We start from the raw sequence: 72,089 nt of genomic DNA, 5'->3' as shown, positions 1-72,089 counted from the left end.
TTTTATTTTTTACAAAAGTTCACACAAATACTCAAATTATAAATTGAAGATGTTTAAAATGTAAGGCTCAAAGTGAGTCTTAACTATCAGGAAACCCCCCAAGCGAGACAAACAGAGTTTGATGCAAATGCAAGAGGTCAGGATCAACCTTCAATCAGCCCCTTGTGGTGAGTGACTAGAAGGTGACCCAGAATGGCTATAACAAGCAGTTTTTATACTTTTTAGAGGTACAGGTTATATCAGCAAGGTTACAGTTCAAACTTATTGGCTAAGCATATTGACCTTTAAATCTATTGGTTAGCAAGCATAGGCAAATTATGACATGCATTTGAACTCTATCTGGGACCAGAAGATCAGGTGACTATCAGTCAGTACATTCTGTGGTTTTTCAAGAATGTCCCTGCTCCTCCTGAGAACTGTGGATGGAGAATGGAACCTGGCCTAGCCTTGCCCCAGGGTGGGTGGGTGTGTAAGGCTGGCAAAAGCCCCTAGGGTCCTTCATCAACAGAAATGTTTACATATATTTTAATTAAGAGTAATTATCTAGCTAGACATCCACTATCTGTCCCTAGCTCCACAGGTTCATTGAAAGTTAAAACCTATAACTTTTGTGACTAAGTTAACATTGAAGTTTTGTTTAGATAAACCCAGTTGATATTTTATCTTCTGTTCTTGCACTTACAATAAATCATTAGTTCCCTTTTATGACCTTTGATTAATTGTTTTACAGCCTCTTGGAATATGTTCTAGGTTGTAAATGCCTACTCTCTATCTCAGAAGCAATTAACTCTTGACATTTAAAGACTGACAGAGTTCTAATTGCAGTTTTCATATCAGAGAGGACTTTAATGGCGGTCCTATTATAAAGGGCTTAATAATTATTAGTATAATTTGAGTAACTCTTATAGGATCAGCATTAAGAATTAAGAAATCATCTATTCTATATAGCAATACAAGACAGTATATCTTTGTTGACCTGCAGAAATCTGTCCCACTACTACCTAGTGGTTGTTATATATATTTAATAATAACATGAAAGGCAAATTAATAGCAGGAATCTTTCCTAAAATGCAGTCCCTTCAGCATTGTCTTGAAGGGCTCATTCATCATGACTCAGAGTCATGATGTGAAACCATCTCAGGAAGATCACCTAGATCTTAGCCTCTCCTAGATGTCTTCCATCACCCATTGTAAGACCCCCACCCTCTGTCAGTGGTATTTACTTCAAGATCCCTCTTTCCCCCCCAAGTAAGACAACAAGATGCAGATTGATGCAAAAGCAAGAGCTTTATTTTCCGATGCACCAGGGTCCACCCTCAATCAGTCCTCCAGACAAGTGACTAGAAGGCAACCCCAAACGGCTATTGCAAGCAGGTTTTTAGGGGCACAGGTAACCTCAGCAAGGTTACAGTTCAAATTTATTGGCTAAGCATATTAACCTTTAAATCTATTGGTTAGCAGGCATCAATTTTTTACTCAAGAATGTTCCTGTGGGTGGAGAATGGAACTTGGCCTATCCTTGACCTGAGGCAATAAGCTGGAACCCTGACTAGTTTTGCCCCAGGCAGGTAGGTATAAGACTGGCAAAAGCCTCTAGGGTCCTTCACCATCAAACTCTCAACATTGTTCCAAAGTCCAAAGTCTCTTCTGAGACTCAAGACACTCTCTTAACTGTAACCCCTATAAAATCAAAACTTAAGTTATATACTTCCAACATACACAGAATATATATTACCATTTCAGGAGGAAGAAAGGGAGTATAATGAAGAAATGCTGGCACAAAGCAAAACCAAAAACCATCAGAGCAAATTCCAAATAAATCCTACAACTCCACACCTGATATTAAAAGCTTACTAGATTGCTCTTCATAACCTGCTTTTCTGACTTCAACATAACTTCCCTCTCCCTCCTTCTCTCAAGGTTCTCAAGGGAGCGCCTTGCCAGAGCAGATGAGAGATTTTCATTTCATCTATATATGCATATACTTATCTATATAGGTATGTATATATGTATTATATGTAGCTTTAGATAATGCATATTAATATTTCTTTATGTCTGCTTCAGACATTCTTACTGTTTGTTACTTTACCCTTCTTCTCCCTTCTCTCTCCCTAGTTAAAGTTTCCCTTTTCCCCCACATTCTCTTCAAATGACTCCTACCCTGACAGCCCTCTGTACTGGAGCATCGTTTATAAAGTACCACTCTGCTTAGAAGTAACTGATGCAAGTTCTGTACTCTGCGAAACAAGTTTTGTCGATATAAAATATCTTGCTTCAAGAAGCCTTCCAATCTAACTTCATCACCTATGCTTTTTTAGTCCTTGAGCATGGTTAACTGAGGACTCCATTGACTGAACAGCAGCTGACTGGCCTAAGAGTCACCCTCAGATGTGGCTCTTGCATTATTCCCTGACTGAAGTGTGAATTATTCCTGCACTTTTGTCAGGTGTGGGGAGTTAAATGAATCACCAGGCCTCACTGCTGGGTAGTTGCTCATACTCCAAAATCAAACGTGTTGCAGTAGGTGGGTGCCCTTGACCTTCTGAGGAGGCCTTCCCATCGGAAGGTTTCCTCACTCCCTCCCCTTGTACCATCCATTTGACTACTCCAGATTTTAGGCTCCTCCTACCCCCTCATCTGCCTTTCCATGCTTTACCTCCATTGGGAATTATATGAACCATTTGGTTTCTCTGTGCTCTTGAAGGTACAGAAAGAGAAAGGATCTGTTTATCCCCTTGCTCTAGTAAACCACAAGAGCGATGTCTGCAGATAAAGGATCTGAATGACGACCAGCCCTTTTTAACCTGAGTAATTAAAACTAACTCCACACATTAGCAATTTGCTTTGCTAAGATTATCTACCTCCACCTAGTGTTGTGTTCTAATGGTTCACTTATCTCCGTAGACTTTGTACCAGAAGGGGCTGCTCTCCACAAGGGCACTTGTTCTCTGAATTTTAATGGGTTTGAGTGGCAGACTCACTTGGGCGTAAACATGAAGGGAGAAATCTCCATCTAAGGCTCAAGTCTACTGAGTCACTGACATTCTGAGCCTCATTCTTCCGCCAAGACACACGGCATCTGTTTTCAGGGAAGTGGGCAGAGTGAGAGGCTCCAGGGTATGGAGAAAACAGGGAAAGAATAGAACCAGCTCCCTTTCCAACTTCTACTTGGATGTTCTCTGCATCTCTTCTCTGCCATGGCCTTCATAAAGGAGAAAATTAAGAGAATATATATATTGTGAGATATATATATATATATATATATATATATATATATATAAACACTACCCAGAAGTGAGGCCAGGTACATATATATATGGAGTTCTAGGGCAGTCAAGCATACATAGTCCATGTCTCAAAATAAAATAAAATAAAATGACATTAAAAATTCTTAAAAATGTATCTGCTTCCTTAATGCAGTAGGCAATGCTTTCATTTCATACAGGGTGAGAAAATTGGAGTGTAGGCTATTCAGTAGTGAAATAGAATCAAAATTCACCTTCTGGTTAAAAATACAACGGACCTAGTGTTTTTTATTAGATCATTTTCTTGCCTTTTCTCATCTCCAGGAAAAAAAAGACACTAGAAACAAAAGGGAGATTAATTACTGTAGAAATTAAAATGCATGCTATTTGTATGTCTGAAAATGGTGATTAACTTTTAGAAGAAAACATGTTGTGAGGAAGAGACAGACTATACGAGACAGAGGCTAGCACAAGATGCCTTTGAAGTGATCCAAGCATAAATCGTCTGCCCAAGGCTCATACATAAACAACATGAATTATAAAGTCCTGCTGGAATTATATCCAAATTCACAGGTCATGAATTCAGTGAGGGAAGGAGCACTTCCCAGTCAAGAACTTTCAGTAAAGAAACTGTGTTTGAAAAACATCTTAATAAAAATTGCAAAACATTCAAAAAAGTCAATTAAGGAATTGACAAAAAAAAAAAAGAAACATAAAAGCAGGAATCGAAGTTCTTTGAAATTAGGAGATAGGTTGAGCAGAGGGCTTCTTCCAAGGAAGCAGAACCAGGAAATGATATTGTAGTGGTGTGAGTGATAAATGTCGCCCATCTTTGCAGGCACATAATACTTGGTCTCCAGTTAGTAGTGCTGTTTGGGCAGGATTAGGAGGTGTGGTCTTCCTGGAGTAGTAAGGTCTTTCACTCGGGAAATCTTGGAGAGCTTGAAGACTTGTCTTATTCCCATTTTGATCCTCCTGCCTCCTGCCTGTGCACTCTCAGTTTCCAGATGCAGCCACTGTGCCTTCGATCCACCTCAGGGGCTCCAACCAGCTGAAAATGTAAGCAGTGAATGGAAGTGTGAGCCGAACAAACCCTCTCCTCCTAAGTTGCCTTTGTCATGGTGTTTTACCACAACAACAGAAAAGTCACTAAAACAGACATATTAGGGCTTTGCTCACAAAATTGCCTTATGTCGTTGTGGGGGATGTTTAATCAAGTTCAACATCCACGGGATGGGAGCACGTGTGGCTGCTCCTCAGAGTGAAGTGTTAGCCTCTCCTCTGTTCTCCCTTATCTCCTCCCTTCTTCTTTACTTTCATTCTCTTCCTCTACCCTCTTGTGTCTGCCAGAAATCTAATCTCACATTACAAAGCCTATTCACTTTGTATTTCTTGTACTTTAATCATATACTCTTTTTAATGTCTCTTTAAAAGAAATATTTATTTATTGATTTTATTTAATGTATGTGAGTACACTGTCTCTGTCTTCAGACACACCAGATGAGGGCATCAGATCCCATTACAGATGGTTGTGAGCCACCATGTGGTTGCTGGGATTTGAACTCAGGACCTCTGGAAGAGCAGTCATTGCTCTTAACAGCTAAGCCATCTCTCCAGCCCAATCTTAATTTCTATTTTCACACATATTTTCAAAGATTTCCATTTACAAACTAATGTGAGTGTTGCACCTCCCCATAGGAGGATGGCGATAACAACTTCACATTTGTTAAACATGTACGGAAATGTTAGAGTGTGCAAACAAGGAACCCTGAACTTCAGACCCATTCCCAGCACTGAAGTTCTACTGCCTCTAATTTAAAAAAATAAATAAATAAATAACATTAATAAGTTGTTCTGCCTCTTCCGAGAGAAATGAGAGACTGAGATTACAAATTACAAAGACTTAACTTCCTCCTTTATATTGAGGAAAGTGATTAGGGAAAGCACTAATTCGTATGAAAAGCATACACATTTTCAGACCAGAAAAGTAAAGAGAATGAAAGATACAAGTGATTGAATCCTATGTAGCTAGAAAAAGATCATGTGATGCCTTATGCATCATTTGCTCACTATGTTTTATTGAGAACCAAATTTCAGGCATTATATACCTACACACATCTATCATGGGAGCTGAGGGGGTGACTGTCTTCTTAATCTAGAAATAATATTTCCTAGGCTCTTGTTTCTTGGTCCATTTTGGTAGCTTTTATCTTGTCAAATGAGAACTATTTCTAATCGTTGGCTCAGTGGGTAAAGACCCTGTGACCTTGATAGCCTGAGTTCAATTCTGGGACCCAATTGTGGGATGAGAGAGCCACTCCACAAAGTCATCCTCTGCCCTCCAGACATGTGCAATGTTACATGAACACCTCCCCCACAAGAGACATATCATATACAAACAATAATTTATTTTAAATTTATAATAGTTAATCTAGTCTATAAACCTAGGCTGTGTCCTGCCCAAAAACGCTTGCTTACTCCAATATTTGGACATGTACAATATAATGAAACAGAGGGACTAGCTACCACAAATGTAATTTTTCAACTCAGGCCTCCTTCAAAGATATCTCACAAGAATGACTGATTGGTTTGTCATTTTTTTTTCAGTAGAAATATTCAGAAACCAAGAAATGAGAAAATTTAGAGAACATTGACTTATTTTTCCCATATCCTAATCCAGTCTTTTAAGAAAGAAATATAGAACTTTGAACCTAAGTGAACACAGGAGATAAGAAAAGGGAGGCTGGGGATTGGAGATTTAGCTCAGTGGTAGAGCGTTTGCCTAGCAAGTGCAAGGCCCTGGGTTCGGTCCCCAGCTCCGAAAAAAAAAAAAAAGAGAAAAAAAAAAAGAAAAGAAAGGGGAGGTTAAATGATTCTTGGAAGATGACAGGGCCAGCCTCAGAAAGAGACTGGCCAGCATACCAACCCCTACTAGTCCACACAGGAAGCAAAGGTATCTCATTCACCAGTCCCCCAAGAGTCCACGGCGCCTGCGCATACTGCACACCCACTGTTTCTACTCTTTGTTCCGAACACTGAGCAACGGAATGGCCTGTTTCCTGCTCTGTCCGAGTCCGCAGCGCAAGATGAAAGACGTTTTCTGCAATGCTCGCACAAAGTAATATTGCTCACCTAAGCTCACTTCTGCTTTTATTATTTGCTTTAAGATCATAAATGAAGTGCCTCCCAGGGATAATTTTGTAAACACTTTCATTTTGGGGGGTTTCTTTCAAGGACTTCAGATGAAACCTGCTTTGTCCGAAGGGCTGGAGCCTACAGAGTTTGCCTGATCCCATGAGATCTTCAGAGATCACTGCCCCAACGCAAGGGACAGGTATGTTCTTCCATACATTCCCCTACTGCCTCCTAAAAATATACTGCTGGGGAACCAGGATAGCCTGACTAGGTCTTTCTTAATGTGCAAAATGCTGACCTCCCCATCCATCAACTTGTCCACTGGGGTGCTGAAGGAATGAAGACACAATAAATAGTAGAGTCAAGGTTAGATGGTTTCTGGTTTTACTTTGTCCACAAAAAGTCAATTGTGTAGCCTTGCTCCATCTTATGTCTTTTACCTGTAACTCGGGCTCTAGGACCAGATATGCTATTCAAAGATGCCCAAAGACCTGGCAGGTAACCAGCATGGGACAGCTTTGGTGTAAAACCGTAGTTTGTTTAGGATCTGACTAGTTCCGTCTGACTAGCTACTGCTTCCTCTCCCTCATGAATCTGGATGGCCCTTGCTTGCTTCAATGCCCACACACAGCAGAAGGAATGCCGTCTGTCTCCTTGACCTCAACATAGTAGACATTGTAGCATGTATACCTTGCCCCCTCTTCAAAGCCCTGAGCCAGTAGGCAGAGAAGTCAGCCATCATTGGGATGAGACAGAATGAAGTGTGCTGAGGTCTCATCCAGCAGACAGACTCTATGCCCTACTGGGTGAACAAAGCCTCCCTTGAAAATCCTAGCCCCCACCAACTCACAGCTAAGCACAGCCGTGTGCCCCAGGTGGACCAGGTCTACCAACTGAGCCCAGTCAACTCACAGTGTCGTTCAGATTATGAAATTCTCGTTGCTTTTTGTTTTGTTTTATTTTTCAGACAGGGTCTCACCACATAGACCTGGCTGACCCAGAACTCACTATGTAGACCAAGCTGACCTTGTCCTCCTACATAGATACCTTCCTGCCTTTCCTCCAAAGTACATGGTATGTAGCATGAGGTGAACTAAAGTAGAGGCTTCAACCAATCACATCGTGCTACATAATAGGCACAGCCATGGCAGATCAAGACCTTTAGGACAGCTATTTAACTGTGATTCGGCCAACCACTGTGGGACACTTGGAACTCACTTGGCTGCTTTTGGGGGTATCTGCTGGATTTTCTCTAACAGGAGAGAGGAAGCTCACCTATGAGACCTAGCCTGAGCCTTTTACTTAATAGTCAGTAAGGCTGAGAATACTTTCAGTGCCAGGCTGTCACGTAGCCAAATTGGGGTTTGAACTTGAGGCTCATGATCAGTACAAACTCCCAGGCAATATCATAGAACCCGATGGAAAGATTGACACATTCTTGGGCAAAGTGTAGTGTCTGGGAGGACAGGAAGTATAGAACTTGATAGCAGACCACCCAGGTAGAAGTCGTTAGCTTTCCGTGTATTCCCTTTATGACTACGTTGGGTTATTTCTTATGTAGAAAGTTCTTCCTGGGCTGAATTAGGAAAGTTCTTTATAATTGCCAAAAGTCCTCCAGAGATACTAACCGGAAAGGAGCCAATCTATTTATGACTTTCCACTGTTTTCTGAGAGCCCCAGGAGAATTTTCTGGAGTTGGCATTGGAGTTGAGATTTGTTTGCGAGAGCCAAGCTAGAGATTGCTCACAAGAAAGCTCCAGCCTGGCTGCTTGGTCTAGGAACCTCCCCCCTAGATCCCAACTGTAAGTGTTATAACCACAAGCTGGGACAGATGGGAAGTTGGTGACGTCTAAGTGAACCTCACACCCCACTCCAATCTGGTGTGCTTACAAGTCTTGTGTTGTTTTTTGATAAAATCTCCATCATTTGATTTTACCAATAAAGACTCAAGAGGCAGATGCTGAGGTGAAAACTTAGTAGCTCAGAGAGGCGGAGAAAGCACCCAGTCGACCTTCTGCCTCAACCAACATCCAAGAAGAAATGCCCTCTCTCACACACAGTCTCAAAAAACCTCCTTCACACTGAATGTCCCCTCCTTTCTATTTCCTGTGATTCTCTCTATCCATCCTCCTGACTCCCTTTTACTCTCTATGGTTTTTTCTTAGTAATTGTATGTTCATTTACTGTCAACTGGTTGCTTGCTCTGTCTTCATGGTTGACTGCGGTCGACCTATAGTTGACTTTATTGAATACTGTTTACACTACTCAAGCAGAAAACTCTTGGATTAAATGTACGTGCGAAGGCTGGGCCGCACCACAACTAAAATAGGTTGTTCTAGTAAATAGCGCAATCTTGGGGTTCACAGTGTGATCAAATAATCCTGCACCATTCTTATGGACACCTAACTACCCCCCAAACAATAGAAGTAAATAGAACTATAATCCGGACTGCAAGGGGACAATTTCCTATGTGCCTACATCAGATCTTATAAGTACACACAGTGTACCTATCACCTCCACAGGCCCAGGAAAGAAGAAGAGTAATTACAAGACCTGCATCAAACCATGCACATAAACTTTACCTTGTCCCAGACCCTAGAAAAAACAAATTGTTCCTATGGAGGAAGGACGGATGCTTGATGTTTCCTTTAACAATCCTTCTTTGTTCCCAAAATAGAATTAATATCAAAAACTCATTGGGTTGGGTACTGAAAGTGGCTGATCTCTCACAGGAAAAATCACGCAGTCTGCTTGTATTTGTGTGCAAATCTTGTGTGCTGCCCCCACCCTTTTGCTTGCAGCCATTCCTATTTACATTCCCCCAACTGAGTACATTCTCCATAACCCAGTAACCTGGCCTGCATGGCCCTTGTGAAAGCAAGATTCTGTTGCTTCACATCACTGGTCCTGCCTAGGAGTCACCCCGTGGAAATTGTAAATTTGCACATCACAGAAGCAGTTGATGTATTATCGATGCCACTTATCTGTATGGTGATAGGAGGAGATGTGTCAGGCTGCAAACCTAGGTGGATAGTAACCCCACGGGCAAAGAGGGGTGCCTCAGGGAGGTACCTGGGGCACCGAAAACTGGAAGGCACTTAAAGCTGATACAGATAGGGGTGCTCAAGGTTCAGGAACTTGAAGTGTTGCAGAACATGGAGGGAAAATTTTTTTGAGAGAAACAGGAGACTGTGCTGGGGAGCAGTGAAAAAACCAGGCCTGTCATGCCAGGTTGAGCAGGACAGTTTGAGTGGGACGCTGGATTGGATCTGGGCTCTCGGGCTTTGAGTGCCACACTTAGTGGCCCCTTCCCTGCATCATCTAACTCACTATAAATGAGTTCTTAGGTTATAGCATCCTCTTACTAGAGTATAAGCTCTTCTAGAAGCGTAGGTTGGGGGGGGTATTTGTTTTGTTTGTTTGTTTTTGTTTTGTTTTTCTTTCAAAGTACATATCCTCCACTTTGGACTAGTAGATATCTAAGATACACACTTGGATATATTGGATACAGAGCTGAAGCGTCTCGCAAGCTAAAAAGGAAAGGAACACAGTGTCTTATCTTATCCATGGGATTTTTCACTACCGTGGGACTAAACTGAAGAACAACGACATGCAATTTCTTCTAGTGGCTGCACTTTGAATGCAAGTATATGTTTAGATGATGGATCTGTCCTGATTAGCTTTATGTCAACTTGACACAGCTAGAGTCGTCTGACAGGAGTGAACCTCAATTAAGAAAACGCCTCCATAGCATCAGGCTATAGGCAAGCCTACAGAGCATTTTCTTAGTTAATGATTACTGGGAGAGGTCTCAACCCACTGTGGATGGTACTATCCCTGAGCTAGTGGTCCTGGGTTCTTTAAGAACAAACCATAGGGAGCAAGCCAGTAAGCAGCACTTGTCCATGGCCTCGGCGTCAGCTTCTGCCTCCAGGTTCCAGCCCTGTTTGAGTTCCTGTCCTGATTTCCTTAACTGATGAACAGTGATGTGGAAGTGTAAGCTGAACAACCTATTTTCTCCTCAAGTTGCTCTTGGTAATGTTGTTTTCACCACAGCAATGATAACCCTAACTAGGACAGTAACTTGCTATACGAGTATGAAGGTTTTCTGTCTTAGTTTGGTTTCCCTGGAAGCAACTTAAACACTTGGGTTAATGAAGAGTGAGGGATTAAGAAATATGAAATGAAGGGGGGAAATTAATGTGAGGGTGTGACACTGAGGCCATTGCCTCATTTGAGCTCAAGAGCATAGGGCCCTTCAGAGAAACATTCTGAACACTTCTCAGAACCGTCTGCCTAAAGAATGTGAAGATAGAGAGACCAGTCGCTGGTTTCTGATCTTCTTAGTTGCCCACTCCTAACAGTGTTAACATCCTCCCTTCACCCAAAACATACAAAAACAAAGCACCTATGAAATACACTTAATGTCACTACCCTGCAGGCTCTCCTGGAAGGAAAGAGACTCTGGGACAGAATAGTTAAATTCGTGTGGTGATGAAAATATACACCGAGGCAAGGTAGGTACACATTCATGGAGCACTATTTGATTTAGTTGCCATCAAAACAGATTCAGCCAGGGGCTGTGATGTAAGACATGAAAGGAAGCTGTTAATGGTATGACTTCTCTTCCTCCACCACTCAACTTTTCTTCCCTGAGTACAGCAGCCCCAAGTGATGTATTCTAGCACTGTCAAGTACATTTCCAAATTCTTTGTGTTCTTATATTTATATTAAGTTTACAGGTCACAGGTTCTCAGTGAGGGGGAGAGGGAAGCTTTATTCCCCAATAAACACTTGGCAATGCCTAGAGGTATATTTTGGGGGTTGCAACTAGAAAGAAGGCACTATTGACATGTAGAGGGTGGAAGGCGGAGAAACAGCTTAGCATCTGACGATATATCAGACAATCTTCCACAACAAAGAATTTTCTAGTCCAAAATATTAGCAACTCGAAAGTTGAAAATCCAATGTCAGAACAATCAAGACACGGAAGAAGGAAAAATAATGTCAGGAAGTCATGGAAATGGGGGCACTGGCTTAAATGCTCCAGTCTTGTAACACTGGGCAGCTTTGACGACAAAAATCTCAGAACTGTGTTACGTCTCCATGGTCAGTTGGTGACTTACCCTACATGGCTTCCATAATTACCAAAATGGGACTTTTCTTATGCTTAAGCCTAGATTGAAAAAGGTTTTTTTTTTAAATGGCTCCAGTAGAACAGAAGGTATGATGAAAATCTAGAATTGGTCCGTTGATGTGGCTGGATTTAAAAGTATCACAGGCTATGTTCCCAGTAGTAAAAATGTACATGGTTAACCCAAGGTTTAGCATGACAAAAGAAAACAGGGCTTCAGAACAAAATCAGGAACCATGTGAAATCCAAAGGCAGGAATGAAAGCCGTATCACTCTCTGTGAACCCTGTTAGTTTGTTCGTGTTTTGCCCAGATGATGCCCACTCCCTGACCCACAGAGATCTCAGAGTCACTGTCAAGGACTTGGCTGAAAGTCAGCAGAGGAGCTGGCTAAACAGAAGTCCCTGCGTTCCATTTATCTGTCCACAAACTCTCTGACATCCAAAAGTGCTTGTCAGGTCACATCGCATATTCACGTATCCCAAAAGTTCACGTGTGTCTCTCCCCACATCACTATGGAAGCCCTAATGCCTACAGTGAAATCTTGTCCTACCAATCTTATGGAGAGCCTTTTCTTCTGCATAAACCTAGATTGAAAAAGGTGTGTGTGTGTGTGTGTGTGTGTGTGTGTGTGTGTGTGTGTGTGTGTGTGTTCGAGAAGAACAGAAGAGGGGATGACAGGGATCTAGAATTGGTTTATTTGATGGGACTTAATTTAAAAGTGTCATCAACTGTGCTCCCACTAGTGAAATGTGTATCATTAACCCCCAAGGTGCACAGTGGCAAATTAATACCCACTGTATTGTCTGTAGACACCAAATTCAAGGCTCTATGGAAGATAAGACTTGAGTGCCACTCTAGAAAAGACTAATAAAAATATATTCTGAGGGCTATGGGTCTGGTTGCTTCCTTCTAATAGAGATAAACTCTTCGAAAGAAAAGGAACTTGGATCGGTGAGTAAACCTCTTGCCTTGCCTCCTCAGTGTGCAGAACTGAGCTTGGATCCCCAGCACAATATGGAGAGTTGGCTGCAGTAGACCTCAATAATCCCGGCACTCACGTTTGCCAAGATAGAGACTGTAGAAATGGTGGCACTTGCAATCAGTAAGAGACTCTGTCCCAAACAAGGATACCCAAGGTTATCTTCTAATCTCTACACTCACACTACTGCATGTATGTGCCTGCAGTCATACACAGAGATAGATAGATAGATAGATAGATAGATAGATAGATAGATAGATAGATAGATAGATAGATAGATACGTACGTACATATATACATACATACACACATTCTCTCCATTCTCTCTCTCTCTCTCTCTCTCTCTCTCTCTCACACACACACACACACACACACACACACACACACATACACACAATAAAAGCAAAAGAATAAAAGGACAAGCGATGAGCTTAGGGCTTTACAGGTCTATTCAGGTTTCCATGTGTGATGAATATTTACCTGCTACATTCATGACTGCTCAGAATGGGGCTTCTACATCCACAGGATCCCAGAGTTAAAATCCTGCAGGCCAAGGCCTTCCTACAATACCAGTGGAGTCTATGTCTTAAACCAGAACTGCATAGCGTACCGTTTCCTCATAGCTGTAATATTCTTGTTATGAAAAGCATGCTAATGAGAGTGACTACTCTGGCTAACAGACTTGGTGATCTACATAAGGATTTTTGTGTGTTTTACATCATGCTTCCTTCCCACTCATCCCCCTGTCTCTTTATATATGCCCTCTGCCCTTGTAACCTCCCCTACCAAAAATAAAAACAACAAATAAAACTCTTATCATGGATGCAGTAGGGTATCACAGTGTGTCTTACAGTATTCCCTTTTGTCTTTACTTCTTTGCTTGCAAATGTTTGCCGCAGTGAGTCATTGGTCTTGTTGGAGCTCAGCATTTAGCTACACTATCAATACTGGATCCTCACTGGGACCCCTCTCGGATATCCTGCTGTTGCCCTGTGTCTGGAGTTCTTGCAGCTTTGGATCTGCAGGACCGGCCCTTTCGAGTGCTTCAGCAATTTCGTAGATGAGCTAGATGTTGGCCAACTCGTAACCCTGGATCTAGGTCTGAGCAGTAGCTGAGTTAGTCAGTCCACAGCTCTCCCACACCCTCACCACCAGGACAAGTTCGCCAGCACTGCTCCAGCTAGTTCACCCAATGCCACACCTAGCAAGGGGAAGGGCCAGTTCTCCTCTGGCTGGCTCACCCATGTTCACACTACCAGGGTCCAGCTCTACTGTGCTGCACAGGTGAGGTGCTGGCCAGCTCTCCTACGTGCTGCAGCCAGTGAGGAGTAGGGACAGCTCTCCTGCTCACACCCTCAGGTCCAGATTGCCCAGATCCTGTCATCAGAGCCAACTGAATTGTGCTACCCAGTAGACAAGTGCTGCAGCTAGTAAGGGGGTAGCATTGGTTCAACTGTGAGACTGGACGACTCTATGTTGAATTACAGCTTACTGTGCTATATTTAACTTTAGCCAGAAATTTAATCTTCTTTGGAACCTTTGGATTGGACAAATATTTGAAGACATCTAGAGGCCTGGCCCACTGCACAGCCCACCCTCAGCACAAGTCACTGTGATGTGCAAGTGTGGAGTAATGGGAGAGAAAAGGGAACAGAATGGTTTGAGCAGTAGGAAGAGAGGTAGGTTTGGAAACATGAGAATGGAGAGGAAGAGCCTGTTATGAACCTGGACTGCCACTTGAGGCCATAGCCAAGCCCTGGTCCCTGCTGCCATTAAGGGCCATATCTGGTCTGTGACCATGCAGCAGCAGGGGTCTGTGTTGGTGTCCATGGCCCATATCACCACCAAAGGCCATGCAGATGTCCATGGTATAGGCTACCACTTGGGACCACGTTGATATTCAAGAGCTATGCAGAGATAGTCCCAGCCCTCATTGGCAGAAGCACATAAGAATATTTTTTAATTAAGTGTATGTATATATGCGCTGAATATGTGTGCCACATGGAGGCCAGATGAGGACATCATATCCTCTCGGGCTAAAATTGCATGCAGTTGTAAGCTCTGGGTACTGGAACCAAACCCCAGGTTCTCCACCAGAGAAGCAAGAGCTCTTAACTGCTGAGACATCCCGACCTCCCCCAAGTAAGGAGTTTTCACCTTAGGTTGATATAGCAACTTAGAATTTAATGTTTCTATAATGCGTCTTGCCCAAGGGAGAAGATTCACCAGCAAACAGGTCAATCTTTCCATTAAATTGGAAGCTAAAAACCCTTCCCTCAACCAGTTTGGGTTTTTTGAACTCAGTGAACCAATAGTGAGACCTGAAAAGATGATTCTCCATGGCTACAGCACCTTGGATTCCATGCTGTCTGGCTTCCAAATGGCTCTTAACTAGTGGGAAATACTAATGGGATGTTCAGAAAGAGTGGGAAGGACATGGGTTACCACCTGACTCCCCGCCTGACAATGGGTTCTTTTCAGAAACTTCTCATCCATGCCCATATCCTGCAGTGTCTCATGGTTTCCTTTAGAGGTTTCATTCATTTAGTTTTGCATTCTCAATTAAAGTTTTTGATCCATTTAGAATCTGTGTTTATGCATGGAGAGAGAGAGAGAGAGATCTAGCTTCATGTCTCAGTGGTGGAAATCTAGTTTCCCCAGTGTCGTTTGATAAAGAAGTTGCCTTCTCTCTAATTTATGTTTTTGACACATTTGTTTAAAATTAGGTAGCTATAACCTGGTGGGTTCGCTTCTGGGTCCAGTATTTAATTCCTTTGGTCTACATATCTACTCCTGTATCAATACCAAGTTTCCATGGTCATGGCTCTGTAATATAATCTAAGTCCAGGTATTATAATTCTCTAAGCAATGGTCTTTCTACTAAGACTCTTTTGTGCTTCCATTTAATTTTAGGATTCTTTTTTTCCAGCTCTGGGAAGAACGTCACAGTATTGTTAGGGCTCTTTAAGTATAGGATCGTGTCATCTGAATAGGGATAATTTTACTTCTTTTCCTGCCAGCAACATTTTTGCTCCTTTCTTGTCTTACTGCTGTAGCTAAGACTTCAAGCACTGTGCTAAATAAAAGTGAGAGAAGTCGGCATTCTTGCTCCCTTGAAGATTTCCCTCCTTGTATACTGTTGACTATGGATTAGTCACAGATGATCATTGCTATCTCGAGCTTTGTCTTCTGTAGTCCTAGTTTCTCTGGGTCTTTTATCATGAAGGAACATTGAACTTCATTGAGAGGCTTTCCTCCTTGATTGAGATGTTCTTACGTTGATCTGTATACTGTATTAGACTTACTGACTTGTGTATGTTGAACCCTCCTTACATCCTGGGAATCTAACCAACTTTGCCAGGGCATACGACCTTCTTAGTGTGTTCTACATTTAACAGACTTTCATGACAAATTCTCTTCTATTGTAGAAATCGGTCTATAGATTTATTCCTTTGTTATGTCCTTATCAAATTTTAATATGAGGGTACTGTGGAATTCTTAGAATTTGTTGGTCATTTCCTACTTTACAAGGGAGTCACCAGAGCCTTACCATGGTGTATGTGGTAGATGGATGGAGGAGCACTGGGGAAGTCTATGGGGTAGGAGGAGGCGCACTAGCATTTCTCTTCTCTAGAGGTTTGGCAGAACTTTGTAGTGAATCTGTCTGGTTCTGGGCTTTTCTTTGTTGGAAGACTTCTTATTGCTTCAATTTTGTTGATGTGTGGCTCTGTTTATGTTGTTTATATCTTCTCGATTTGATTTTGATAACTCACGAATGTCTGTGAACTCATCCATTTCTTTAGATTTTCCAGTCTGGTGACTGTACATTTTCAAAGCATTTCCTCCATTATTCTCTGTATTTCACAGGTAGCCTTTATTTTTTCATCTCTATCTTTATTAATTTGGGTCCATTTTTGGTTAATTTTACTAAGAGTTTAGTTTTTTCAACTTGTTTTTTTCCCCCAATGGACCAATTTTTAAAATAATTTTATGACTTGTTGTTCTTTTAGTCTGTTTCACCAATTTTCTATCATTTACTGATTTGGGTTTTTTTTTTCTTTTTTTCTGGAGCCTTGAGATACATCAATGGTTGCTTTTCATTTTTTCATAAAAAAAGTCTGTTAAATTTGTTGACTTTTTTCCCCCTCAAATGACATCTATAATTTTCATGAGTTCTTTATGGCTCTCTGAATTTTGCTTCTGTATCTCTTTGCTTGTGCTCACCCCACAGCATCTTTATCCTTATTTCACAGATAAAAGGTATTCATTTATTTCTTTTTCCCAGAGTATAATAGAGTTAGGTTTGGCCCCTTTTCCTCCTCCGTGTGGACTTTGAGGTTTCATTGGTTTGTTTCCATTTCTGCCTCCCACAGTCGAGGCTTTTGGAAAACTTCTGATGACCCTTCCTTATGTGCCCTTCTCCATCTTCTCTTAAAGCGAGTGCACACAAAGGACGCACGACCTTGCCAACGCCTTAATTCTCCATTTAATGTCTAGAACCTGGAGGCAATGCAATTCTTGTTGTTTGACCTGCATGCACTTGTCCGTTCGTTTGTAATAAAATTTGGATTGCTGTCTGGTCTTCCTGGAAGATGAGGAGGCCAGATAATACCCTCAGGAGTGTCTGGATCAGTGTCCCAGCCTTTTCTCATAAGCTGGCCCGAATACCTAGACAAGGATTCCTCTCTCTTTCCTCAAAGAAGTTTGAGGAAGCTCTTTGATTCTTTGAGGGCTTGACTGGGAAAGGAACCAAAGCTTCAGGACTCTAAATGCAAGTGTTTCTCTGTGCTTGGCAGGACCCGTTTGAACCATGTTTCAGGAAATAAACTGTTGATCTTTTTCTAGATTAGGCAGAATGAAAGAAGGGCAATCTGGATTTTATCTTTCTCTACTTTAGTCTGTTCTTTACTGTCATTTTCTAATGTACATTTTTGCTTTCACAAAATGTATTTTTGTAGCCATCACAGTGATGTTTCATACGGGAAGTGTGACAAACACACACACACACACACACACACACACACACACACACACAATTCACCTTTCAACCAGAAGTCACCCTCAGTGCTTTGTTTTGGGGGACTTTTTTTCTAACATTTTTCAACCATACTCTTGTTTTAGGCTTCATGTAGAAAAATAAGAGAAGACCCAAAAAAATTCATCATTACTATTTTCTAAATATAATTCGTATTTATCAAGGTTGCAGTGGTATTTTTAAAGAAGAAAATGTATTTAGATTCAGTGATAGATTGTTTATAAGGGAAAAACAAATAAAGAAATCAGCTTTAGTGCCAAGATTTCTAGTCTGTGTTATTAGGGAAATGAGGTGTCATTTACAGAGATAAGGAAATGGGGAAAGGAACAGATGGGGTGGGATCACTAACAGATGGTTCTGTTGGATTTAGACATATTGAAACTGAAATGATGGGAAACAACCAAATGGAGATGTTACAGGGACAATTAGAAATGCATTAATGGAGCATGGAGAGGGTGAAGCCTGGGTGGGGAGACGTGGGAACAAACTCTATTAGAGTCTACCAAGCTAATTTAGAGGAGGTAAATATTACAGGTTTGAGGGCTCAAAAAGCATAACAGAATAAAGGCCTAAAACTGAATGATATCTAAGGAAAAATAACAGATATGTTTATAAATGGGAAACTATTACTATTGTGTGCCAATGCAGAGTAACAATGATGTGGGAGCTTGTGCAGCCACAGGACTAGAAAGTGGCTGAGTCCAGGACAAGAGGCCCCTAAGGGGTTGCTTTAGAAGCTATGGGACCTGGGCTGTAAGAAGATCTGTAAGACCAGAATAGTAGGAAAAAGGACAAGAGGAAGCTGAATCCAACAAGTCCAGAATGGAGCAGGAGTCAAAAACTGGGGGTTGGGGATTTAGCTCAGTGGTAGAGCGCTTGCCTAGGAAGCGCAAGGCCCTGGGTTCGGTCCCCAGCTCCGAAAAAAAAGAACCAAAAAAAAAAAAAAACTGGTGAGTTCTGGCTGAAGAAATGGCTAAGATGCTCTTCAGAGGACTCAAGTTCAATTCTCAGAACCCACATGGTAACATACAATGATCTGTAACTACACTTCTATGAGATCTCAGGCACCAGACACACTTGTGGTGCAAAGATATACATTCAAGCAAAGCATCTGTGTACATGAAAATAATAATTAAAGAACCGATAGAACTCTTGTATCATATCCTGGAGGAGAAAAGAAGCAAAGAAGTCAATGGAGGTTTCAACAGGAAAATACTGGGCAAATTTCGTTTATGATGAGCCATGCTGGGTCTCCTAACAACTTCCTTCTCACGTAAAGATCATGTAAACTGTTAAACAGAATGCTCTATGACCCATAAAGTCAGTCTTGGTACTTCTCCATGAAAACATTCACACTTGCATATAAAATGTATACACATATATGCAAAATATACATTAACTTTGTTTTACAAGAAGACAAAGACGAAAATAAAGAAGACAAATAAGATGAAGAAGATAATGAAAAAGAAGAAGAGGAGACAACATTAATGTCATCCAGAGGGTAATAATCAAGTACGTGTTTGCACACTAAAACCGTGCAGGGTCATTAAAGGGACTAAACGAGACAGTCCTCAATGACTGATATGGAAAGAACCCCACCAACAACATCAGTTGGAAGAGTGATAAAAAGGGCTGCAAGAGGGGTTGGGGATTTAGCTCAGTGGTAGAGCGCTTGCCTGGCAAGCTCAAGGCCCTGGGTTCGGTCCCCAGCTCCGGGGGGGGGGGCGGGGGGAGGGCTGCAAGATTAGAAGTGGGACTGATTCTGTGTTTGAGGGGGTTCTAGAGACTAGAAACCTGTCAGATAAGGATGGATTTTGATCTTCTGACGTGTTGAATTCTGCAAAGATGCCAAGTCAGAGAGAAACCAAAAACAAGCAAGTCGATTTGAGCAGAGAATGTCATCACTGATCTTCCTGAGGGAGCTACCAGCTAAGCACTAGTGGTGAGAAAAGCACCGCCGAGGAAGGGAGATAATGAGAGGTGAGTGGGCATGCGCTGAGGGAGGGAGCTGATGAGAGGTGAGTGGGCATGCGCTGAGGAAGGGAGATGATGAGAGGTGAGTGGGCATGCGCTGAGGAAGGGAGATGATGAGAGGTGAGTGGGCATGCGCTGAGGAAGGGAGATGATGAGAGGTGAGTGGGCATGCGCTGAGGAAGGGAGATGATGAGAGGTGAGTGGGCACGCGCTCTGTAACCAACACTCGACCCTTTAAGGACAGCAGGTGTGATGATGGTGAATCTTCATTTTCATTTACTAGATTCACAGTCACCAACGAGGCCCAGCTTTGGACATATCTGTGTGGCTGTGGCACTTACAAGGAGAGATTCAGTGGCAGTAGGAAGACTCATTCTAAATGTGAGCAGCCCCCTGCTGTGAGCTGAACTGAATAGAAAGGAGACCGTGATCAGATGATCACTCTGCCTCCTAACTCTGGACTGAGCCTGGTGACGGCCTTGAATGGTTGCTGCTGTGATTGACCTGCCATGAAGGACTACAGCCCTCAAACCACGAACAAAATAAACTCGTGTGTAAGCTGCCTTCATGTCAGTTATTTGGTCACAGCAATAAGGAAAGTTATCATAGGAAGGTGAAAGGAAAACATTGTAGACAAATGGAGACTGCGTATATTTTTTTTATTTTTTATTTTTTTTATTTTTTTTTATTTTTTTTTTATTTTTTTTTTATTAACTTGAGTATTTCTTATATACATTTCGAGTGTTATTCCCTTTCCCGGTTTCCGGGCAAACATCCCCCTCCCTCCTCCCCTTCCTTATGGGTGTTCCCCTCCCAACCCTCCCCCCATAGACTAGTTCACTGGGGGTTCAGTCTTAGCAGGACCCAGGGCTTCCCCTTCCACTGGTGCTCTTACTAGGATATTCATTGCTACCTATGGGGTCAGAGTCCAGGGTCAGTCCATGTATAGTCTTTAGGTAGTGGCTTAGTCCCTGGAAGCTCTGGTTGCTTGGCATTGTTGTACTTTTGGGGTCTCGAGCCCCTTCAAGCTCTTCCAGTTCTTTCTCTGATTCCTTCAATAGGGGACCTATTCTCAGTTCAGTGGTTTGCTGCTGGCATTCGCCTCTATATTTGCTGTATTCTGGCTGTGTCTCTCAGGAGCGATCTACATCCGGCTCCTGTCGGTCTGCACTTCTTTGCTTCATCCATCTTGTCTAATTGGGTGGCTGTATATGTATGGGCCACATGTGGGGCAGGCTCTGAATGGGTGTTCCTTCAGTCTCTGTTTTAATCTTTGCCTCTCCCTTCCCTGCCAAGGGTATTCTTTTTCCTCATTTAAAGAAGGAGTGAAGCATTCACATTTTGATCATCCGTCTTGAGTTTCGTTTGTTCTAGGGATCTAGGGTAATTCAAGCATTTGGGCTAATAGCCACTTATCAATGAGTGCATACCATGTATGTCTTTCTGTGATTGGGTTAGCTCACTCAGGATGATATTTTCCAGTTCCAACCATTTGCCTACGAATTTCATAAACTCGTTGTTTTTGATAGCTGAGTAATATTCCATTGTGTAGATGTACCACATTTTCTGTATCCATTCCTCTGTTGAAGGGCATCTGGGTTCTTTCCAGCTTCTGGCTATTATAAATAAGGCTGCGATGAACATAGTGGAGCACGTGTCTCTTTTATATGTTGAGGCATCTTTTGGGTATATGCCCAAGAGAGGTATAGCTGGATCCTCAGGCAGTTCAATGTCCAATTTTCTGAGGAACCTCCAGACTGATTTCCAGAATGGTTTTACCAGTCTGCAATCCCACCAACTATGGAGGAGTGTTCCTCTTTCTCCACATCCTCGCCAGCATCTGCTGTCACCTGAGTTTTTGATCTTAGCCAATCGCACTGGTGTGAGGTGAAATCTCACGGTTGTTTTGATTTGCATTTCCCTTATGACTAAAGATGTTGAACATTTCTTTAGGTGTTTCTCAGCCATTCGGCATTCCTCAGCTGTGAATTCTTTGTTTAGCTCTGAACCCCATTTTTAATAGGGTTATTTGTTTCCCTGCGGTCTAACTTCTTGAGTTCTTTGTATATTTTGGATATAAGGCCTCTATCTGTTGTAGGATTGGTAAAGATCTTTTCCCAATCTGTTGGTTGCCATTTTGTCCTAACCACAGTGTCCTTTGCCTTACAGAAGCTTTGCAGTTTTATGAGATCCCATTTGTCGATTCTTGATCTTAGAGCGTAAGCCATTGGTGTTTTCTTCAGGAAATTTTTTCCAGTGCCCATGTGTTCCAGATGCTTCCCTAGTTTTTCTTCTATTAGTTTGAGTGTGTCTGGTTTGATGTGGAGGTCCTTGATCCACTTGGACTTAAGCTTTGTACAGGGTGATAAGCATGGATCGATCTGCATTCTTCTACATGTTGCCCTCCAGTTGAACCAGCACCATTTGCTGAAAATGCTATCTTTTTTCCATTGGATGGTTTTGGCTCCTTTGTCAAAAATCAAGTGACCATAGGTGTGTGGGTTCATTTCTGGGTCTTCAATTCTGTTCCATTGGTCTATCTGTCTGTCTCTGTACTAATACCATGCAGTTTTTAATCACTATTGCTCTGTAATACTGCTTTAGTTCAGGGATAGTGATTCCCCCGGAAGTCCTTTTATTGTTGAGGATAACTTTAGCTATCCTGGGTTTTTTGTTATTCCAGATGAATTTGCAAATTGTTCTGTCTAACTCTTTGAAGAATTGGATTGGTATTTTGATGGGGATTGCATTGAATCTGTAGATTGCTTTTGGTAAAATGGCCATTTTTACTATATTAATCCTGCCAATCCATGAGCATGGGAGATCTTTCCATCTTCTGAGGTCTTCTTCAATTTCTTTCCTCAGTGTCTTGAAGTTCTTATTGTACAGATCTTTTACTTGCTTGGTTAAAGTCACACCGAGGTACTTTATATTATTTGGGTCTATTATGAAGGGTGTCGTTTCCCTAATTTCTTTCTCGGCTTGTTTCTCTTTTGTATAGAGGAAGGCAACTGATTTATTTGAGTTAATTTTATACCCAGCCACTTTGCTGAAGTTGTTTATCAGCTTTAGTAGTTCTCTGGTAGAACTTTTAGGATCACTTAAATATACTATCATGTCGTCTGCAAATAGTGATATTTTGACCTCTTCTTTTCCGATCTGTATCCCTTTGATCTCCTTTTGTTGTCTGATTGCTCTGGCTAGAACTTCAAGAACTATATTGAATAAGTAGGGAGAGAGTGGGCAGCCTTGTCTAGTCCCTGATTTTAGTGGGATTGCTTCAAGTTTCTCTCCATTTAGTTTAATGTTAGCAACTGGTTTGCTGTATATGGCTTTTACTATGTTTAGGTATGGGCCTTGAATTCCTATTCTTTCCAGGACTTTTATCATGAAGGGGTGTTGAATTTTGTCAAATGCTTTCTCAGCATCTAATGAAATGATCATGTGGTTCTGTTCTTTCAGTTTGTTTATATAATGGATCACGTTGATGGTTTTCCGTATATTAAACCATCCCTGCATGCCTGGGATGAAGCCTACTTGATCATGGTGGATGATTGTTTTGATGTGCTCTTGAATTCGGTTTGCCAGAATTTTATTGAGTATTTTTGCGTCGATATTCATAAGGGAAATTGGTCTGAAGTTCTCTTTCTTTGTTGTGTCTTTGTGTGGTTTAGGTATAAGAGTAATTGTGGCTTCGTAGAAGGAATTCGGTAGTGCTCCATCTGTTTCAATTTTGTGGAATAGTTTGGATAATATTGGTATGAGGTCTTCTATGAAGGTTTGATAGAATTCTGCACTAAACCCGTCTGGACCTGGGCTCTTTTTGGTTGGGAGACCTTTAATGACTGCTTCTATTTCCTTAGGAGTTATGGGGTTGTTTAACTGGTTTATCTGTTCCTGATTTAACTTCGATACCTGGTATCTGTCTAGGAAATTGTCCATTTCCTGAAGATTTTCAAATTTTGTTGAATATAGTTTTTATAGTAAGATCTGATGATTTTTTGAATTTCCTCCGAATCTGTAGTTATGTCTCCCTTTTCATTTCTGATTTTGTTAATTTGGACACACTCTCTGTGTCCTCTCGTTAGTCTGGCTAAGGGTTTATCTATCTTGTTGATTTTCTCAAAGAACCAACTTTTGGTTCTGTTGATTCTTTCTATGGTCCTTTTTGTTTCTACTTGGTTGATTTCAGCTCTGAGTTTGATTATTTCCTGCCTTCTACTCCTCCTGGGTGTATTTGCTTCTTTTTGTTCTAGAGCTTTTAGGTGTGCTGTCAAGCTGCTGACATATGCTCTTTCCTGTTTCTTTCTGCAGGCACTCAGCGCTATGAGTTTTCCTCTTAGCACAGCTTTCATTGTGTCCCATAAGTTTGAGTATGTTGTATCTTCATTTTCATTAAATTCTAAAAAGTTTTTAATTTCTTTCTTTATTTCTTCCTTGACCAGGTTATCATTGAGTAGAGCATTGTTCAATTTCCACGTATATGTGGGCATTCTTCCCTTATTGTTATTGAAGACCAGTTTTAGGCCGTGGTGGTCCGATAGCACGCATGGGATTATTTCTATCTTTCTGTACCTGTTGAGGCCCGTTTTTTGACCAATTATATGGTCAATTTTGGAGAAAGTACCATGAGGAGCTGAGAAGAAGGTATATCCTTTTGCTTTAGGATAGAATGTTCTATAAATATCCGTTAAGTCCATTTGGCTCATGACTTCTCTTAGTCTATCTACATCACTGTTTAATTTCTGTTTCCATGATCTGTCCATTGATGAGAGTGGGGTGTTGAAATCTCCCACTATTATTGTGTGAGGTGCAATGTGTGTTTTGAGCTTTAGTAAGGTTTCTTTTACGTATGTAGGTGCCCTTGTATTTGGGGCATAGATATTTAGGATTGAGAGTTCATCTTGGTTGATTTTTCCTTTGATGAATATGAAGTGTCCTTCCTTATCTTTTTTGATGACTTTTAGTTGGAAATTGATTTTATTTGATATTGGAATGGCTACTCCAGCTTGCTTCTTCTGACCATTTGCTTGGAAAGTTGTTTTCCAGCCTTTCACTCTGAGGTAGTGTCTGTCTTTGTCTCTGAGGTGTGTTTCCTGTAGGCAGCAGAATGCAGGGTCCTCGTTGCGTATCCAGTTTGTTAATCTATGTCTTTTTATTGGGGAGTTGAGGCCATTGATATTGAGAGATATTAAGGAATAGTGATTATTGCTTCCCGTTATATTCATATTTGGATGTGAGGTTATGTTTGTGTGCTTTCATTCTCTTTGTTTTGTTGCCAAGACGATTAGTTTCTTGCTTCTTCTAGGGTATAGCTTGCCTCCTTATGTTGGGCTTTACCATTTATTATCCTTTGTAGTGCTGGATTTGTAGAAAGATATTGTATAAATTTGGTTTTGTCATGGAATATCTTGGTTTCTCCATCAATGTTAATTGAGAGTTTTGCTGGATACAGTAACCTGGGCTGGCATTTGTGTTCTCTTAGGGTCTGTATAACATCAGTCCAGGATCTTCTGGCCTTCATAGTTTCTGGCGAGAAGTCTGGTGTGATTCTGATAGGTCTCCCTTTATATGTTACTTGACCTTTTTCCCCTTACTGCTTTTAATATTCTTTCTTTATTTTGTGCGTTTGGTGTTTTGACAATTATGTGACGGGAGGTGTTTCTTTTCTGGTCCAATCTATTTGGAGTTCTGTAGGCTTCTTGTATGTCTATGGGTATCTCTTTTTTTAGGTTAGGGAAGTTTTCTTCTATGATTTTGTTGAAGATATTTACTGGTCCTTTGAGCTGGGAGTCTTCACTCTCTTCTATACCTATTATCCTTAGGTTTGATCTTCTCATTGAGTCCTGGATTTCCTGTATGTTTTGGACCAGTAGCTTTTTCCGCTTTACATTATCTTTGACAGTTGAGTCAATGATTTCTATGGAATCTTCTGCTCCTGAGATTCTCTCTTCCATCTCTTGTATTCTGTTGGTGAAGCTTGTATCTACAGCTCCTTGTCTCTTCTTTTGGTTTTCTATATCCAGGGTTGTTTCCATGTGTTCTTTCTTGATTGCTTCTATTTCCATTTTTAATTCCTTCAACTGTTTGATTGTGTTTTCCTGGAATTCTTTCAGGGATTTTTGCGATTCCTCTCTGTAGGCTTTTACTTGTTTATTAATGTTTTCCTGTGCTTCCCTAAGTGTGTTCATGTCTTTCTTGAAGTCCTCCAGCATCATGATCAAATATGATTTTGAAACTAGATCTTGCTTTTCTGGTGTGTTTGGATATTCCATGTTTGTTTTGGTGGGAGAATTGGGCTCCGATGATGGCATGTAGTCTTGGTTTCTGTTGCTTGGGTTCCTGCGCTTGCCTCTCGCCATCAGATTATCTCTAGTGTTACTTTGTTCTGCTATTTCTGACAGTGGCTAGACTGTCCTATAAGCCTGTGTGTCAGGAGTGCTGTAGACCTGTTTTCCTCTCTTTCAGTCAGTTATGGGGACAGAGTGTTCTGCTTTCGGGCGTGTAGTTTTTCCTCTCTACAGGTCTTCAGCTGTTCCTGTGGGCCTGTGTCTTGAGTTCACCAGGCAGCTTTCTTGCAGCAGAAAATTTGGTCTTACCTGTGGTCCCGAGGCTCAGGTTTGCTCGTGGGGTGCTGCCCAGGGGCTCTCTGCAGCGGCAGCAACCAGGAAGACCTGTGCCGCCCCTTCCGGGAGCTTCAGTGCACCAGGGTTCCAGATGGTCTTTGGCTTTTTCCTCTGGCGTCCGAGATGTGTGTGCAGGGAGCAGTCTCTTCTGGTTTCCCAGGCTTGTCTGCCTCTCTGAAGGTTTAGCTCTCCCTCCCATGGGATTTGGGTGCAGAGAACTGTTTATCCGGTCTGTTTCCTTCAGGGTCCGGCGGTGTCTCTGGCAGGGGTCCTGCCGCTCCTGGGCCCTCCCCCACGGGAGCCCAGAGGCCTTATACAGTTTCCTCTTGGGCCAGGGATGTGGGCAGGGGTGAGCAGTGTTGGTGGTCTCTTCCGCTCTGCAGCCTCAGGAGTGCCCACCTGACCAGGCGGTTGGGTCTCTCGAGACTGCGTATATTTAAAACTGATGCTGTCAGGCCGAGAACAGGATGCAGGGCAGTGGTACAGGCTATTGAGGCTTGAAATATCTCACAGCCTACCTTTTCTTCTGATTTTACAACCAGAGCAACTGAAGCCTGACGGTGAGCCACAGGCAAGAGCGTGGCCAAATCCAGACTTCATCTTGAGCCCACTTAGAATTTGCTTGAAATCATCATCTACTGTCTTAGCAGATCTAAAAGCCACCTGCTTAAAATAAACCACTGATATTGTTACTATTACTAATGAACTTACAGGCGTCCACCATGGTAGTGTCTCCTCTAAGTGAGTCACACATCTTAACTGACTTAACCCTCATGATAACCCTGAGGTGCCCTTTTGATCTTGATCTTTAGTACTCTCCAGAAACGCAGAGCCACACAGCCAGAAGGCAATGACACTTGGGTTTAAAGCAGACAACTGGGTCCTGGGTCCAAGCTCTCTATCAGTTACTGCCTCTAAGTCAGGTCACATGATGTGCATGATACAATGCCTTGGGTGGGCATGAGGTGACAAAATGGGTAACTCTTCATGAAAGTAGGGAAGAAAAGGAAGCTCAAAACCACAGGCTTCATGGTGCCAGGGCTCCTTCATTCCTGTCCACAGTGTTGTACTAGTCACCCTGTTTATAGCTCTTTAAAAGATCGTTACTGTTTTAGCAGAGGAAATCAGAGCTGAAGTGGTACACTGAGCCTTTGCAGAGCATAAGGAGGGACCCCAGTGCCTAAAAGTCAAGCTCATCCCAAGGCTTTTACTGAGCTCTTGTGTTCTATGAGAACTGGGCTAAATCAAATACTACTTAACATGAAGCTACGAGTGGTCCGTGGCTGGTTGTCTCTCTAGTTGTGACAAGCTATTTCACCCAGTTTCCTGATTGCAGAAATATTGAGATGTATATCTTTGTGATGGCAGTTCACTGTGGGTGTTCAGACACGTGACACAAGAATTCCAGACTAAGCTGGCTTCCTAGGGCTATAACACAGGGAAATATCTAGAAGTCACATAACAGCTGTGGGATGTTACCAACACATCCTTTCACCTTCCGAGCAAGGAGGTCACTATTTGAAAATAGGTGCCCTATTCTACAGGCTCAGTGAATGGAACAAAGAGGTAATAAAATATGCAGTGAGCATCCAGGAGGAAATACAGGTCAACTACGGAATGGGAAGTCATCCATCTGTTTTCTGAGGAGGGAGATGTCATATTCATCCTGGCACATTTTCTTGGCATGAATTTTGGCTTCTTGAAAACAAGTTATGCTTCGAGGGAGATTTTCTTCAAAGGGAATGACTCCAAGGCTTCCTGTGAGACTGAGCACCATATATAATGATGAGGAGGATTGCAGAATGACAGCTGCAAGTCCAAATGGTCACTGCTCTTCACTTGTGCTGCAATAAAACTCATTAGCAGCTTAATGAGAATTTGAAGATTTTTATTTTCTATGATATTTTGAAGATTTAGCACTAATCAGAAAGCGAGAGTTCTTTCTCCAGAGCCTGGAGCAGAAGAGAGAACAAGCCATTCATTCTCTCAATAAACACTTAGATGGGACTTTCAAAGTTGGGTCCTGGATTAAGGGTAGAGAGGGATAAAGGGAGAGAGGGGAAGGAGAGAGCAGGGAGAAAAGGAGACTGCATAAAGATAAGAGAGCTATCATCGCTACCTAACCAGTGGGGAGTCATGGTTTTCTACATAAGACATGTGAGCTGAGCTGTTAGACCAGTCGCTGTTCCTACTCAGTCCTAGCCACCACCTGCTGTGTGACTCAGAGCAGGTGACTTAATCTCTCAACTTTCACTGCTGTATTGTTAAGATGAGGATGACAGGGTGTGTCACGTCACTATTGTAGAAATTAAACGAAAGCATGTGTTATTGTTGGGTCCTCAATGTCCTCCAAAGGCTATGTGGTGAAGGCTGTCAGTGGCTAGTGGCACTGTGGGGACGGTGAGAACTTTAGGAGGTGACATATAACCCAATAGTTAGGCTATTGAAGGCATGCCCCTTGAAGACACTAGAATTCACCACCTCTCTCTCTCTCTCTCTCTCTCTCTCTCTCTCTCTCTCTCTCTCTCTCTCTCTCCAAAGTGAGCAGATATCCCCCTTATCATGTCAGTTCCTTCCCACAAGTCCTGACTGAGCCCTCTGAACTTCTGAGGCAGGTTAACCCTTTCTCCTTTTAAGTTGCTTTTCCCTGGTACTTTGTCACAGAGAGCAGCGAAAAGTTAGCACCACGTGTGTCTAAAACTTGTGTAGCGCACCCAGCGCATAGTTGGAGCTTTATATGCTGGGTGATATCTGTTGCTGTCATAACTTTTAAATAACCAAAAGCACGTGAGAATCGCTTTGGTAGTGGAATATTCTTAAAGCTGAAAGTTGAGTTTAATAGGTATGTACACGCTTTGAAGTTGAATGGCCTCTGGCAAGACTGAAAGTTGTCTGGAGCATTTGAAAATTCTAGATCTAAAGTTCTCCCTAACTAAGGTTTGCCCTTTTCTCTCAAGGCCATCTAGGCCCCAGCCCTGTCCACCTATCACCTATCCTAAGCCCACAAGTGCTTCTAGCTGGCTGCTTCCTCTACTCTGATCTTCACGGCCTTCCTACCTAGGGCCGTGTCCCCCATTAGGTAACAACTGCTACGTCAGTGACCACTCTTCACACTGAAAACTCAGCTACTCTAAAACTCCTTTGAAGCATTTTCCTCTTCTGCATAACTTAGGTTGCCACCCAGGAACAAAGAACTGAAGAACTGGAGCAAAATTTCTTTCTTGCATATACATATTCCTCACCCAGCCGGCAGATAGTTAATTCCTAACTCCTCTACACCTGTACAAAGACAACAATGCTCTATTTCACAGAGACACTGTGCAGATGAGCAAAGAAAATGCCAAAGGATCTTTTAGCACAGCACCTGTGAAGATTTAAGTCTTCCCAGACTGCAGGCTCTGGTACCTCTTGAGATCTTTGGACTGACCAAGCTTCTGGTGCCTGTGGAAGACCCTGATCCTGACGTCATGGCAGCCATCCTGCTCATCCTTATCAGCTTCTCCATATATGACACCCAACATAACCTATGTCATCTCCCATTTAGCTACCTTAAAATCTATGCCAAAGGACTCAGCCCTTGGGAAAATAAATAAACATTGTCACACTACTCTGATAAAGAGAATCTTAACCTTGCTGTGCTGGCTAATTTTTGTGTCAGCTTGACATAAGCTATAGTCATCTAAAAGAAGATGACCTCAATTGAGAAAATTTCCCCACAAGATCAGGCTACAGACAAACCTGCAGAGCATTTTCTTAATTAGTAATTGATGTGGGAGGGCCTAACCCATGGTTGGTGGTGCTACCCTTGTGCTGCTGGCCCTGTGTTCTATAAGAAAGCAGACTGAGCAAGCCATGAGGAGCAAACCAGTAAGCAGCGCCCCTCCATTGTCTCTACATCAGCTCTTGCTTCCAGGTTCCTGCCCTGTTTGAGTTCCTGCTCTGACTTCCTTAGATGATGAACGGTGGTGTGGAAGTGTAAGTCAAATAAACTCTCTCCTCCCCAAGTTGCTGTTGGCCATGGAGTTTTATCAAAGCAATGATAAGTCTAACTAAAACCACCTGCCCATGAGCATAGCCGCTTGCCTATGGCAAGTAAAGTCAACAGCAAGAACAGGCAGCTGATCTAACCACCAGTGAGGCTTTGTGCACAGCACTTGGTAATATTCAGGGTCCCAAGCAGATAATACGATAGAAAGTCTTTGAACTTCTTCAAGGAAACTCACACACACACACACACACACACACACACACACACACACACACACACACACACACCCTGCAACATTTCCATTTAACATGTTTTACTTTCTCATGAGAGGCAGATGAAATAAACAGATCCGTCCTTAGGTAAAGCCAGATGCTCAAGATCAGTGATCTTTCAGCTCCTGGTTGGTAGCAAGAAAGCAGTGTGAAGATCAGCAAATCTTTTGTTTCTATACTTTTGCTTAATACTGATGCAGATTGGCTTCCTGTTTATAAAACAAAAATCTGTGCGCTCTGAAACCCCAGGAGAGAGCAGAGTTAGAATTGAGTGTCATCATGGGGACATAAATTCTACCCCCAAGGAAATAATAAATAGAATCCGAGCAGTCAGAGTGCTGTGCCAGCGGCAGTTCCACTGCAGAAAACCTCAGCTCCCGTTCATGTGCGTTGCCGAGTGCCTGAGGTCAGGTGGGGGGAGCTCTAAGCATCTGGACAAAGAGCACCACCACCATTCAGAAGGCCAGAGAAGTGAGGGTGGTCTGTTCGCACTGCCTGGCATTTCATTTGATGAGAAACAAAAGGAAAAGAGGAGAGAAAGAGAGGGGAAATTGTGAAGGCTGTTCTCATAGATACTGTCTTCTAAACTTTACATCAGTGTTGATTTCTTTTGGTTTGGTTTGTTTTAACTTAAAATAAAGGCTTCCTGAGAGCAGGGTGACCTCATTTCTTGGGTTGATCTCAGTGCCAGTGTGTTTTAAAGCCCATGATTGACAGGTGGAATCTTCTGGAACTCCTGGTCCTAGACTTGGCCAGAGTGATATTCAATGATGACAACTGAAGCCTTTTTCTGGACCACATAGCCCACCCTGCACCTTAGGACATCAGAGACATCACACTTATATCCACTGTGTCGTTCTAAGTCCTGAAAGTTCAGATGAAGGCTCTCATCTCCATACTGAAACCAAAAGAGAAGGAAAGAGGTGAGAACAGGAAGGAAGGGCAAGGAAGAAAGGAATGGTTTTTCTAGACATATTTGAAAGTATCCTAAGTAAATGCTAATATTCTCAATGGTGGAAATTCTTTCATCAAAGAAAATTCCTTGGCAATCCCTTTTGAGGAATGTATCCACTGACTGCACTCAGAACAGCACAGCACACTGTAACCTGATTTCAATATTTAATTCAAAGATGGATTTAAAAGCCAAAGATGCCGATTTCACTCAGCTGAACTCATTCAGCAGCCTCTACAAGACGCCTCAGCACATCGCTTTGGTTAAGCACTTGCCAAACCAAGTGGGTCTTGGCCGCACTGCCACCTTGTACCCAATGCATAGATAAATTCAAGAAGAAGTAATCACTGGGCCAAACGTTAAGGCTTGAGTCATACATCCGCCCCGCTTAGCTGGCAACCAAATGCATAATTCACATTGCTGCATTCCCTCCTGTGATTGTTTATCCATTACAGATCAATCGCAGAAGAGGCTGTGGGTTTATTAGAGCATAATTTAGCAACCCTACAAGCTTTTGGGATTTACATTCTATTGACTGAATTACAATAATTAACCTGTGTATGAAATTAAATACAACCCTAAGGAGTAATTGTATGTAGATTGTCTTAAATTCTGAGGACTTCTGTAAAAAATCACATGCCAAAGGAACAAAGGGCAATTTAACTATCCTGGCTCGAGATGGCAGCCAGTCAGTCCTGAGTCTAATACCTGAGAATGCCTCACGACCTTCGAGTTCCTGGCTCTGTGTATCAGGTTCAACATCCACAAGATCCAACGATGAATCCGTGGAGGAAGAGTTTAAGCAAAGACGTGAACATGTGCAGATGTATTTCCTGTCGTTCCATAAATAGTACAGTAAATTCCTCCTCGTATAGCATGAGATTGTATTTATTATACATAACCCACAGTATGTAAGATGACCTAAGTACATGAGAGATACTTTCAGGTTAGATGAAATACTCTGCAATTTTTATTACACTTATTTATTCCTCTCCCTCTCCCTCTCCCTCTCCCTCTCCCTCTCCCTCTCCCTCTCTCCCTCTCTCCCTCTCCCTCCCCCTTCCCCCTCCCTCTCTCCCTCCCTCTCCCTCTCTCTCTCCCCCTCTCTCTCTCCTCTCTCCCTCTCTCCCTCTCTTTCTCTCTCTCTCTCTCTCTCTCTCTCTCTCTCTCTCTCTCTCTCTCTCTCTCTCTCTGTACAGTGAGTGCCCTGACACACACGCGAAGGTCAGAGAACAACCTTTAAGAGTTTATGTTCTCCTCCCAGCATGTCCGTCCCCTCAGTCTAACTCAGGTCCTTGGTCTTGACAAGTACCCTTATCCTCAGAGCCATCTTGCCAGCCCATGTTGGAATTTTTTTTTTGTAAGAGACTCAAGGATCTTCAAGTTTTGATCCTCCAGGGAATCTCCAGTAGATACCAAAGGGAAAACTATATTCAATATCCAACTGTGGTTGCTTATGGCCCATTTAATAATAGAACCTTATTTGCTCAATATTAGATTGTTCAGACTTTAATGTTCACTTCTCATTAGTAAATAATGCCAGTGAGTGGTTGTCTGGTTTCCTACGTGCTTCTGCAATAACAATTTACTATTTAATTTCTATAGTAGTCTGAACGGTGTCTGAAAATTTCACCCTGGGCATATTTCTTTTCTTAGCAAAGGGCAGGGCGAAGAGAATGGATGACTCTAGGAAGTCCATCATAATGAAGGAAAATGGATCAAATCACAATCCTGAGAACAGAGGTAAAGAATTATTTCCATTTAAAAAGAAGACTTCTCAAAGAAGTACAGGCCGACAGGATCTCTCCTGAGAGACACAGTCAGAATACAGCAAATACATAGGCGAATGCCAGCAGCAAACCACTGAACTGAGAATAGGCCCCCGTTGAAGGAATCAGAGAAAGAACTGGAAGAGCTTGAAGGGGCTCGAGACCCCTTATGAACAACAATGCCAACCAACCAGAGCTTCCAGGGACTAAGCCACTACCTAAAGACTATACATGGACTGACCCTGGACTCTGACCTCATAGGTAGCAATGAATAGCCTAGTAAGAGCACCAGTGGAAGGGGAAGTCCTTGGTCCTGCCAAGACTGAACACCTAGTGAACGTGACTGTTGGGGGGAAGGTGGTAATGGGGGGAGGATGGGGAGGGGAAGCCCATATAGAAGGGGAGGGGGAGGGGTTAGGGGGATGTTGACCCGGAAACTGGGAAGGGGAATAACAATCGAAATGTAAATAAGAAATACTCAAGTTAATAAAGATAAAAAAAAAGACTTCTTGCTGGCTTTATTTTTTTTTAATATTTATTTATTTTATGTACACTGTATCTGTATCTGTCTTCAGAGACACCAGAAGAGTTCATCAAATCGTATTACAGATGGTTGTGAGCCACCATGTGGTTGCTGGGAATTGAACTCAGGATCTCGGGAAGAGCTGTCAGTGCTCTTAACCACTGAGCCATCTCTCCAGCCCCCTTGCTGGCTTTAACTTACTCTTCTCTGCTTGTCGGAGTTCTCTCTCTCTCTCTCTCTCAATCTCTCTCTCTCTCTCTCTCTCTCTCTCTCAATCTCTCTCTCTCTCTCTCTCTCTCTCTCTCTCTCTCTCTCTCTCTCTCTCTCTCTCTCTCTCGCCAAGCTCACACTTAAAGCCCCTGGATCTTGTTTCTTGTCATTCAAATGTAAAACGTGTCTTCCCAGAGAGCAGTAAAATCCACATATCTCATTATAAGTGTTCACTGAATTTCTCTAGAACCTAAAATTACTAAACAAGATTACTCAACAGTCTTGCCTTGAGGCAAGTTGGAGGAAAGCAAGAACGAGAGCTAAGATTTCTCTCTGAGAAAAGCAACCAACTTCATAACTTTGGCTCAAAGCTAGGCTCACTGTTTCTTAAAGGAGATAGCCCAGCACTCCAAGCTGGAACCAAGGTGTTCTGATAGCATCTTGGTGGGAATGAACACAATTTTTAAACACATAGTTTGGTTTCCTCTTACCTAAACATACACAGCTCCTGAGGATGGGTGTGGAGAATAAAGGGAGGAATATCATTGGATCTCTTTGTTCCTTTTCCTAATGTGGCCACATTGGATAAATCTCCTTTTTCTTTCTTTCACTCTTGGCTTATTAAGGATGAGTGGTCCAGCCTAGCTTGTTAGAGCGGCGAAGGCCCAAGCTCTAACCCTACCAATTCCTGTACTTTTCTTGGGAATCTCCAGGCCACATTGCCTGTGGAGCTGTGCTAGGCTAGGGGCTTTGATTGAACACCTTTAGAAATGGTATATTTGGCTCTTGCTTCCTGATTCTTCTCATCTTCCCCAAGTCCTCATCACCCTCTTTTCTCTGTGCCATTCCTCTTAATAATTGTTACCCTGGCAAGGTATGATGGCAATGCCTATAGTCCCAGCACTTGGAAAGAAATGGGATCATCGATTTGAGACCACCATGGGCTACACAATGACCTGAAAGACAGTCTGAGCTACACAGCAAGACACTGTCATAGAAGACAAAATAGGACTGTGCAGATGGCTCAGTCAGTCCAGGGTTTGCTGGGAAACCATGAGGTCTTGAGTTTATTCTCATAGCCCATATATAAAGCCAAGCACAGTAGTGTACATTTATAATACCAATGCTGGAGAGGGAGAAACAGGCAGATCCCTAGGGCTTGCTGGCCAGCCAACCCAACCCAATAAGTCAATGGGAGAGAAACTCTGTCTTTAAAAAAAGAACAAGGTGGATGATGTCTAGATGAGTAACACTCAAGGTTGACCTCTGGCCTGAACATGTACACACACAACCACACACACATACACACACACACACACAAGAAAACAAAACAATAGCAAAGAAAACAATAAACACTTGCACTGGATGTAGCTTTCAAAGAAATTAATCCTTTCTGAGTCTCATTTCTCATTTCCTAATCACCATGATAGCTCTTTAGCAAATAGATTTCACAACATGGAAAATATTTTTAAGTCCTCTATGGAGGTATGCCAAAAGCACCTGTGATCTGTGGTCATGAACAATTCAAACATGGACATGAGTTCCATTCTGAGTAAAGGACTGAAATAAAAATTACCCATAACGCCATTACTCAAAGCCCACTGTTCAAGACATTGGCACATTTCCCTCCATTTTCTTTTCTACTTGAAAAAAAAGGACATAATAAATAGGATCTATTTGAAAATGGTTTTTATTTGGATCAGTTATTTAAGAAATTTGTTCCTTCATTCCCAGCAGGGAGATTAGGAAAATTTCCTTACTGTTTTTTTCATTCTCCTGTAATGTACTCATTTCCTTCAAAGGTAGCTTAAATCATTGACAGAAAAATCAGATGAAGCATTATCTGCCCCTGCTTCTTTTCCTAACTGGAAGACATATTCTCTAATTAAAATTATAGATTAGCAAAGCCCTAACTCATTAGCATCTGTCCTCTCATTTCTAACAACTTAGCTTATCCAGGTTGTTAGTACTTCCTAACATGTTTACTATGAAAGGGGGCCTCTAAGACTTCTCTAAAACCCTGTTCTGTGTGTCTGGTAATGGCCTGGGGTTGGATACTTGTTTAATGATCAATGAAAGCTTCTCTCCATGTAACTGAGTTTTTCAGAGAGTAGAATAACCAAGTCAATGTTTAACTGCATTCTTTAGTTCTGGAATGGCAAAGTAGAAGTTGAAGGGAAGTCTCCATGGAAACCAACCTCCCAGGAAGTGGCCAGAGAAGTTAGTGTCAGGGGTACAGAACAGGGAGGATGTCATGAAGGAAACACCTGCTTTGGTAAGCCAAGGTAAACTCCTGAAAATACTTAAATCAAGCTCTGTAAAGGCTCTCAAGCCCTCTCCATCATGGTTTTCTTCTCAATATTTCAAGGAACATGGGCCTGGGCCACTCCAAGACTCACCCTCAGGTGATCAAAGTCACACCTTTACAAAGCCAAGAAGCGAAGACACCCTCAACTTGCCCCGTGTTCTTTGCATTGAATCGGAACCTGGAAGAAAAAAGTTCATACTCATTCACGAGACTGCAGGAGCAAAATCGAACTCTGGAACAGCTACCACCTCTTAGAGAAACCTGGTATGGAAGACTCCCTGCAGGTATGGCAAAACCAAACATGAGAGCTGCATGTCTGGGACTTGGGAGGGCTGTGGTACATTTACATGACTGTCTCCATGATCTCTGGAAATCTAGATTATTGAAATGTAGGAGAATATTTTTCACTGAGGACTGATTGCTTGTCAGATGAATGTCTTCTGTTAAATTTAATGCTTGTATCAATTCTGGATAAAGTGCTTTTCACCCTTCTGTATAAGGGAACACCGTCTGGTTTCACCTGAGTCTGTGGTGATTTCAATGCCTATGCCCACTTCCTTGTGCAGTCACAGAGAATGTTGACAATCGCAAAGGCCACAGAAATTACAAGGCCACATGTGCTAAATGGTGACAGTAGTGCTTCAGTTGGGAGTCTAAATTTAAGCTGTTGTCTCCATGGGGACTTAATGCATGAGGCTTTATAGTTTTGAGAGTAGGAGGAGTGTAGGAGTAGCCCTCTCCAATGCGAATTGTGAAACCAACCCAAACAGAATTGATTTATTACACGAGAGACAGTGGGTGAGTCACCCTTCCTTAACCCCATGTTCTTCATGGTCATCACAGAACTAAGAAACTTTTTCCCACACTGATGGGGAAGCTCTGGGCCTAAAGTGGCTGCAAGTTGTTCTTGGATATTGATTATGATGTGTAAAAATGTCTCCTGGTGACCATAAAGATAATTAAAACAGATATGCTGACTTGGGATGAGAAATCCATGTTTACATGTGTTATCTGGTTACATATTCCATACATTTGTGTCATCTTTTATCTTCTTCACACTCCGTATCAATAACACAAATGGACTCTTCTTCCCTTCATTTGGGGAATGGGGGAGGATTTCATGCTATTGAACTTGTGAGCTGGAGTTACAGCTCAGAGATAGAGCACTTCGCCTAGTACATGTGAGACCCTGGATTTCATTTCCAGTACAGAGGGAGATGTCTTAAGACTAATCGGTAAGTTTCTATTTTCCAGGCTAAATTCTGTGTTTGAGTAATACCTGTGACCAGTACATAGTTAACTTTGCATTTTTTTGCCAGCCCGGGGTGATACAGAAAGAATAAATCAGACTAAAATGTTGTCACCTGCATTCGTGCAGGAGCCCTGCTCTGTGTGTCTCCTCTCTGCATCCAACCAGTGAGTTAGGCGTGTGTAATTGAAAGATGCAAACTGTGTAGATAGTCACCCTGGATGCCTAACTTGACAATAAATTAATGGTCTATTATTATTGCCCCTCCCCCCAATCTTTCAAGTATCCAGGGCCGTGTATCTAGACATCCCACTGAAACATGAAGAAACGAGTATTATCAAAAGGCATCCACCCCGAAGAATTCAAGTAAGATGAATTTAAAAGTCTTCTTAAGGAATGTCTTTAATAACTTACACCCCTTTTCATCCATAATCATAGAAGAACCTTAAATGCCTTGTTAATGAGATGCAGTTACAAAGAATATTGACGGTTGCAAAGGCCATAGTATTAGAATTTCCTTTAGCAGTGATGTCACTTCTGAGGCTCATAACCCCCTCCCCAAAAGGATGTGAACAAGGAAATAGACAGAGATTTAAAGGACCCAAATGTAGCACTTGGTTGGCTGAACATTTGAAAATGGCAGTTACTACAACTATTTAAGTCAAACACTACACAGGCCTCTGATACTTCTACCCTTTGGTGTAAATGTCTCCATCTCCCCTTAGTCCCATCCTTTAATCATCCTAGATGTTGTAAGCAGTTGTTGAAGTTAGGGACTCTAGAGCCAGATATTGTCGTGCATCACCTTAACCCTAGCCCTTGGGAAGCAGGTGCAAGCAGATCTCTGTAAGTTCAAGGCCAGCCAGGGCTACATCATGACTGACTGAAAGAGAGGGGATAGGGGAATAAGGGACATCAGAGAAAGAATTTTTAATGCGTCCACCTTGATTTAAAATTATTCCCTTTAGAGAAGTATAAATTCCAATAGGACAGCTCATCCTAAAAAGAGAAAGAGATCAGAATGGGTCCTTGGAAAAGAGTGTCTATGGGGTTCTCTGTGAGCAGAACAAAGGAAGTAGTCAAACCCTTGCCTGCCACATTCAGCCAGATGCCCAGACTGGTTCCAGGGGTTAATGGAGTTCTTTGTTGAGGACTGTTGTCTCAGTCGGTTCTTACGGACTTGTCTTCTTTGAAAACTCAAAATTACTATGAAGTGATTATTACCTTTAGTTCCAAAAGAGCATTTCTTCCAGAAATTTTAGAAAGTGCAAAGATAATGTTTAGTTCAAGAAAAGTAAATGGTAAATGTAATTTATCAACGTCTAATTTAAAAATATGAGCGTGTTTCTAGCTTAGCTGAGAATCCTAAAGCCGACTTTATTCCTAAACTAAGTACGTCCTCTCAAGGGAGTATTTAATACATGTCCCTATGAGTCCCTGACACTGGCTAACTCAAACAGAAGAAATAGCTACAACCAGAGAAATATATTCATATGGTACTCTCTAGACCACAGAATAATTTTAATATTTATCCTAAATAGGATAAGGTTAGGTTTTGATTCCCCTAAATTCAAAAAGAGGACATGGATATTTCAGAGTCTGACACTGTACCCGCAAATTAGCAAACCACCTTAAGATCAAAGAATCAAGACACATTATCTGAGCACAAAGACTATGCTTTCTTTACTCAGTGTTACGTATTCAGCCACTGACAATACGTGCCACACAGAAGTTTAGTAGTGAAGGAAGGAAAGGAAAGGAGGCTCGTCATCAGGAAAGGGAAACATGCCAAGTGTACAAAGATACCAATGTGCTTAGTTATAAGAATATTGGGACTTTTGTTGAACCCAAGAGCCGGAAGACATTAGACTTAGCAAAGTTCTGAGAGGCAAACTTCTATATAGCTTGCCTGAGTTCTATACTACAAACGTGCTTTCATTTCCCCCCAAAGATCGGTGTTTTCTGTGCCTCGCGGCCACCCTAAACTTGAATTGTATATATCCAATCGAATGGACACAGTTGCCTGACCGTGGCTGGGATTCCACATTCCTGTGGAGGAGAGATCTGATTGGCTCAGCTTTACTAATGGTTCTAGCTCTGACCCAATGAATTGGGAGCAGAAGACACGCTTGTGCGGTAAAGATGTGGGCAGAGGAGACGCCCCGCAGGCTCTGGAGTCAGCTCCCAGATAAAAGGGAAATCACCAGGAACTTGGCAGACGCTCCTAAAGATATCATCTATAATTATCTTCACAAATGAGGCTCGGCACATTTTTTTTTCACCACAAATGGGTTTTTGAGAGAATAATAAATGCTGGGTTCCCATGACATGCTAATTAATAGCCTGGTCTCTGCCAAAGAAAATTCTAAAAGTATTTTTAATTATTAAACCAAACCTAATTGCATCCTAAATAATTCGAGTTGGGTATTTGGCAATTTCCACTTCCTGAACATCTCTACTCCTAAAGGAGCACCTCTTCCTGGAGGTGAGAACTAAGCTTCTATGCTTAGGGGCTCTTAATCACTAATGCCTCTCCTCCCCGCCCCACACACACCCATGTTGATCAGCAGCCCCCTCTGGCCTGCCCATCTTCTCAGTCTAACAGAAATGTCCTCCTACTAACTTCCTCGCCACCCCCGACCCAGTTTGACTCAGGTAGTCTAGCTGGATAATTATTTGCTTTCCAGAAAAATTTTTTTCAAATTTCAGCATCCCTATAAGGCTCACCCTGAACAACCTGTTAACCACTGCAACCCCATCCCAGCAGCCCTGATTCCCTCAGACCTTCTTTCTCATGTCTTCCCACCCCACCCAACCCCCCTACACTAAGCTACAGATACTGTCCTTGAGGTTCCCTAATTCTAACATGTGAATTGAAAGTGGTACAAAATCCAGTTTTATCTGAACTCTGACGTTACCACAGGAGAAAATTTCCCGATCTCGAGCGATGGTTTGCAGCCAAAAAGCAGAAACGCTGAAAATACTGTGTAAAATTACCTTCAGTTATGCCTAGCCAACTGTGCCTAGCAAACACGTGAAACAAACTGTGTCTAGTCTTGGGTCCCATTCCCAAGATGTCTCATTATATACATGCAAATATTTGGAAAGCAAAAATAAAATCCCAAATTGGAAACACCACTGGTCCCAAGAAATTCAAGCAAGGGATACTGAACATATATAATATACATAGTAGGATTTGGTACACACTGGCACCAAAGTCTCAAGGAAATGAGAGTCACACTGAAATTACAGGAATTCGAGGAATTTTTCCTTTGCAACCCTCCTTGCACAGAAGTCTGGCCAAGAAAATAGTCAAAGACAGTGCAGAAAGGATTAGAGGTGGCTGACAGGTAACCAGCTCGAGGCTAAGGCAAAGCGAGAGATTTCTAGAACCTGAAAGGATAAAGTCAGGGAGAGGAAGGTACATTGAGGGTAAGAGTGATCTTCCACTGAGAGACATGGTCACCCCATGCTTCCTTGTGATGAACCAGAAGCCCAAATACCTAACCTCGTCATCATCTCCTCAGTGGGTACACCTAATAGGAAGCCAGAGGCAAGGAAGCTGCTGCATGGGTACAGGCAGAACTGCTGGCAAGTGGGTAGGTGGTCTGGTGAGTCCAAGGAGAGCCACCTGGCACCGTGCCACTCAAGTTTAGGCATTTCTTTTAGGCTTACTGCTGAGTGTTAAATTTTATCGGTTTCTGTCCCCATCTATTAAAACAACTGCATACAAGAAATTGAAGAAGATCTCAGAAGATGGAAAGATCTCCCATGCTCATGGATTGGCAGGATTAATATAGTAAAAATGGCCATTTTACCAAAAGCAATCTACAGATTCAATGCAATCCCCATCAAAATTCCAACCCAATTCTTCGTACAGTTAGACAGAACAATTTGCAAATTCATCTGGAATAACAAAAAACCCAGGATAGCTAAAACTATCCTCAACAATAAAAGGACTTCCGGGGGAATCACTATCCCTGAACTAAAGCAGTATTACAGAGCAATAGTGATTAAAAACTGCATGGTATTAGTACAGAGACAGACAGATAGACCAATGAAACAGAATTGAAGACCCAGAAATGAACCCACACACCTATGGGCACTTGATTTTTAACAAAGGAGTCAAAACCATCCAATGGAAAAAAGATAGCATTTTCAGCAAATGGTGCTGGTTCAACTGGAGGTCAGCATGTAGAAGAATGCCGATCGATCCATGCTTATCACCCTGTACAAAGCTTAAGTCCAAGTGGATCAAGGACTTCCACATCAAACCAGATACACTCAAACTAATAGAAGAAAAAGTGAGGAAGCATCTCGAACACATGGGCACTGGAGAAAACTTCCTGAACAAAACACCAATGGCTTATGCTCTTAGATTAAGAATGGACAAATGGGATCTCATAAAACTTCAAAGCTTCTGTAAGGCAAAGGACACTGTTGTTAGGACAAAACAGCAACCAACAGATTGGGAAAAGATCTTTACCAATCCTACAACTGATAGAGGGCTTATATCCAAAATATACAAAGAACTCAAGGGTTAGACCGCAAGGAGACAAATAACCCTACTAAAAAATGGGGTTCAGAGCTAAACAAAGAATTCACAGCTGAGGAATGCTGCATGGCTGAGAAGCACCTAAAGAAATGTTCAACATCTTTAGTCATACGGGAAATTCAAATCAAAACAACCCTGAGATTCCACCTCACACCAGTGAGAATGGCTAAGATCAAAAACTCAGGTGACAGTGGAAGGGGAAGCCCTGGGTCCTGCTAAGACTGAACCCCCAGTGAACTAGTCTATGGGGGGAGGGCGGCAATGGGGGGAGGGTTGGGAGGGGAACACCCATAAGGAAGGGGAGGGGGGAGGGGGATGTTTGCCCGGAAACCGGGAAAGGGAATAACACTCGAAATGTATATAAGAAATACTCAAGTTAATAAAAAAAAAAAGAAAAAAAAAGAAAAAAAAAACTCAGGTGACAGCAAACGCTGGCGAGGATGTGGAGAAAGAGGAACACTCCTCCATTGTTGGTGGGATTGCAGACTGGTACAACCATTCTGGAAATCAGTATAGAGGTTCCTCAGAAAATTGGACATTGAACTACCTGAGGACCCAGCTATATCTCTCTTGGGCATATACCCAAAAGATGCCCCAACATATAACAAAGACACGTGCTCCACTATGTTCATATCAGCCTTATTTATAATAGCCAGAAGCTGGAAAGAACCCAGATGCCCTTCAACAGAGGAATGGATACAGAAAATGTGGTACATCTACACAATGGAATATTACTCAGCTATCAAAAACAATGACTTTATGAAATTCATAGGCAAATGGATGAAACTGGAAAATATCATCCTGAGTGAGCTAACCCACTCACAGAAAGACATACATGGTATGCACTCATTGATAAGTTGATATTAGCCCAAATGCTCGAATTACCCTAGATGCACAGAACACATGAAACTCAAGGATGACCAAAATGTGAATGCTTCACTCCTTCTTTAAAAGGGGAACAAGAATACCCTTGGGAGGGAATAGAGAGGCAAAGATTAAAACAGAGACTGAAGGAACACCCATTCAGAGCCTGCCCCACATGTAGCCCGTACATATATAGCCACCAAACTAGATAAGATGGATGAAGCAAAGAAGTGCAGACTGACAGGAACGGGATGTAGATCTCTCCTGAGAGACACAGCCAGAATACAGCAAATACATAGGCGAATGTCAGCAGCAAACCACTGAACTGAGAACGGGACCCCCATTGAAGGAATCAGAGAAAGGACTGAAAGAGATTGAAGGGACTCGAGACCCCATATGAACAACAATGCCAAGCAACCAGAGCTTCCAGGGACTAAGCCACTACCTAAAGACTATACATGGACCGACCCTGGACTCTGACCTCATAGGTAGCAATGAATATCCTAGTAAGAGCACAAGTGGAAGGGGAAGCCCTGGGTCCTGCCAAGACTGAACCCCACTGAACGTGATTGTTGGGGGGAGGGCAGTAATGGGTGGATGATGGGGAGGGGAACACCCATATAGAAGGGGAGAGGAAGGGGTTAGGGGGATATTGGCCCGGAAACTGTGAAAGGGAATAACAATCAAAATGTAAATAAAAAATACCCGTTAATAAAGATGGAGAAAAGAAAGAGAAAAAAAACAACTGCATACACGCATACACAGGGATATGTCCACCCACCCAGAAATAAATAATCCCATAGGTTTCCTGTTCTCTAGTTAATACAATGGGGAGTTTATAATGCTGAGCTATGCCTGCATTTCTGGCATAAACCCAAATTGGTCATGAGATAAGTACATGCATACATTGCTGAACTGAATTTCCTAAGACTTAGTGTATCTGCTTTAGTGAGGGAGATGGATCTACACTTTTCCAACACAGTTTTAGATCAGCCTTGCCATCAAGATTGAATTAGTCTTGTTAAAAATGAGATTTCTTGTCCTTTTCTTTTTTTTTGTCATGTAATTTTTTATTAGATATTTTTTATTTACATTTCAAATGTTATCTCCCTTTCTTGTTTCCTGTCCGTAAACCCCCTGTCCCATCCTCTCTCCTCCTGCTTGTATGAGGGTGCTACTCCACCCACCTACTCACCCCTTACTGCCTCCCTGCCCTAGCCTTCCCCTACAGTGGTACATTGAGCCTTGGCAGGACCAAGGACTTCTCCTCCCACTGGTACTGAACAAGGCCGTCCTCTGCTACATATGAGGCTGGTGCCACATGTCTCTCCATGTATACACTTTGGATGGTAGTTTAGTCCCTGGGAGCTCTGGTTGGTTGGTATTGTTTTCTTTTTTTTTTTTTATTAACTTGAGTATTTCTTATATACATTTCAAGTGTTATTCCCTTTCCCGGTTTCCGGGCAAACATCCCCCTCCCCCCTCCCCTTCCTTATGGGTGTTCCCCTCCCAACCCTCCCCCCATTGCCGCCCTCCCCCCATAGTCTAGTTCACTGGGGGTTCAGTCTTAGCAGGACCCAGGGCTTCCCCTTCCACTGGTGCTCTTACTAGGATATTCATTGCTACCTATGGGGTCAGAGTCCAGGGTCAGTCCATGTATAGTATTTAGGTAGTGGCTTAGTCCCTGGAATTCTGAGACATTTGTTATAACACAGTCCCCTAACGCTTAGCAAAAACCATTTTAGACTTTTGGACTTTTAAGGCAAGTGATAATTTTTCCTACTAGCTTAATTTATAGGTATGGGTTGGTTTGAGTATCTTATTCTTTCTGTTTCTTAGAAATTATCCATTTACCAATTTTGAGTCCATTGGCTATAGAGTCTTAGCTTCTTCATATTTAACCTTTTGCTAGGTCTTGTGAAATGAATCTTCCAGCTTTCAGTTGAAGTATGTGTTTATGGTGTGTGTGTGTGTGTGTGTGTGTGTGTGTGAGAGAGAGAGAGAGAGAGAGAGAGAGAGAGAGAGAAAGAATGTGAGTATGTGTGTATGTGTTTATGGTGTGTGTGTGTTTATGGTGTGTGTGTGTATGTGTGTGTGGTGTGTGTGTGCATGAGTGTGTGTGTGACTGTATGTGTGTATATGGTATGTGTGTGTGTATGTGTGTGTATGGTGTGTGTGTGTATGGTGTGTGTGTGTATGGTGTGTGTGTGTGAGTGTGTATGTGTGTGTATATGGTGTGTGTGTGAGTGTGTATGTGTGTATGGTGTGTGTTTGTGAGTGTGTATGTGTGTGTATGGTGTGTGTGTGCGTATGTGTGTGTATAGTGTGTATGTGTGTGTATGATGTGTGTGTGAGAGTGTGTATGTGTGTGTATGGTGTGTGTGTGTATGGTGTGTGTGTGTGTATGGTGTGTGTGTGTGAGTGTGTATGTGTGTGTATATGGTGTGTGTGTGAGTGTGTATGTGTGTATGGTGTGTGTTTGTGAGTGTGTATGTGTGTGTATGGTGTGTGTGTGCGTATGTGTGTGTATAGTGTGTATGTGTGTGTATGATGTGTGTGTGAGAGTGTGTATGTGTGTGTGTGGTGTGTGTGAGTGTGTATGTGTATGGTGTGTCTGTGTGTGTATAGTGTGTATGTGTGTGTGTATGATGTGTGTGTGAGAGTGTGTATGTGTGTGTGTGTGGTGTGTGTGAGTGTGTATGTGTATGGTGTGTCTGTGTATGTGTGTGTATGGTGTGTGTGTGTGCGTGTATGTGTGTGTATGGTGTGTATGTGTGTGTATGATGTGTGTGTGTGTATGGTGTGTGTATGTGTGTATGTGTGCGTGTGCACGAGCATTGGTTAGAGGCTGATGTCCTATATCTTCTTTAATCGTCCTCTACTGTATTTGCTGACACAGAGTCTCTTCCTGAACCTGCAGTATACCAATTCAGAGTTCAGCCCACTTATCCTGGGCATCCCGTTTCCAACTCCCGCGTAGTAGGTCTCACACTTTCATGGTGAGCATTTTATCTGCTGAGCCATCCATCCATCCCCAGATGTGTTTATTTCACTTTTCAGTACTGGGCAATGGACCCTGTCCTCTTTCATGTTAAAACAACACACTTTGCTACTCAGTCCCACTTCAACCCTGCAGCTCTTTCATAGTGAGCAGCATGGGTGGAGGATTCAGCCTTGATTTCCGATTGTGAGCCTGGGTCTTCTATGGCGTTTTCCAATGCCCTTTTTTGAGTATAAACAACTCAGAGCCATCACCTGGCCTCAGTGTCTTATGCACTGGCTTCCCACAGACATTTGCATTTCTGTTCTGTTTTCTGATCTAGGGAAATATCTTGTACTGAAGCCAAATCATGTCGTGTAAACTTTCCCCCCTTGGTTTTCCTGGATAGCTCCTATGAGCAAAGAACTGCATCTCAAAGACTCGATCGGAAATTCTTCTTGGGCTTTAAGTTGTCTCCATGATCGTCTACATAAAGCTGGCATAGTGTCCCTTTCTCTACTTCCCAGAGTCTTAAAAGACATGTTAAGTCGCTGCACCAGACAAATGTTACATTTTCTTGAAGTCGCACTGGCCCACCTTCCTCGTCTCTCGGTCCTCGGCCAATGATTATTACCAAGGGCAGAGGTGGGAGGTGTTTGGCTGACTTAATCCTCCAGTCCCAAAGCCCTAGCACATACTCCAGCTGATGATCTTGGTCGTGTGTTGAAGAGCCAAGTAATTCAGAAATTTTTAGGCAAATATATTTCTTAGTATTGAAAAATGAAAAAGTGGGGCTGGGGATTTAGCTCAGTGGTAGAGCGCTTACCTAGGAAGCGCAAGGCCCTGGGTTCGGTCCCCAGTTCCGAAAAAAAGAACAAAAAAAAAAAAAAAGAAAAGAAAAAGAAAAGAAAAGAAAAAGAAAAAGTACCACCCCTACCGTTTCCCTAAACAACTCCTCCCGGTGTGTTTCCTCTGCAAGGGATGAAGAGAAAACCTCCTTCCTCTGTAGGGAAAGGGACGTGTGTGTGAAACCAGGATTCTGAAGCAATGTCACTGGGCTGGCATATTTACAGCAAGCCAGTTTGCCCAACTGTTTTCTCCGAGTGGCTTCCTAGATCGAGTTCTTGGCAGGTGGACGCCGGTTTGTACTGCCACTTGCTGCCACCTAGTGGCTTGGCAAAGGATGTGAAGAGCTCAGCTCTTTTCCTGAGTGAATAAACTCTACGACACCCTCTGGGTATCAACGTGAGGAGACGGGCTTTGTCTTCCATGCTCAACTTTGTAGAGCCCAGATTCTTCTGTGGTGAAGGAAGGCTAGGGTGATGGCTCAGTGGGTAAAGTGCTTGCTCTGCAAGGATAAGGACCGGACTTTGGATACCCAACACCCAAAAAAACTAAAAAGCCAAGTCCAAACGAATTCAATTATGGCACATCTGTAAAGCCAGCAGACTGGCCAGCCATCTAGTGAAAAAGTTACAAGCTCAGTGAGAGACCCTGTCTCAAAAGCAAAAAGCAGTAAGGTTGAGAGCTATAGAACAATACCTGACGTCAGCCCTTGGTCTCTACAGGTACACATATTGATGGGTGTACCTATATAAGCATGCATGCACATGCACGCGGGCGAGGGCACACACACACACACACACACACACACACACACACACACACACACACGGAGGGGAAGCAGAGAGGTGATTTAGACCCATGGATATACACCTACTCAGTTTCAGTGATCCTTTTAAGTTCCAATAAATGTCTTCCATAAAGCCTACTCCCTGGTAGGAACAAATGACCCTACCATTTGTTAGCGCTTTGTATTTTCTCTTAAGTGTGCCTTGTCACCCACGATTCCTGAAGGGGGCTCCCAGAGACCTTCATCAGGACTGGGACAGCACTGGGTGGTTAAGGGAGGATCAGGTGTGTCTCCAGTTTCTTTCATCGCTAAGAGTCCAGCTATTTGGTGACTTTGAACATGGTCCCTCGATACAAAGGGGAAAGTGCTCAACTCCCTGACCAGGATTTTAACTAATAACTCACTGGAAGCAATGAGCTAGAACAATAAAGAACCCGGTAGGTCAGAAAGCGCTTCTCACAGGTGACAGCGGGGACACTGTGGGTATGACCTTCCCTGCGCATGCGCAGGAGTACGTGCCGCTTCCATGCAGTGATCAGGTAGTTTACTGTACCTGCTTTTGTGTTTCATCGTCTCGTGGCATGAGGGATGCTGAATACTCTAAATTTTGGACTTCTAGAAGCTTGAACCCATTGACCTGCCACAAGCAATTACCTCTGAAAGGCTTCTGTGCCAGCAAAAAGCCAGTACAAAGCCCAGTCCAAAGGTGAGCCTGGGGTAGTTGCAGACTCGGGGGGAAGTGGGTGAAAGTGGGGGAGTCGCTCTTTTCAAGTTTCCCCTTCACACAGGAGTTCAAAGCCAAAGCAGACTGTTCAGTCCTTGGCGGGTAGAATGTTTGAAGCATCAGCGCTTGCCTATGCCTGCTTCCAACTGGCAAGTGCTTTCCACTCTCGGGTGAGGCCAGGCTCTGTCTGCTTTGTGGCGGAAACAGAGCCATGTGGATGAAAAGGGAATCTGAGAACTGATGGTTCTAGACGTTTTCATCTGTGCTGGGGGGGAAGTGAGCACAGCTCTTCCCTTCACTCCTCCTGAGTTTAAAACACTCCTTCAGACTCCAGGGAAGAGCTTATCCAGAAGTTGTTCCTGACTTCCGTGCCACCAACCCTCATCAAAACGAAATCCCAGGGGAGGTCTTCGGTTAGCTTCGCCCTGCCGAGCCAAAATGAAAGCTGTTCGTAGGGGTCCTTTTCAAACCCTGTCCTGACTCGTTCTGGAGCCAGGCAGACACTGACGCGGGGTGGTAAGAGACACCCAGGTACTGCAGGTCCTCAAGTTCACGCTTAGGGTGCTGGCAGTTGTGACAGCCTCCCTAAGTTTCTGCACCAGCCAACACAGGACAGCACAAAGGGTGGTCACCAGCTCTGTCCTTCACCACTGCTTGCCCTCGATAACCACTATGCCACTGAATGTCATGACAAACTAAGGCGAGAGCACCAGACTTATCAGTAGTCATCTCAAAGCCTCCCTTAACTGCCGTGCTCCCTGCGCTTATATTCGAATAGGAATGGGAAACAAATGGGAATAGGAAAACAAACTGTAGAGAAATAAGTTCCCCTGAACCACTTGGGGGTGCTCCTCTCATGCCACAGCCGGCTAATCAATGGTAGAAGACACGGGAAGAGAAAGGAAGGTCTCATCAAATCCGGACACTTTTCTAGAGAGATTATTAAAAGCATCTGTTGGGGGGGGGGTGTACAGTGTTAAAGTGAGAATATCAAAATGAAATTGTCAAAACCTTGCATTCCAGGCTTTCAACACTCCACAAGAACCTTTAAAACACTATTAGAGACCCAGCAGATTGGCACTTCATTCACGGACAGCTATACAAAGGACTTGTCAGGGACACACACTGGTATAGCTTTATCATGACAGGAGATCACTATGGATTACAAAGGATTAAGATCTCCTGCTCCTAGAAGGATTGAAGGCTGGGGATTGCGGAAGTCAGCAACAATGACCCCCCCAAACTAATAAACATGTCATCTTTCACAGCAGGAAAATGAGAAAATTCAACTTCCCCTGTACACTTCTGGGAAAAGACAGTATTTACATAAGATGAAAATGCTGGAGATAAACCATAAAAGACAAGAGGTAACGAGAAGAGGGTCACTTTACCAACTATGGGGGGCATGCATCACCACTGCCCCCCAAGTCCAGTCTGCGCTCAGCCCTGGAGCCCAAGTGGCCACTGCCTGAGCTGAAGGAAACAGGAAGAAGATCTTTGCTCCCAGCCCTGAGCCCTTTGGGTGTTTTTAACATTTATTTTCTTAGGTTGTGGGGGCAGAGGGCACACCCATGTGCCACAGTGAATGCCCGGGGGTCAGAAGTTCACTTTTTGTAGTAGATTTTATTTTCTTCCATCATAAGGGTTCTAGCTGTCAAACTCAGATTGTCAAACTTGGCAGCAAGCTCCCTCAGTCACTACGCCATCTCACTGGTCCCTTGAGTGTCCCTTTTTCTTTGTCTCTTCATTTTGTTTTTGACCGAAGGTTTCATTATGTAGTCCTGGCTGTCCTGGAACTCACCCTGTAGGCCAAGATGGCCTCCTGCCTCCTCATTGTTGGGATTAAAGATATGCATCACAAAGTCAAACTTACGGGGGTTTTTTGTTTGTTTGTTTTGTTTTGTTTTTTTAATAAACAAGCTGTCCTTTGACCTTCCGGTTGCAGTCAGAAATTAGGGTAGATTCATAATACTCGTTTCTTGATTTACATAGAGAAAAGAAGTCGGTCTTTCTTCTGGTACACAGGCCTCTTCCTGTAATCCGTGCCACAGAATTTTCCTTAGAGAGACACTTAGCGCTGGGCATGCTTGTTCCCCGTGCTTGCGAAGCTATGCAGGAGCATTGTCACAAGGTCTAGGCCAGCCTGGGTTACCTAGAAAGTTTTAGGACAGCCTGCGCTATGGAGTGAAACCCTGTTTCCTTTTCTGCTGCTCTAAGAGAATACCAAAATGTGTTAATTAACAAAGATAATGAAGATACTGCTCGCCATGCTAGAGGTGGAAAAGGCTAAGACTGAGACACTGGCAGTTGATAAGAGGCGGCAGGAGCAGGGGACACAGAAGGTGACAGGGTTCTGGAGAGTGAGGGGTTAGGAGCAAAAAAGAGCAAGCCAAGGCAGCCAAGTTACCTTTATAGCTCTTTCAGGGGGAACTAACCCCCTCCTATGACAATAGTTTCACGCTATCCTGAACGTGAGCTGTCTCTTTTTGTTGTCGTTGTTTTGTTTTTGGTTTTGTTTTTTTTTTTTTTTAAGAGGAAGCCTGCTCTTTTTTTTTAAGATTTATTTATTTATTTATTTATTTATTTATTTATTTATTTATTTATTTATTTTGTATATAAGTACACTTCAGACACACCAGAAGAGGGCATCAGATCCCATTACAGATGGCTGTCAGCCATCATGTGGTTGCTGGGAATTGAACTCAGGACCTCTGGAAGAGCAGTCGGTGCTCTTAACCACTGAACCATCTCTCCAGTCCGAGCCATCTCTTAAAGGTCCACCTACAAATTAGCATGAAGCTTGGGGTGGAGATAGGTTTCCAACCTCTGAATTTATGAAGACACGCTGGATCGCTTTCTCTAGTAAAGCTTTGCAATGTCCCACCCTTAACCCCCCTCTCTAAGGAAGCACCCTGTGGTTGTGTCCTCTGCAGTTCCATACACCTCACCTACAGACAGAGGCGAACAGGCTTCCTCATTCCAGTGGCCGTGCCTCTGTGAGACAATGAGCATGCGCACCTCTCTCCCAATGAGCTGGAGAATACCGTTCCCACACCACGCGGTGGGAAGAAAAGCACTCTGCTGTGTCCAAGGGTGCCCGGAGCTGTGAGCTGTCCACTTTGGATGTTGCTGAGATGCGAATCTGTCCTGGGGAAGACTGTTTGGGGGAGCATTAACCACTTCTACCTGATCATTTCAGGCCCAGATGGAGTTGAGGAGGAGTCTTCTGAGTAAAGCGATGCGTGATATGCAAAAGCTGAAGGATCACGATGGCAATAAAATCACCCAGAGCAAGGCAAGGAGCAACGGCTATGAGGTTCTCATCATACCGCCTGATGAAAACATATACAGAGACCCAGACCTAGGTGAGCCATTTGTTTGAGGACAGATTTTCACGTAGCCCAGGCTAGGTTCGCTATGTAGTCAAAGATGACCTTGATCTTCTGATCCTCCTGCCCCCACCTCCCCAGCACTGTTGTGCACCTCTCTCCCTGGCTTTGTTGATGCCATGCTGGTTATTGAACCTAGGGCTTTATACATGGCAGGCAAATTGTCTGCCAGCCTAGCTACATCACTGGCTCCCTAGTTTTGTTTTGAGACTCAAAGTCCCCCCCACCCCCACTCCCACCCCCGCCCCCAGCCTCTATATTTTGCGAACTGAGATTGTAGCATGTTTTAAACGTCATCAAATAAGCGTCCATGATGTACAAGGGAAGAAGACTCAAACCTTCCATGATCTAGCCACCGACTGGCTACCTACCTATGTAACTCCTACGGTTCTCCCGGCCAACTCCACACTCTAGCCTTGGATTGTGCTGGGCTCTCCAACAGCCATAGCTGTCACTATGTGACATCTCAAAGTGAGTGGCATGCTGCACTGTGTTTTGCACCTCTGGGAGGAAAAGACAAAACCCTAAGCTCTTTGTAGAGACTCCTTTCTTCTGTAGGTGCTAAGGGCTTTCCGGGCACTCCTGGGATCCCTAGACAGGCTCATAGAATCATCTTAGTGTGAGAGACAGGAGGCTCTTACAGCTATGTGAAGCTATCTACAAACATTCCTCAGACCCTAATCCCTCAAAGCACCGTTGGCCAAGCAGTTCAGCCTTCTCGGGTCCCCGAGAATGTCAACAGTCAATCTCACACCACTGCCTTCTCCACCTGGCTCCTGCAGCAGCCACCATCTTTATCGAGGAGGCCCTCATGACCCACGTCACTCAGGCCAGAGCTGTATTCCCAGCCCCACGTTCTGAAGTTCTAGAAGCACTCTGTCCATGCAGAGTAACCCCATATAAAGCAGATCTGACCATACCACTCCCTTGCTTAGAAAGCAATCACCAAGGCTGGAGAGTTAGCTGAATGGCCTTTCTTCCTGAGGACCCAAGTTCGGATCCTAGCCCTCATGTAAGGTGGCTCAGAACTGCCCGCAACTCCAGCTCCAGGGAATCTGATACCCTTTTCCAGCCTCCTCCAGAACCTGCCCACACATTCCATACAATCACAGGAATACATATTCATAAATAAAAATGAATATTCTTTAAAAAAAAAAAAGGCAGTCAGGGGCTGGAGAGATGACTCAGCAGTTATTCTTCCAAAGGTCCTGAGTTCAATTCCCAGCAACCACATGGTGGCTCACAACCATCTGTAATGGGATCTAATGCCTTCTTCTGGTGTGTCTGAAGACAGCAGCAGGATACTCACATACATAAATAAAAATCTTTAAAAAACAAACAAACAAACAAACAAACACAGTTAGCTCTCTAGGAACTTGAAGATCAAACTTCAACTCCTTAACAGAGGACCTCAAACCTTCCATGATCTGGCCACTGGCTACCTTCTGACTGTATCTCCCATGGTTCTCCCAGCCAACTCCACACTCCAGCCTTGGATTGTGCGGGGCTCTCCAACAGCCATCCTCCTCTGTAACCTGTCTGCCAGGCTGCCTACCAATTGGAGTGCCCATTAAGTTTTCCCAGTATGTCTTTCCCCAGAAGAGAGCTGCCGGAATCCTGTAACATTCACACACAGAGGTTGCCATGCTGGGGGCAAAGGCCCACATCAGTAGAGCTGACCCTGATGAAACTACAGAAATGCCAAGTGAGCACCAAGATGCAAAACTCTCCTGCTGAAGGTGATGCTGTCCCCACACCAGAGAGTAAGATTCTTAATCAGTAAATTAACTAGACAGAAGGCAGAATAAGTGGGGCATTCACTTTTCCCATACCCCAGTTTCAGACAGAGATGGACTCCGTTGTGGAATAAATAACTTTGGCAACCGGAAAAAAAAAATACTGACTCAACTAAGAAAAAGGTATTCAGCTAAAGTTAAGCACTGCAAGCTATCACCAGAGAACAAGGCTAATTACACTTATGTCGGCAGGGGCCAGGGAAAATGTACCAGGCTTGGAGGGACCCAGGAGGGACTATGGGCAAGCGTTTTCCATTGCTTTCCTGAGGCTTTTTAAGAGGCTTCAGTCTGTTCCAGCTGCAATTTGTTGACCCTTCTCTCTCAAAACTAAATCTGTAATCCCAGTCCTTGGCTATCATGAATCCCTTGGACTGCATAGTGAGTTCAGGTTCCAAACTGGACTCCACAGAGAGACCCTATCTCACAAGCACAGCAACCAGCTGGTACTGCGATCTGGCCTTGACACACACTCTCTCCTCTAATTCTCACACAACTAGAAGGGAAGAGTTAGCACTCACGCATAATGTAGCACAGCCAGAATTCAAGATCACATTTTCATGACCTACCCACTACCACAACCTCCCTCAGGTACTAAGCATTCACACCTTTGTCTAGGACGGCCTAGGGAAGTATGCAGGCCTAAAGCTGTAAGCCCTTACCCATCTTCGAAGAGAAGGCCGCATTCCGAGTTCTTGATGGAAGGTGAAGAAGCTCACAGATGCTGGCCTTCATATGCCCCTACCTAGGGCCTTTCTAGGATGGCAGCAGAAAGGGGAACCCCAGCTGGAGTCAGCTTCTGGACATCTGTCTCAACAAATAGAAACTGAGTCTGCAGCAGAATCCCCTGGGGAGTGGGGACTTTCCCAGCTGCCATCCTCATCCTGGACCAGCATCTCTAGGTAGAGGTGGAGGAGGAAGACTCTAGTTCTCCAAGTGATTGTGGAGATCAGCCGACCTCAGATGGACTTGATCTCAGAAAGTGCAATCAACCCTTAAAGTCTACAGAACTTTTTTTTTTCTTTGCAATGACTGGGTGTGTATGTGAATATGCCTGACGAAATGCTTCTAGAAACAATAGCTTGCTAGCATGAGGTTAAAAATTCAAGAGACGGGAGAGATGCTTCAGCAGTTAAGAGCATTGGTTGTTCTTCCAGACATCCAGAGTTTGGTTCCCAGAAACCAATTGGTGGCTCACAAGCATCCTTAATGGGATCTGATGCCCTCTTCTGCCATGCAGCCATACATGCAAATAGAGCACATAGATAGATAGATAGATAGATAGATAGATAGATAGATAGATAGATAGATATGTAGGTAGGTTGATAGATAGATAGATGATAGATAGATAGATAGATAGATAGATAGATAGATAGATAGATATGTAGGTAGGTTGATAGATAGATACATACATACATACATACATACATACATACATACATAGATACATACATAGATACATAGATAGGTAGGTGGATAGATAGATACAAACATAGATACATAGATTAGATAGATAGATAGATAGATAGATAGATAGATAGATAGATAGATAGATAGATAGATAGATAGATACATAGATACATAGATAGATACATAGATAGATACATAGATAGATACATACATACATACATATATGCATACATGCATACATACATAGATACATAGATACATAGATAGGTAGGTGGATAGATACAAACAGATACATAGATTAGATAGATAGATAGATAGATAGATAGATAGATAGATAGATAGATAGATAGATAGACAAGTACTTTGTAAAAACAAAAATTCGAACAGTTCTCATTTAAATTAGATGACAGTTAATTAGGATCTCACGGAGGGCGATCCCTGCAGCAACACTGTTGCCTGCTGCTGAAGCTGCTGGACAGGGGAATCTATTACTTACTTTTCTGGTTGCTGTGATGAAACTGCTGACAAGAGTTCTGTGGAAGGAAGAGCTTGCTGGTCCTCAGTTCCAGGATATAGTCCCTTATGGCTGGGGAGACATGATGGCGGGCGAGGCTGGTCGCACCGTGTCTGCAGCCAGGAGGCAGGCAGAGATGGATACTGGCCCTCCCCTCCAGCTTGCTCTCGCCTGTCTTTTCTACCCAGTCCGGAACCCAAGCTTACTCATGTTTAGGGTATGTTAAGAGTCTGGAAGCACTCTTACAGATCCACCCAGACTGGGTGACTCTCAATCCAGTCGAGCCGACAATGAAAACTAAATGACACAGGAAGTGGGGTATCACCATGCATTTCTTTGAAGACGGGGAGACTGTGACTCAATAAAGTTTCCCATTCTCCTGCTGCTCCCACTCATTACACAGCCCTGAAGACAGAAACTTGCAGGTACTGGGATAACAGTGGACAGAGCTAGCATTTGGAAAGCGATTTTAATCACATTATTGTGTTCTTCCTCTACGGACCACAAGAGGTCAGGATTATTCCCATCTGCTTTTTTTTTTTTTAAGATTTATTTATTTAACTTATGTAAGTACACTGTACACTGTCATTGTCTTTTTTTTTTTTTTTTTTTGAGTGAGGGTATAAACTTTTTTTTTCATCTTTATTAACTTGGGTATTTCTTATTTACATTTCGATTGTTATTCCCTTTCCCAGTTTCCGGGCCAACATCCCCCTAATCCCTGCCCCTTCCCTTCCCTATAGGTGTTCCCCTCCCCATCCTTCCCCCATTACCGCCCTCCCCACAACAATCACACTCACTGGGGTTCAGTCTTGGCAGGACCAAGGGCTTCCCCTTCCACTGGTGCTCTTACTAGGATATTTATTGCTACCTATGAGGTTGGAGTCCAGGGTCAGTCCATGTATAGTCATTAGTTAGTGGCTTAGTCCCTGGAAGCTCTGGTTGCTTGGCATTGTTGTTCATATGGGGTCTCAAGCCCCTTCAAGCTCTTCCAGTTCTTTCTCTGATTCCTTCAACGGGGGTCCCATTCTCAGTTCAGTGGTTTGCTGCTGGCATTCGCCTCTGCATTTGCTGTATTCTGGCTGTGTCTCTCAGGAGAGATCTACATCCGGTTCCTGTCAGCCTGTGCTTCTTTGCTTCATCCATCTTATCTAGTTTGGTGACTGTATATGTATGGGCCACATGTGGGGCAGGCTCTGAATGGGTGTTCCTTCTGCGTCTGTTCTACACTTTGCCTCCCTATTCCCTCCCAAGGGTATTCTTGTTCCCCTTTTAAAGAAGGGGTGAGGCATTTGCATTTTGGTCATCTTTCTTGAGTTTCATGTGTTCTGTGGATCTAGGGTAATTCGAACATTTGGGCTAATATCGACTTGAAAGGACAGGTCCACGACAAGGTCACAGCCAGATAGCGAGAGATGAAACCTCTCAGGATGCTTCACCCCAGAGGCTACACACTTGACTACTCTTGCCTCTGGCTCTAACAAAGGCCCCCTCCAACTGATCACACGGGACCTCTCTGACTGTTTCCCTATCTTCTAAAAGTGGTTGACTTCGCTTTCTCCTGGGAGTAGAACGCAGCCAAGCTCACTTACAGCCCTGAGCATTCTGGTAGTTGGGGTCTGACAATGGAGGATCCTCTGTTCCAGCACTCACTGGTTTAATGGTTTATCTACCATTTCTTGTTTCCCTCCAGAAGGCAAGACAGGAATTTTAGCCTTTTGTGAGACACGAGCTGAGCTTTCTTTTCTGCTGCTTCTTTAAAACAAAACCACCTTTAAATTGTTTTTATTTATTCGCATGATAAATTACACATATTCGTATAAAATAGGTAGCTATGTACAGCATAAAGTGAGCTTCGCTCTTTTTGATGTGCGGTTCTGTGAATTTTACGTTGTTCGTGTGGCCACGCGCTGTCCAGAGGCATGACATGGATTCAGTTGGAGGAAAAGCACAGCTACTGGAATCAAAGTCTTCGACTGAGATCCAACAGTGCGCCCTCTCTGGGAGTAGGCCCATCTTACTCTTCCTAGAGCAGAGTCTTACCTACGGCAGCCTTTCGATCATAGGTTTTTCTGCATTGCTCTAAGTTTTAAAAGAATATCTAAGTACACTTATTGTTGCGCTTTGGTGACCCTATCTTTATGTGTGTAAAATGGAGATCAATAGTATCAGTCATGTAGGGTTCATGTAAAGTTAATCTCATGTGTATAAAAAGGACATGTAAGAGCTAGGGAGATGGCTCCACCGGGAAAGTGTTTGTCCCACCAGCTTGAGGACCTGAATTTGGATCTTTAGTACCAATGTAAAATGCCAGATCATGGCAATATGCATTTATTATCCCAGGGCTAGAGACGCAGAGATAGGGGGACCCTTGAGGCTTGCTGGCCAACCCAGCTAGTCAAGTCAGTGAGCTCTGGGTTCAGTGAGTGGCCCAGTCTCCACAATTCAGGTGGAGAGCCATTGAAGTGACACTTGTCCTGAACCTCCAGCTTCTGCGTGCACCCATGCACCCATATTCTTCACCACCCCCAGTGCACACACAGAAACTGTAAGGTTCAGACAAACATATAAGAGTCTGGATAAAATATAAGAGAAAACGGAATTGATGTCTACATCAATTACTTGTCTCATTGAAGCAACTTAAGGAAGGAAGGATATATTCTGGATCCCAGTTTCAGTTAATGAAGACCAGTGGGGAAGTATGTCAGCAGGGATAGGAGACAGCTGCCTACATTTCATCCACAGTTGGGAATCGAGGACAATAAATGCATGTTCTCAGCTCACTCTCTTTTATTCGGTCCAAGGCCCCAGCTTATGGGATGGTACCACATTCAGTGTGGGTCTTCCCACCTCAATTAACTTAGTCCAGACAACCCTCCTGGGCATGCTCAGAGGTGAGGCTGGTCTCTTCAATACTTATTGGAACCCGGCAAGATAACAGCCAACATTAACCATCACAACGTCATAGACGGAAACACCTTATCTTTCAGAGAAAGGTCACCCTGAACCTATCATTTCAATGTCACCTTCACAATTCTAAACCTTCTCCATTCCCCCTATACTATTTAACTACTAAATCTCTAGTTTTTAAATAGATTTGTAGCTTTGTCTTTGAACTACTGTGATGTGTGTGTGTGTGTGTGTGTGTGTGTGTGTGTAGCAACGATAGATTTTTCTAAAACACCTATTATAAAATACATGACAGCCAAGCATTTCTCATGCTTTCTGTTTCCTATACCATCCAAATCACTCCTTATTCCTTTAGTACACATCAGAATACATTGCCTTCCCCTGGGGCTGGTGGGGGAAGGTTAATCCTGGAGTTTTATACACTGGCTTCCACTCTGCATGCCAAAATCCACTTAGGTTTCCAAAGGTCATGATTTTTGTTTTTATTTTTACTGTTTTTAAATCTATAAACCGTACACTATCACACAGAAGAATGTTGTGACAACTAGCTCAGATGTCCTCAAGCTTCACTGCTTGTTCCCAGGACTGTGTATATTGTACCTTATTAGTGACAAGACTACACTTTTGGGAACCGTTTCCATAATTCATCACTAGTGAGAAGGATGAGACTGAAGGTGTGCGTCTGTATCACAGACAATCTGAGACTAGAGTGATCTTGGCCCCAAGAATGCTATGGGACTTAAGCTAACGTTGATAGTACATTAGAACCCACAGCTAACAGCTATTTTCTTTCCACTTCAAAGCTCTACATCCAGTTACAGACGTTCTAGAAAATCTCTGTTCTCAGTGATGTTGCTTGCAGTCCACAGCTCATTTGGAGGACAGAGATAACTAGCACACTTAAGCTCTCGTGGTTGAAGTAGTTCCCAGGTTGGGGTTGCCATTACTTCCTGTGTCCAAAGTTCCTCTGATTACTCATTGGTTCCTTCATTTTTTGGTTCTCTTAATGACAAAAATATGAAAGTGTGTGTTTTCAATGGGTGACCCTGAACTCCTGAACCTCCTGCCTCCACCCCCTGAGTTTTAGGAACATGGGCATTTACCACCATCCCATTTTTTTATGTGCAGTCCGTGTTGTGCATTCTAATCAAACACTCTACAAACCGAGCTATTACAGGAAAGGTTAATATTTTCCTTCTAATATTCCTTCAAGTAAGTTATTCTATAATAATAAAATCATTTTCAATAATCATTCTTAAGGAGAAATTTTTTAAAAACATACAAACTTTTGCTCTTTTGCAGAAAATGCCCAGGATGAAGAATTCTTGGACTATCTCACAGAGGATGACTATTTTGTCCGGAACACTGGCAAAGTGGAAACATGGCTCCGAGCACAAGAAGCCCAGGGGCGGTTTTTCTGGAACAGTTCCAGCTCTGACTCTGGTGAGCTCGAGAAAGAGGAGAGGAGACCACAAGCACTGGTGAGGACCAAGACAGAGAAGATCCCTCTTTATGATGACTTTTACGACAGTGCATAACAAAGCTACCCCAGGGAGTGAGGGCACGGAATGCCTTCAGCTTGTTCTCTTCTATAAAACCATTCATATTTGCATATGGATTACTCTGAGGGATGTGAGGTATTTGGGAATGCAGAGAAGATATCATCCAGAGTCTTGTGGTTTAATAGCCTTGCCATGTATGCTATACTCTACGCCTTAAAACTGAGGGGTTGAAACAAAAGTCATTTGTTTGTCTCTCTTTTCTGTTGGTAGCTGGGCTCAGTGAGGTTGTTCTGTTGGTCTCCTAACATAGCTTATGTAATTGGACATCATATGGCTGCTAAGACTGGACTCACATAGATCTGAGCAGGGGCACAAGACAACTGGAATCTCTTCACAAAGTCTGTGCAGCAAGGTAGTAAATTTTTCCTTTAAACCAGTCCAGTGTGTCTTACAACAAATATCCCAGCTAGAAGAAGCCAGAGGACACAGGCATGACAAGTATCTAGTCATTGAACCCATCCTAAGCCACTTCTACCATTTCCTATCAGTTAATGCAAGTCATAGGCCAAATGCTAGCCAATGAAAAGAATGTGTACCAAAAAAATGTCCATCCTGGAGACTTTCAATAACATCATGCATCTTAAAACTTGACACTGGTTTTTGCCTTTAGAAGCATGTAGCTGGGCATGGTGGCACTCGCCTGTAATCCCAGCACTCAGGAGGCAGAGGAAGGCAGATCTCCATGAGTTTGAGGCAGTCTACACAGTGAGCTCCAGGGCAGCCAGGGTTACACAGAGAAAATTGGACCCAGGGGCAAAGGAGAAGGGTGGGGAGAGAAGAGGAAGAGGAAGAGAAGAAGGAAAAGGAGGAGGAGAAGGAGGAGGAGGGAGAGGGCGGTGGGGAAGAGGAGGAGGGGGAAGGGAGAGAGAAAGCAGCAACATGATAATAACATACCTGTAATCCCAGTACCAAGGATACTGAGTCAGAAGAATTCATGTCCAGCCTGGGCTACACAACAAAAGCCTATCTCAATCAACTGATCATCCATAAAGACAAATTAAATCCTATAAAAATAGATGAGAATACACTTATATAAATACAAGTGAGCTTTTAAAGAAACATCACCATGATGCTACAAGAGACACTAAGATCACTCAGGCTACTTTGTAAGTAAGTTGCCCATGTAGAAAGCGTTCACACAGAGATAAAGAAAATTCTCTGCAAAAGGTCATTGTGGAAATAAAGCTCAAAATGCAGACTTCTTCACATGATCTATAAATACTTTTAAGCAATTCAAAGTTTCCAAAAATTCAGTAAAACAAGTCAAAGCAAAAACACCGTTTAGGTCTTCACTAAAAACGTGCCACCTAAATTTGACACTCAATCTCTTCAAACCAGTCTCTAAGAGGACCAAAAGCCTGACTTGCCAAGATGAACTACGCTTTCCAGGGACGGAAGGTCATGGGTCTGTGCTTCTTTTTAAGTCCTGGGTTGTTTCTCTGCTACATTTCTATACTCCCTGTGCTTGGCAAGGAGCTCAGCTGCACCAAAGGACAATCATCAATACGAGGTTGTTTGACCAGCAGCCTTCTCCAAAGGGTCAGACCATTTCAGAGGACAGACAAATTCAAAATACCCCTGGTGTCTTCACATGTTATGGTGTATCTGAAACCTCAAAATAGGAAGGGAAACTCAGTGTTCAAGACAGTGACATCAGGGGCTGGGGAGCTGGCTCAGCAGCCAAGAGCATGCGCTGCTCTTGCAAAGGACCTGGTTTAGGTTCCCAGTACTCATGTTACAGATAATTTACAATTATCTGAAACAACAGTTCCAGAGGCTCCTCTTCTGACCTCTGCAGGTATTGCACACATGTGGTACACGGACATACTTCCAAGTAAAGCAGCTGTACATATACAAAATTAATAATAATGATGATGATGATGATGATGATGATGATGATGATGATGATGATAGAAGATAAATCTTTTAAAAAGCAAAACAAAAAATTTGGCACCAGCACGTGTCACACAAAATTAGGCAAAACATTATTTACAAACTCACTTGGCCACGGACTAGAGCGCAGATCACAACCTCTCCCTATGTTATTGATAACTACATTCCCCAGCATGACATCTGGCACCAAACTCACTGGGAATGTGTTTTGTCTCCCAGTCAGTTAGGAGGCATTTGTCTTGCCCCAGCCCTGCAGTGGCTCACACTCCCTTCATTCCACAAGTCTTGTCTAAGAAGACTCATTAGACAGTAAAGAAAGAGACCTCTCAGAAGTTCCTGAAATGGGCACATCTAAGTGGATGACCTCAATCCAACACCACTGTAAGGTCCGGAAGATAAACTCTATGCTTATGAAGGCACCATAACTCACAGTATTTTCCAAAACCCCATCAGAAGGTGTTTGCTGCAGAGAGACTCAATCACAGGGCCTTCTGTGAGAGCCGACTTACTTGCTCTGTAGCGCCATAGATCCTTCTCCTCCAGGATCTGAAAGGGATAATGGCTGCATGGACTGTGCATATGACAGGGACTCTTCAACCTTTAACACGACTGATCCTCGCAGAAGCTGGCTTTGTGGGCCAGAATTAACGTCTCCATCTAACAACCACAAGGGCACCACACTGACACAACAGAGAGTCTCAGTGAAATGCCAGAACTTTCCTTCAGGCTTGACCATTGTTTAACAACAGCAGCCAACTTGTGGTGAGCCAGGGCTTCCTCTTATTACCAAGCATCTAAGAACTCGGATGGTGACCAGCATCCCGTTCTTTTATCTGTTCTGCAGTTTTCTTTTAGTATACGGTTTTGTATTGAAATACAGGAACACGCTGGGAAGGGAAAGTGCCCTATGGAGTTTTTCTTTTTCTCTTTTTTAGGAGGACGGGCAAATGGCCTGATAGCCAGACTGTGAGCACAGGGGAGGCTCAAACGCTGAGGGCAGCACAGAGCGGAGACCAATCCTATTGTCATCATTGGGTCTGGAAGCAGCAGCTGGGCAAGCACTGCACACACACACACACACACACACACACACACACACACACACACGTCAGACAGCCCTGTCCCAGACATAGTGGTCACAATTGGGAACAGCTATGCTGGATGCTGGCCCCAGGTTAGAATCACCTGTTGCATGATCATAAAGCCAACAGCCATCAAGATTTGGAGGTCTTCCTTTTGTTTTGGAGGTGGTATTCAGACACTGGGTTAGTAGTGAATTATTTCTTGCAGTTAATAAGTATTTTAATTCCCAAATGTGGCCAAACTTAACAGTCATCCTTTCATTTGGGGAAGAGTGATGTACAGGTCACACCTGTGGAGGTCCCAGGACAACTTTTAGAATTTAGTTTCCTCCTTCCAAGGACTCAGCTCAAATAGTTAGGCTCAGTGGCAAGTGGTGAAGATACATTTAAGAGACCATGGTTAAGTCTGTAATCCATTCATTCTATCGTGTTTGAGTATGGGCACATATACCATGGTGTGCATGTGGAAGGAGATGCTGGGTCAGCCCTCAACTTCCACCTTATCAAAAATTTAGAATATAAAAACAACCATGGGGGTTGGGGATTTAGCTCAGCGGTAGAGCACTTGCCTAGCAAGCGCAAGGCCCTGGGTTCGGTCCCCAGTTCCGGAAAAAAAAAAAAAAAAAAAAAAAAAAACATGAAGATAGCATGCACTATGGAAACTGAAGGACAGTGATGGAAAAGCCATGGTCAGCGTGGGAATCTGGCTAAAGAGTGACTTAATAGGGACTACTTGGTAAAATGTGCTTAAAGGGGTCGCTGATGTTGGGGTCCAGGAATCACCTCACAAACCACACAAACACCGATCTCAGTAAGACAGGGATAGTTTATTGAGCATACACTCCAGGACCAGTTGACCACGGCCATGGTTCAGATTCAGGAACTGAACCATGACATTAGGTTAAGATCCTACAGAGCTTTTAAGCCTAAAATTTACAAACATCTGCGTCAAGCTATCCCACCAGTCAGGATTTGGGGATAGGGGATATCCTTAGGAACGTGTCTTTGCCATGCATTTATCCTGCTCCTATTGGCTGAGTTACTCAACTGTGGCAGGGGACTTGCCTTGTCTTCTAACATTCATGTCTTAACTTGCCAACCAGATGTCAGTTACCTACATACATGTCTCTTTCTGCCAGGTAGAATGTCCGTTCCCAGGGAGGTCTTGGGAATTTAAACTTTACTGTAGGCTCAGATTTTTTCAAACCCTGTTTTTAATAAGGGTTCATAAATGCTTTAACTTCCCTTCTAGCCCACCACCCACCAGAGGTGGTGGAAAAGAAAGGTTATTAGGATACAGGGGAAGTGGACCTGTTTAAAAATAGTTCCACTAAGCCAAGCTGCACTGTCAGGATATCAGCGGTTTGGTTCACACAAACCAGCGATGGCTGGTTTACCCAGAAGAAGCGGCAAGGCTCCCATGTTTGCTGTTTAGCAGTAGTTCTCTGGGGCAAATTCAATCTCCAATTGTCAGGACACTGAAGTCCAGTTCAGTAGTGTCAAGATAGCAGCCAGGCCTCTGCCAGACTGGCACAAGTGAGCAGGATAGATCGGGACCAGCGGGGACACCAGGAAAAGTTCTCTGTATGCTCTTAATGAAGTGAAGTGATGACAGAGACTCAACACCAATGAAGCTGTAAAGCTGGCTATGCAAGCTCTCCACTGAGTCCTATTTATACCCCCTCTACACACCACATGGCCTCCCACGGGTCTTGCCTCAGCAAAACACCATGTGAATCTGTCTTAGCAAAACTCTTCTTGAGTTTGTCTTAGTAAAACTCCAAGTGGGTCTGTATCAGCTGACACTAACTAGGAACTTCCACTTCACTCTGCCGATTGGCCTGAGTCCTCCAAAGCAGCAAGAGGCTGCCAGAAAACCACTGGAAGTTTTTGGTCTGTTTCTCTTGGTGGGCTCACAACAAACGATGATCAGTAAACAATGGTAAAACATACCAACACCATCCAGCATCATCCACTGTCTGTTGGGTTATATTCATATTCCTTCTAAACATCATGTGTCCTTTCATGTGTTTCCTATAGCAGAACATGCTTTCACCTGTCTGCCCCAGCAAAGTATCATTTGACATAGCTGACTTTCCACAAACCCCAGAAGTTTCCACTTCACTCTACCACTACTCAAAATGGGAGTCTTATTCCAAATAATTTCTTATATTGGTGCAAGTGTCTCTTATGTTGGGATCCGTCCCAGGGACAGCTGATAAAGGCAAATACCATAAAAACTTATACATAGGTGCAAGAAGTGGGTTGGGTGATTGGGTCAGGTCCAAACTTACTGTGGCTAACTATACGAAACAGTTCTGACGTCTATCACGATTGGTTTCCAAGGGCACAGAACATAACAGAATATGTAATCAATCTTGGCATTAGAAAGTTTCCTAGTAACAGCAGAAACATGGGAGAACGTTTCCTTATAACAGCAGGCTGGCCAGGTAACTGTTACCCAGGCCTTAACATTTTACCCAGTCAACATTCCATCTAGACCTTAATATATTTCATGTGGGCCCTAACAGCTAAAACTTCCATGTACAGCCAACTTATTGTTGAATGATGGACGAATGTCAGTCGTCATTGGTCATGGACTCACCTAGACAAATGACAGCAATGTGCAAGAGTGATAAAGAAGTTGTCCATGGGAGCAGTGAAATGACTCTGCAGGTAAAAAGCACCTGTGCTTCCGAGCCTGCTGAGTTCAATCCCTGGGACCTACATTTTAAAAGTCCAGCAAAGTGGTGTGTATTTATTAACCCAGCACTGGGGAGGCAGAGACAGCGAGTTACTTCCAGGACTATGCTTGATGGCCAGTTAGTCTACACACACACACACACACACACACACACACACACACACACACACATATACAGGGGGTGGTGGCTCTAAACTGTTACCATCACCAAACTAAAAGCCAGTAAGACAAAGAAAAAAAATCTAATCTTTTTTAAATCCAGAAAAAAAAAGACTAACAAAACCAAGAAATTCAAACAATAAGGTCACAGATTCAAGCCCACCAGTACCAAAAACCATACTAAATGTAAGTAGTTAATAAAGTGATTTACATTTGGAGATGGGGAGACTGGAGAGGAGCCAAAAAGAAGCACATTCTAAACAAAGATAACAGTCATCTGAAGGTAAAGGAATAAGATGAGATACACCGAAAAACAAAAACAAACAAAAATAACAATAAAAACCCTCTGACATGATCATGGCCATGTTAGAAAAATAGACTTAAGGGCCTGTAACTGGCACACTCACCATTAGTAGCTAAAGTGTGCAGTTTTCAATTTAGCAAGAGTAGATTTAACATTCCACACCTCGCTAGTATGAAATAGACCCCCATAAGGAGTCTGACAGCCATGACAGTGTACGCCCTACCTTTGTGAAAGGGGGAAGTGAGCACTTTGGTGGAGTCACATGGAGTCAGAACAGTTTCCCAAAGAAAGGTTTCAAGGATTTAGTAAGGCCAGATGTCCGTGAGCATATGCACTGGAAGGAACCAGCTCCCTGACACGCCGCACATCTATAAAGCACAGCAGTAGTGTGACTATCCAAGAATGATAGACAACAATCCGGAGGTTAGAGGAGCTCTAAAGTGAAAGGGCTGAAAGAGATGAAGGGGCTCGAGACCCCATATGAACAACAATGCCAACCAACCAGAGCTTCCAGGGACTAAGCCACTACCCAAAGACTATACATGGACTGACCCTGGACTCTGACCTCATAGGTAGCAATGAATAGCCTAGTAAGAGCACCAGTGGAAGGGGAAGCCCTGGGTCCTGCTAAGACTGAACCCCCAGTGAATGCGATTGTTGGGGGGAGGGCGGCAATGGGGGGAGGATGGGGAGGGGAACACCCATAAAGAAGGAGAGGGGGAGGGGTGGGGGGATGTTGGCCTGGAAACCAGGAAAGGGAGTAACAATTGAAATGTAAATAAGAAATACCCAATTTAATAAAGATGGAGGGGAAGAAGGGGGGAGAGGGCTCTAAAGTACTCATTTGCTTCAAGAAAACATTTAATTTTGCCTCAGAATTTATCAGAGAAAACCCTCAAATTTGGGAGCTCCAGAAACGAAGGAAAAGATGTTGGCATCAAATCCAGGCTCATAGTAAGGAAGAAAGTGACTTTTACACTGTTTTGTTTTCTGAATCCCGACTGAAAAGTCTTGTACTCTTCAACAGTTCTAGGGTTGGGGAAAGAGCTCAGTGATAAAGTACCTGCCTAGCATACACAAGACCCTACAACCACATACACACACACACACACACACACACACACACACACAATTAGTCCCCACCAATAAAGGGACACAAAATGCAATCCAAACCTGCTCACACAGATTTCAAATAAATATGAAACAGCTAACCTCAGTTTACCAGAAGTGGAAAATTTAAGAACCTGGTAGTCCACTCTCTGTTTCCCCACATGGGAGGAAGAGAGGTAACACAGTCCTCATAGGTGACCAATTTTTATTGATATTGATTCAGTTTATTGGTAAATGTCTTCATAACTATTTGAAAAGGGAGAAAGGTGGAGAGATGGCTCGATAGTTTAGAAACACTTGCTGCTCTTGTCCAGGACCTGGCTCTAGTTCCCAAAATCCACAGTGAGCAGCTCATAGCCACCTGGAACTCCAGTTCTGACGTCCTAGCCTCTGCAGACACCTGCGTGGACACAATGCACATACATATGTACAGGTAAAACAAACATTTATTCGTAAATAAGTCCAAAAATAGTAACTGTTTGGAAAGGTGCTTACCTTTTATATTCAGTGTATTTCCAACATGTCACACATTTACTTACGCAAACCATCTCTGTCCATCCTCTACTTTAAAAACAAAGCCAGAACATTAGTACTTCCTACAACTGGGTCCAGGAAGCAGGACTCGTGGGCTGCAGACATTTGCCACCTACTGACCTCTCGCTGAAGTACCTTGGTCTCTGTGAGATGCAGTGTTAGTGACACAGGCTGAGGCTCTAGCCTATCGTTTCACCGACTCCCTCGCTCACTTCTGTTTCGATTTTCTTTTCAAAACTTTTAATACAGAAAAGAACTAAAAGCTCAAAAATGTCACATGAATATTCAAGTTCCATTGAGAGCCCCCTCTGCTGGCTGGTTCCTTAACTAAAAAATAAAGTTGGCCACACACGTACACACACACACACGCACACACACACACACACACACGCACACGCACACGGAGAACAGCAAAGATTTTCAGTAACGTCCTGCTCTGACCCTGCTGCGTCGCCTGCTTGCTGCTCTGGGTCTCAGTCAATGGCGTCTTCCAGTTGCTGTCTCTTAGAAATCGGGCAGGCGGGTCCCCCTCCGATCTGTCCTGCTCTAAGCTGCTTCCACTTCTTTCATAGTTATTTGCAAAGTTTTTATTATCCAGTTTATGACTTCTTTCCTGGTTTAATATTTCGGAAGTAGTCTTAAAACTAGGCTATCAAAGGCATACGAAGGCTTTACAATCAGATGTAATTCCCGAGGACGTCATTAGAGGCAGGTGGATGGAGCCATGCCCAAGTGTTACAAAATGCTCCCCAACAGAGTAAGCCATGATCCAGTCAGGACCAGACGCTTTGCTCCAAGAGTTCCAAAGGCAGAAGCCATCTCCACGACTTACCCTCCCTCCCTCCGTTCCACTTTCAATCTTTCTAGTGCTCCTACTACCTCTGCACAATAGGAGAGGCTGCTGTGCACCCTTCTCTGTTCCCTGCAGGCTACAGTCGTCTGTGGAAGTCTCGGAATACAAAGTATCTACCCGCAAGTATGATACAGCATCTGAACGGTTGGGGTGGGTAGGGGGTGGAAGCATTCAGGATTTCTGGAATCCCTATGCTCCTCTAATTTTATGGTAGTAAGTCGGCCTGCAAACAGTAACAGAGATGGTTGAAAGGGTTTCTGACGACTGAAAACTAGTCAATAAAGATTGGCATGCATGAAACACTGAATTGAAGGGTAACACAACACAGAAACACATGACATGCCAAAGCTGGGGATAGGAACACACAGCAGGCATAGTCGATAAAGGTCATCAGTCAGAAATAAAGTGTTTCTACCAGTGTCTCAGCCGACCAGCTAAGGCAAGAGAAATCCTTGCTGTAACATATTCACCCAAAACCCTGAGCAGACTTCTTCAAATATAAGAACCTGGTAGTGAGAAAGCTGGCTGGGCCAGTGGGGAGGCAACAAGAATCCCATGGTTTGAGGGCTGGAGAGATGGCTCAGCGGTTAAGAGAACTGACTGCTCTTCCAGAGGTCGTGAGTTCAATTCCCAGCAACCACAGGGTGGCTCACAGCCGTCTGTAATGGGATCTGATGCCCTCTTCTGGTGTGTCTGAAGACAGCGACAGTGTACTCATATATAATAAATCTTTTAAAAAAAAAATCATGTGGTTTCATTTCTACTTAGCCAAAAGTTGACTGATCCTCATTCATTGTTGATCTTCAATCCAGGTCCAGGCCTCAGGACCAGGTAAGAATAGAGCGAGGTAGGATGGCCTGTCTTGAACCCGCCCTTGACCTCTCGACTGTAACTTTTTAGATCCCCCAGGCCTAGCCCTTCCTAGCCTCCGTGGTCAGTGGGCTAGCAGTTCTAAGGGAGTGTGAACACGAGATGGTAGGTCTTAGTCAGAGCTATCTGTTGCTTAGCTCTATGTTTAAACAAAACTGTTTTTGAAAAAACTCCATTATAAAAGTAAAATAAAATTTCAACTATATGTTGTGAAGAAAAAAGTGAAAACTACAACCTGAACAGAAATTCACTATTGTAGGTCAGAGGATTGAAGTTAATGTTAGCCATGTGTGAGTGTGTAATGATCCTCAGGACTCTACAAAGGGACTAGACATGTGTACCTTACTTCTTCCATGGCTATGACAAAGTATCTCACACACGCAATTTAAAGAATGGTTTATTTGGGGTTATGGTTTGAAATACAGGACATCAGGGTGGTGCAAGGGCCTGAAGCAGCCATTGCCATCTGGTCCATAGTTGGAGCAGAGAGGACGAGTGCTGGCATTGGTACCTCTTTGTCTTCAGTCCTGACCCCTTGGAACGATGCTATCTACATTTAGAGTGCACTTCCCACCTCAGTTAATCCAGGCTAGTGCTTTGTCTCCTAAGGAATTCTAGATTCCGACAAGTTGACAATATTAACCATCACAGCTTCACCTCTCATCCACATGCCAATAGTCCTGTGGTCTTCAATGCAACTTAGATGTCACCTTCACAGATTCATGAAATGACCTGTCAGGGCTTCTTTGCAGGACGACCACTAACACTGCACTCAGTGGTAGAGCACTTATCTAGCATGTTCAAAGTTCTAGGTTCAATTTCTATCACCAGAAAGAGAGAAAAAGAAAAGGAGAGAAAAAGGGACAGAGGGAGGGAGGGAGAGAGAGAGAGAGGGAGAGGGAGGGAGGGAGGGAGCAATTAGACTTCCACACTCAACAAAATGAATATAGACAAGATCTTATGCCCTTAACAATTGACTCAAATAAAATAGACTTTAAATGTAATAAGCAAAATTTCAAGATGCCTACAAGACAACAGGGAGAAACAGGTAATTTTAGCATGACAATGACTTTTTAACTATAACAGCAGAGGCACAAGCTGTGAAAGAAATAATTGAAAATTTGGACTTATGTTAACATTTTTGAATCTGAGAAAAACACTGACAGAGAATACTATAAGGATATATATGATAAAAGAAGTATTCAAACTATTTTAAAAAATGAAACCAATAAAAAAGCTGAATAATGTGATTAAATACAGGCAAAGATCTTAAAAGATAAAACAACAGAGAAGATGGAAAGTAAACTGGGCCCAGTGGTTCGCACCTATAATCCCAGCACTTGGGAGAATGTAGGAGGAAGATCAATGTCTGGTTAAGGACCAGCCTGGGCTACATAATAAATTCTCAAACAGCTCAGGGCTACAGAATGAAACTGTGTCCAAAAAAGAGACAGATGAAAGAAGAAAGTAAACATATGAAAGGTAGTTTGCTAACACTTGTACTAGAGAATTATAAATTAAAACAGCAACTAGGCACTACTCCATACCTGTTACAAAGGCCAAAATTCTTGATGCTTACCTAAATGAACAGAAAACTATATCGACACAAAAACCTCATACAGATAATCACAAAAGCTGTATTAATAACTAGCAAACTTGGAAGCAAACGAAATGTTCCTCTGTAGGCAAATGAAGAAACAAACCAGTATATCTAGGCAAAGGGAATATTAAGCATTAAAAAGAAGTGAGCTAACAAGTCACACAAAGTCACAGCTCCAAGACTATTATTAAGACCTATGTGGAAAGGTTATAGGCTATACAGGAGCAGTAATATGACCTTCTGGGGAAAGTACGTCTCCAAAAACAATGAAAAAAAAAAAAAGATGGCAGCTAAGGAATGGGGGCAGGTAATTAAAAGATTTTTGAAGACTGTAAAATCATTCTTTATATATGTTATACATTTGCCAGACCTATAGAATTTATACCACCCACACTAAACTCTGGGGTAAATTTAAGATCTGGCAATAGTAACACATACCACTGTGATAGAGATATTAACAGCACTGTGTGGGAACATAGCATGCATGGAAACTCAGTATTTTCTCTCTTCTCCTCTTTCTCCCATCCTCCTTCTTTTTCTTTTATTAAAAATATTCTTTTCTCATACAATATATCCTGATTACAGTTTCCCTTCCCTCTACACCTCCCAGCTCCTACCCCCCAGCTCTACCCCGTGTTTCAATAGAAAAGAACAGACTTCAAAGAGACAGCAACCAAACGTGACAAAATAAAATATAATAAAATGAAGCGAAAACTACCATATCAAGGTTGAACGTGGCAACCCCACAGGAGGAAAGGAGTCCCAAGGGCAGGCACAAGAGTCCAGGATCCACTTATTCTCACAGTCAGGAGTCTCATAAAAAATACTAAGCTAAAAGCTGTTACTATGTACACAGAGGACTTAGTGCAGAATCACGTAGGCCTTGTGTTTGCTGCTCCAGTCTCTGTAAGCATCTGTCTGCCTTCATTGATTCAGAGGGCACTGTTCTCCTGTTGCCCTCCATCCCCTCCGACTCTTACAATCTCCACTGGATTCCCTCAGCTCTGGAGAGATGGAGTTGACAGAAACCTCTCCATGTAATGACTGGCTGTGGGCTCTGCATCTGTTCCCATGTGCTGCTGCAGGAAGCCTCTGATGATTCAAGTTGTGCTACAGAGCTAAAGAACTAAAATCCACACGGCACTAGTATAAAAGCAGCCATGTTGATCAATGGAGTCAAACTAAAGTCCCAGACATAAATCCACACATACATGTGCACCTGGTTTTTTATAAAGAAGCCAAAAA

General features: G+C 43.1%; 1 protein-coding gene across 13 annotated transcripts; it reads left to right on the top strand.

Annotated features, from left to right (window-relative positions):
* The first annotated feature begins 36,001 nt into the window (after positions 1-36,001).
* Ccdc198 (coiled-coil domain containing 198) lies at positions 36,002-62,846 on the top strand. 13 transcript variants are annotated; one of them, XM_039093823.2, is made up of 8 exons: positions 36,002-36,119; positions 36,213-36,436; positions 37,685-37,767; positions 48,053-48,139; positions 49,426-49,524; positions 51,357-51,522; positions 59,476-59,654; positions 62,564-62,846. In XM_039093823.2, the coding sequence occupies exons 2-8, from the start codon at positions 36,217-36,219 to the stop codon at positions 62,582-62,584; spliced, it is 855 nt and encodes a 284-aa protein (XP_038949751.1). In that variant the 5' UTR covers positions 36,002-36,119; positions 36,213-36,216; the 3' UTR covers positions 62,585-62,846. The 13 variants fall into 13 exon arrangements, with proteins under 13 accessions (XP_038949751.1, XP_063129965.1, XP_063129963.1 ...); XM_063273895.1 differs by lacking the exon at positions 62,564-62,846 and adding an exon at positions 59,946-60,112 and having other exon boundaries at positions 49,429-49,524; XM_063273893.1 differs by lacking the exon at positions 62,564-62,846 and adding an exon at positions 59,946-60,112.
* Positions 62,847-72,089: the final 9,243 nt, after the last annotated feature.

This window comes from Rattus norvegicus, chromosome 15 (genome assembly GCF_036323735.1).
Source record: "Rattus norvegicus strain BN/NHsdMcwi chromosome 15, GRCr8, whole genome shotgun sequence".
In the NCBI taxonomy this organism is placed as follows: Eukaryota; Metazoa; Chordata; class Mammalia; order Rodentia; family Muridae; genus Rattus; species Rattus norvegicus.
The sequence above is the reverse complement of the archived record's forward strand: the minus strand, read 5'-3'. Positions and strand labels throughout refer to the sequence as shown.

What these genes read in the sequence shown, in the direction of transcription:
- Ccdc198 (XM_063273893.1), top strand. Translation starts at nt 36,217, where the DNA reads ATGGGCCTGGGCCACTCCAAGACTCACCCTCAGGTGATCAAAGTCACA. An exon ending in GTATGGAAGACTCCCTGCAG is followed by an intron (nt 36,437 to 37,684) that starts GTATGGCAAAAC and finishes CAATCTTTCAAG; the next exon opens with TATCCAGGGCCGTGTATCTA. An exon ending in ATACAGAGACCCAGACCTAG is followed by an intron (nt 51,523 to 59,475) that starts GTGAGCCATTTG and finishes GCTCTTTTGCAG; the next exon opens with AAAATGCCCAGGATGAAGAA.